This window comes from Haemorhous mexicanus, chromosome 21 (genome assembly GCF_027477595.1).
Source record: "Haemorhous mexicanus isolate bHaeMex1 chromosome 21, bHaeMex1.pri, whole genome shotgun sequence".
NCBI classification, from domain to species: domain Eukaryota; kingdom Metazoa; phylum Chordata; class Aves; order Passeriformes; family Fringillidae; genus Haemorhous; species Haemorhous mexicanus.
The window spans coordinates 6,541,890-6,613,978 of record NC_082361.1 but is presented as its reverse complement, the minus strand read 5'-3'; the positions used below and the strand labels follow the sequence as shown (position 1 = coordinate 6,613,978).

General features: G+C 46.0%; 1 long non-coding RNA gene across 1 annotated transcript; it reads right to left on the bottom strand.

Annotated features, from left to right (window-relative positions):
• Positions 1-30,465: 30,465 nt before the first annotated feature.
• On the bottom strand, positions 30,466-63,549 carry LOC132337089 (uncharacterized). The gene is made up of 3 exons (XR_009489065.1): positions 63,473-63,549; positions 37,216-37,368; positions 30,466-30,954 (listed from the first exon to the last, which is right to left on the bottom strand). It is a non-coding gene; the product is annotated as an uncharacterized LOC132337089 (long non-coding RNA).
• Between the last annotated feature and the right edge of the window lie 8,540 nt (positions 63,550-72,089).

Sequence of the window (72,089 nt, the reverse complement as noted above, 5' to 3'; positions counted from 1 at the left end):
GTGGGAGCTGAAGGGGTGCAGAGGGGAGATTTAAGCAAACAGCCCAAGTCATCTTGCCCATTAATGAGCCTCTCATACAGCCTGCTCTTCCCCTCATTGCTTTTGTGTCCTTTCCAGAGTGATGCCATTTTACATCCCGCTGCCTTTTATAAGCTCCTGATGTCCAATACAGATAGCTTCTTATCATCTTTCTCTTTTCAGCACTCCTGGCTTCCCAGAACCATTTTCTAAGGCCAGCTCTTTTACAATGGTTTCAATTCTTAGCTCTTCACTTTTCCAATTGTTCTTTACAGTTATGGGGGGTGGGTGACTTAAAAGCTCCCTGCCTTAATTCAGCTCCTCTTGAACTCACTGGTACAGAAAAACTGAACTGAACATTTCCATTGATTTTGACAGGGGAAGAGGCAAGTGCATTGGGCTTTAGAAATCCCCCCCCTTGATGTTTCCCCATCACCCTGGTCCCTGTCATTAGCAGGCTTTGTGCCACTGCTCCAGGTCTGTGAGGAAGTGTGCTCTTGTTTCCATTCCCTTCCCCTCCCGTCCATCTCCAGGCTTTAACGTGCTTGAATTTCCCTTCCTGAGGTTTGTAAGACTGTGGTCCTGTCTTGTGGCTCAATTACCACTGCTTCGGAATGGAGTTTGCTGGGAGTTATTCTCAACCTGAGCTTCATTTGCCTGGGAATACATCATAGGCCCCTCTTATGGGGACATCACCTGCAGCTCACAGCCAAGCAGGTTTCTTCTTTTGGACAGTCAACACAATGACCCTCAGAACCAGAAGTAAATTTTTAATCAGAAATTTTCCAGAAAAAAATATTCTTATTAATGTTAATTATAATTAACATGAGCTTCATGTAAGCACTGTTCTCTGAGAGGAAACTAAATTGAAGCAGGTTATTGAGTTGCTGTTTTTCCTTCTCTTTCCTGATGTCCAATTCTGTAGTGAGAGTGTGGCTTTTGCTGGGCTGTGGATGGCAGCAGGAGCTTGGTCCCACGCCTAGGAGCAGTGGTACCCAGCTCACCCTCATCTCTCCAAAGGCAGACCCATCCACCAAAGGCCAGCCGGGGGATGCTCCTGCTGCCTCTCCATGGGGAATTCACCCTGAGAGCCACACGGTCTGTAGCCTCTGTCCCGCGGCCGCGGGGCTGTGCGGGTGCCCGGCTGGGTGCCCCCGGCCCGGCCGAGGATGGCCACACGCAGAGCCACTCCCGGATTCCCTGCGGAACCCTGGCAGTGGTTACCGTCTGCGGCGTGGGTGGCGCAGGCGGGATCTTCGGCTACGAGGTACCAAAGCAAAGGAAGGAGGAGGGACGCCTGTATAAGTACCAAGAATCTTTTAATCTTCCCCGGTGAGACTAGGGACTGGAGACCAGGAGGAGGTCCCGGGGTTTGGGGGGGGTGCTGATAAAGGGAGTGGGTGTGATAGTAGGAGACACAAAGCTTACTAATAACGAGGACCCAGGGAGGAGCGCGGGTTACAGCTAAGCCACTGAGGATCACACAGGGGAGGGGAAAAACCCCAGAGACAAATCACACATCGAATAAGGGATGATTGACATAGAGAATTCTCGAGATAAGGGGAGGGGGGGGGGGGTGTTACCATGACAGGCAGGGGAGGGGGGCAGCTCCAATAGGGAGAAACCATTGTGAGGGAAGTACATGGGGGGAACCGAAGACCAAACCATTATTGAATTACAAAAGGAATAACCGATTCTAAAAACACACAATGCTACAACAGTGCTCTGTGGCATTCCCATGCTCTGAAAAAATCCCTTCTCCCAGGATTTCTCTCCTGAGAGGCCTCAGAGAAAAGGAAAACAATTCTTATCTCATTTGCTTCTCCTGTGCTGTGCTCATGTGGAATGTGTTTGGAGATTGGTCACCCACAGGTGATTGTTCCATTGCATTCTGCTGGGAGTTGTTTTGGCTCTTTGGCCAGTCAGGGCTCTGGAAAGAGTCAGGAGTTTTCATTATTATCTTTTTAGCATTCTGTCAGCATCCTTTCTGTATTCTTTAGTATAGTTAGTTTAGTATTCTTTAATGTAATATAGTATGATAAAGCAATAAATTAGCCTTCTGAGCACATGGAGTCAGATTGGTCATTCCTGCCTGCCACAGGGGTTGTCTGTGAATACAGTCGTGCTCCACGAACAGAGAGGAGCCCAAGCAGGAGGCAAACCCTCCGTGTGGCCCCACCACTCTGGTGTTTTACTCACCTGCAATGCCCCCGTGCAGCAAAACCCTGTGCTGGACCTTGGGCAGAACCCACGGTGGTGGAGAGAGGTTGCACCACAAAGCCATCCCTGGTGCCTTTCTCACTTGCTATTCTCACAGAATACACCCCAGACAGCACATCCCGTGGCTGAACTCAGGTGCAAACTTTAAAAATGGCTTGTAAGGTCTTATTGATCACTCTTCTCCAGGCAGTTGTTCCAGACTTTCTTCCCAATGCCCAAAATTATGTCTGAAATCAGTTTAGGGAATGAGCAAGTCTTTTAATTAAAACAGTCTGTTATGATGAATCTGTTATTACAAAGTCTTACCTATGTAAAACATTAATAATACAAATTTCATTTGTTTATGTCAGCACCAAGCATTAATTTTTAATGGCAAAACGTATGAGTTATGAAAGGCATTAATGCAAAACAAATCACCAACTGAGAAGGGAAAGGAAATCCATTTTTTAGGGTAAGCAATGGGAATGAAATATTATTGTGGTTCTAACCCGGGGAAAAAAAATATTTCTTAGGGCTCCAAGAGCAATTAAAAAAACTCTGGGTTTTATCATCATGCTTAATATTAATTCTATATCCAGTGAAGTTTGTGTCCGTGTCATCCAGCCCACACCTTGATGCCCTCTCTGAGGAAGCCTTTACACAAAATTACTCTGATTGTCATGCAAGAGATGTGGAAGCAAATTGGATACCTGTGGCATAATAAACATCTCTGTGCTGCAAATGGGTGAGATCACAGAGAGCCCAGAAGAGCTTGTTTGGTGGGCCCAATTCATCATGGATGTAAATGGGAGACACTCTGTGAGTTAGGACACGTTCCTGCCTGCACCAGGGATAAATTAATTCCAGGTGTTAATTGCCAACTCAACCCCACATTTTAAGATTAAAGTTCTGCAGAATAACTCATTCCAAAATGGACTGGGTGGGTACTGGTGGTGCTGGGCAGAGCTGCTGAGAAATTGTGGCTTTTGCCTCTGGAGCAGCTGGCATCCTCATGGAACCCTCACCTTCACAAAGGTTCCACACAGGGAAGTGCTGCCAAGCCTGGGCAGAGGGAACATGGAAAATCTTCAAATGCTTGGGGACCAAGCCTTCCTGGCACTGGGCCAGCTCTTCAGCAGGACTGAGACTGGGTCTAAAGATGTTTTGTGTCCTGCCCAAGCTGCCAAGGGCATCCTTCACCCCATTAGGGAACTCCCTGATTTGCAGTGAAACCACCCAGATGTGGAGAGTGGGGCCACGTGTCCTTCTCTCACCAGAGCCCCATGGGATCTGTGGCTGGAAGGGCTTCAGAGAACACCCATGGATCCTGGAAACAGCATCTGTGCACAGCAGAGCCACTTCTGGGCCCTAATTGTTGTGGTGACAGCAGCAGGGTGCTGGAACCTTGTTCTGCAGCAACGAGGGGACAGACAGCTGAGTCCAGAGGTGGGACAGTGTGAGAGTGGCAAAGCAGGAGCCAGGCATCACTTGGTTCCTGCTCAAAGAGCTTTCAAGAGCCACACAAGACACTGCCCTGGACAAGATAATTCATTTATTTCCAGTAAAATCTAGTTGTGGCTGTTACAGGGCTGCTACAGGGCTAAAGAATGGGGACATCATCTGTTCCCAAGCTCTGTGGAACTGTGCTTTGCCTTTTTTCCCTTGTTCAAACTCCAGCAAAATAAGCAACACATCTTGTAGCTCCTGTCTCTCTCCCATACTCCTCCTTTCTCCCTTTCTATCTTTTTTCTTGTCTCGGTCTAAAAATGTTGCTGATATTAGCAATAAAGCAAGAATTTAATATCATCCTACAGGGTGCTACAACAAACTGCCCCTCGGTTCCATCGATTCCACGGGCCTGAAATATGGCAAGGCATCGGAGGGGGGAAGAATACAAGCTGAATTTTGCAGATATAAATTGTGTAATATTGGATTTCTCTGGACACACGTCAGGGCTGTGTTGTGCCTGTCCCTGTGATGCCACAGGAGCTCTGTCAGCTCAGCAGTAGGTTCCTGTTGGGGAAGGGCTCAGGGCAGGTATTTCATCCCAACAATAACCCCAATGTTACAAGTGTGACACATCCACTGCTCCACTCTCTGATAGAGACACACACCCAGCCTGAGGGAACAAAAAAAGCCTGCCTGGGAGCAATGTGAGGCTGCTGTCTTCATCCCAGCATCCACAGGGGAGGTGACAATTACAGGCTGTAGGGGAGAACTCTCAGTGCCAAAAATCAAACAGGATATGAGAGGCAATGCAAATGTTTGGGATGGGTGGTGCTGTACTCTGTTATTTCACCTCACATACCCATCTTTCCCCTCCATCTGCAAGTATCCATTCAACAGGGCTGTAAAATAATCAAAACTTAGGCTTTTCTGCTCTGTGATGTTTAGGAAGTTCATTTTCAAAGTTCATAGCTTGAGAAATGAGATTTGTTTTACCACCCAACAGTCAAAAATCCATCAATTTGCTTTGCCCTTCCTCTTGAAGGGAAGAGACCAGATCATGCCAAAAAACTTCCTTGCAGCTTCTCAGTCTTGCACTTTTCTTGGCATTTCACTCATATTAAAATGAATTAATCTGCATCTCCCATTTCTCACAGAAACCTACACAAATGTTGTCTCCTCCATGCCATCCTCTTACCCCTGAAACCAAAGCCAGGGGAGAAACAAAAACACTTCATGGCTTTGTTCTACCACCTTAGGAGGTGGCTTGGACCTTCACCATTCTTTCATTAGAAATTCTGGCTCATTTAAAATTCTGCCTAAAAGGACAGGGATAGTGCCTGCATGTGCTGCAGAATGGTGGGATGTGCAACAAAAGATGTTTGCCTTCTCTCCAGCAAGGATAATCTGGTTATTAACCATTAGTTCTGAAGGTGAAGTCTCAGGGCCTGGTCCTTGAGCCAGGCACAAAGATGATGGGCTCACATTTGTTGCAGGAACAGCATCATAAAAGTGTTGCTCAAGGTGATTTATCTCATGTTAAAATGAGATCAAAAGCCCTGTAGTGAACCAGCAAATTGAAAAGACAAAACCATGCATTTTTGGTGCCATTTTTCCCAGAATCTCAAAAGGAGGGAGCTTTTCTCTCTTTCTTAGACATGAGAGTGGAGAGTGGGGGAAAATGGGCATTTTCTGGCCTGGGTTGCTCAAGCCCCAGACTTCCTTGGAAGGCAGCACAGCCCAGTCTGCACGTGAGGATGCTTGTGTATAATCAATAAAAAGAACTTGAAATCTACTTGAAAGAGGGAAAGGGTCAGTGTTGATAACCGTCATCATTCTTTTTATTTATTATTAATACCTGCTTGCTGGAACTCCAGCATCAAGAAATACAGAATATCAGACAAAACAGAGAACTCCTCTCCCCGCTCCCATCCTCCTCTACCTGCCCAGCTGTTCTGTTTTTCCTCTAACTCCAACCTTTGCAATCCATTGTTACTGGATCTCCTGGGGTTGTGCCTACAGAAGTTTCCAAATCAAGTTGTAGTCAAGATTCTTTTTCTGGAACTGCCAAAGGGAACAATTGTGGTAAGGGCTGACAGGATTTTAAAAATTTCCCCATCTCCCAGTGTCAAAAAGGCCCCCATTCTCCTGCCACAGGGCAAAGGACAGGATATGTCCCTCGCCACAGTGTCTGGTGACAGTTTTTGTCCCAAGCCTGGATGTTTGGGATGGTCCAGGACCCTGTTTTGAGAAGGAATGTAAGGCACATAAACATCTGATGTGTTTTTCTAAGAAAAATGTTTGAACCTGTGGTAGGATATGTCTATCTACAATAAAAACCTTTCTTAAATCTGAAATTGGTTTTCTGAGGTGGTTTATAAACCAGGAATGTCACAAGAGAGCCAAATAAATACCTTTAAAGAGCTATATACTTCTTCAAATGAAAAAGATCAATCAGCCTATAAACACTGTGGGGTTCTGGTGGCTGGTTTTGATGGGGGTAGGAAAAGAGAGTCTCTTGATTTGGGAACTTTTTACCCTACAAACTCTAAGAAGCACAAACCAGTCAGGAGCACTGACAGCTGTGTGTGAAAATTCTTTATTGCTGGTACCAAGAGATTTGCTGCAAATGTTGCAGCACCTGACATGGGTAGGAATTTGAAAAAGGCAAGTTTCCTCCTCTTTTATCCTGGATCAGTGCTCACCTGGTCATCCTCCTGCTCTGGCAGGGAAATTGCTCCCAGTCTTACATCCTCTACTTTCAGTGGTGTCAACCACCAAATCCAGGTTTTCTCCCATCATGCAGAAAAGTGCTCCCATGGAAAAGCTTTGCCAATAAACATCTCCAGCTTTGCTTCATTCAGTTATGGCCCAAAATGATTTATTATAGTTATTTCAACTGTCTCAAAACTTCGGCTCACAAATTATTCTTTTTATTCTTTAATATTATTATTTGTATTATTTTAACTTCTGGTTGCAGCCCAGAACAAGGATGTGCTTTGCATTTTTCCCTGTGTGGGCTGTCTGTTATTTCACTGAGGGGCCATGTTTGTATAAGCTGCAATTTTCCTGAGTAGCACAGCTGTAGTTACCTGTGCACTTACACCTGAATTCACAGGAAGAGTCAATATTTGTTCACATGGATGCTTCATAATATTAATGTGAGTTTAGAGGGTTTGATTTGGGGTATCCACATTGTGAACTGCGGGGGCTCAGATCTCCTCCCTCCCCTTATCTCACAAACCATTATTTTTAACACCCCCCTTGGGATTTCCTCTGTCTGACTCCCGTTCCTACATCACACTGAGGTGTCCTGGGTTGGGTTTTTGTGTGGATTTGTGACCAAATCAGCTCTTCAGACTTGTGTTCTGGGACAGTGGTTGCTGCAGACTTCATTTTTCTCTAATTACACCCAAACCTATTTTGCTGTGCCTTGAAATCAGTTCCTGTCTCTGTGGCAGCCATGGGGAGCCCCCCTTGTCCTTGCTGGGCTGTGACCAGACCCCAGAAAGTACACAGAATTTCCAGCACTTGGATAAAAAGCTGTTCAGCCAATGAAACACTGCACTATCAGATGCTATTTGGCACTTGAAAACATGAAAAGCACCCTTGCTTTGAAATGTGATCTTGCCCACAATGTGATTTCAAAACTGCTGTCTATTATTCAGTGCTTACTTTTAGCTTGAATTTTTACTGGACATTTTAAAAGAAAAAAACATAAAAACTATTCTGTTTTAATCTCATGGAAAGTTTAAAGCAATTTTTTATTAGTGCATAAGTGTAAAATACCACTTTGGAATAAAGAATTATCTCTCAAGCACTTACTAGATAGGCTTTACTTCACTGTTAGTTAATCTGACAGTATTTTATTAATAATCAGCTCTTTTTGTATTGCTATTATGCATTTTTTTCTAATAATGCAGTTTATATCTCTAGCATCACCATTATAAGGAAGACTGTGAAATATCTCTCAGATTTGCTGTGTAGGAACAAAATAGATAAATATTGCTAACAAATCACAGGCACTATTTCTTGTGGAATTTCCTTGTTGTTAATAAACAATGAATTATTTAATACCAATTTTGAGAAATTTTTTTTTTGGTGGGAATCTGATTACAGTGTGGTCCATAAGGGAAGACAGAGTGGGTACTCTTGTTTTATTATTTTTCCATCCTTGTTTATGATTCATTGTTGGAAACCACCCACAGCTCTCTGCCTGTTCTCGCCTTCATTTCAGAGCTATTCTGTAGTGGAAGTGGAAAAGACAGAAGCTTGAATGGGATCTTCCTCCTCTCTTTTAGGGTTTTCATCCCAAGATACACTGCACTGTCTTCAGTCTTTGTTCATTTCAACCCAGGCCAGAAGCTAATGGTAAATAACTTAATTATCACATAGAATTTAATAACTTTATGCAGGTCTGTGACAAGATGACCTGTAATTGTTACAGAACTCTGTGACAAGCCTGTAATTGTTACAGAACTCAACTCACTTCTCTTGTGATTCACACCAGCACAAGTGAAAGAAAAACAGGCCACAGAAGGAAATCCAGTCACAGCACGGATTGCTAGTGCTGAGCACTCAGGAGTTTGGGGGATTTCATTACCTGCAGTGTTTGCAGTCACTCCCCTGGAGTATCATCTGCAGCCAGTATTAACACCTTGTTTACAATTTAGGTCATTGAGATTGATGTGGAGTATCCATGTCTCTGCTGGGTAGTGTTTTCAGCCCTGCTCACTGCCTGCTCTCCTACCCCTCCTCTGCTGCCCATCCCCATTCCCATTCCTATTCTCATTCCCAATGCCATTCCCAGTCCCAGTCCCATTCCAATTCCTATTCCCATTCCCAGTCCCATTCCAATTCCTATTCCCATTCCCATTCCCAGTCCCATTCCAATTCCTATTCCCATTCCCATTCCCAGTCCCATTCCAATTCCTATTCCCATTCCCAGTCCCATTCCAATTCCTATTCCCATTCCCAGTCCCAGTCCCATCCCCATTCCCAGTCCCAGTCCCAGTCCCAGTCCCAGTCCCAGTCCCATTCCAATTCCTATTCCCATTCCCATTCCCATTCCCAATCCCAGTCCAATTCCCAGTCCCATTTCCATTCCCAGTCCCATTCCCAGTCCCATCCCCAGTCCCAGTCCCATTCCCAGTCCCAGTCCCAGTCCCATTCCAATTCCTATTCCCATTCCCATTCCCATTCCCAATCCCAGTCCAATTCCCAGTCCCATTTCCATTCCCAGTCCCATTCCCAGTCCCATCCCCAGTCCCAGTCCCATTCCCAGTCCCAGTCCCAGTCCCATTCCAATTCCTATTCCCATTCCCATTCCCATTCCCATTCCCATTTCCATTCTCATTCCATTCCCATCCCCAGTCCCATTCCCAATCCCAGTCCCATTCCCAGTCCCATCCCCGTTCCCAGTCCCATTCCCATTCCAATTCCTATTCCCATTCCCAGTCCTATTCCAATTCCCATTCCCTGTCCCATTCCCAGTCCTATTCCAATTCCCATTCCCTGTCCCATTCCCAGTCCCATTCCTCTGAACTCATCAGGCTTTGGAGAGTTTCCTGTGCCTGCATCTCCCATTTCTCACAGACACCTACATAAATGCTGTGTCCTCCTATGCTGATCTCCAGGAAGAACTTGCTCCTCTCCTCAGTTTCTTTGGACCCTCTCCTGCTGCTTTGCACACCTGGAAATCTGATGGGACGTGGTTTGCCCACAGCCACATCAGAGGTCATGGCAGGGCCGAGACTCCAGCAGTTTCTCTGCCCATTCCTTGGAACAGAAGCTGGGTAGACACAAAAGTGATTGCCAGTCTCTCTTGTTTCCTCCTTTTCAGGGCAGTACCACCCACAGGACCTAATCAGTCAGAAGAGAAAAAGTTATAAATCATCCAGCCAAAAAAAAAAAAAAAAAAAAAATAATAATAATAATAAAAAATCCCAGTTTCTCTGATAGCTTCCTGGTGATTTGGCATGTTTTGGCCAAGTCAATAAACCATATCTCCAGACTGTTGCTCACATCTATGTTCTGTTGTACCCATAAAGGGTGAACTCTCTTAAAAATACTTATTTTAAATACTGATTCTGTAGAGGCCAAACTGCCTGCCATTTTCTTCAGTGCAAACCCTCCCATTGACTTCAGTGGGTGATGATTATTAATACTGAATTGTTACCACAGGAGACCCATGAAATTCTAAGCTTTCCAGATCAGACTTATGTGTAAAACCAGAATCTCCATCTTGGGAGAATGAGGTGAGTTCTGCAGGGCATTTTAATGCCAGGATAGATAAGTGAAATTATAAATGGCTTGAGCCAATACTTCATTAAACTGGACCAGAGATTTATGGACCCTCAAGAGCATGAGGGTTTTTCCACCTTTGAAAACATCAAAGAAAATCAGAGAAATGACTTTTCAGTCTAATCCTCCAGACCAAAAGCCCTGCTGAGCAGTCTGAGCAAACAGCAAACATCAACACAAATGGGAGCTGGCTGCTGAAAGGAAGGCTTGATCCAGAGAGCTGGGTGAGCACCAGGAGGAATGATCAGTAAAAAAGGAATTCTGCTGTATTTAATTTAAGTATCCATTTTATCTGTTCCTTATCAACAGTTCTATTGACAAGGTCTTCATGCCTCCTAATTGTTTGTCCCAGTTTTTTTGTGCTTTTCTGCAAAGGGCTGGTTTGAAAAGAGTTCAGTGGCTCCACTGTGTTATTTGTAACTCAGCCATCATTGATTTTATTCCTTTTCTAGTTTATTAAAGGGCTTGCTTTATCTCTTTTAGAACTCTCTCCACACACTCCCCACCATTAACTCTGTTCTTTAAAGTTCTTTCTTATTCAAAACTGTCATTAATCTGTTCCACATACTTTGATCTGCCTGGTATCTTCCACTTCTTCACTTCCAGCCCTCAGCAGTTGGAGAGCAAACAGCACAGCTCTGAGCCCTTCCTGCTGCTTAAAGTCCTGCTGAGAGGCTGTTCCAGCAGAAACTGGACCAAGGAGCTCATCTCACCCAGAAGCCTTGGTGGTGTTTATCTGGTCTGTCTCAGGCAGGACCAGAACGTCACTTTTTGGGAGTCAGCCTGCAGGGAGCAAATGTCCAACAGCATCTTTGCCTCCAGCCACACCACTCATGGAAATCTGTACCAGCTGAGGTGGAAAATGTCCCTCCCCTCTGCTGCTGAGCGGGCTCACGTCCATGGATAAGGAGAAGGGGCTGTGATCTCTCAGCTGAGAACCCCTCAAACGTGCAGGGCAAGACCTCAGCTCTTCACTCAGAGTCATTATCAATAAACAGCCCAAGGAACAAGGCCTGGAAGCTGAGGCAGAAGGATTTCAACAGACATTCCTGCGTAGCATCCTTAGCATTCATGGTTTGAACCTCTGGAGCGTTGTGTGCAGTGCTGAGAAAGGACACTGAAAAACTGCAGGTCCTTAAAGGGATCTGAGGAAAGTCCCACATGGAGAAAAGGCTCTGTTCTGTACAGGACAAATGCAAAAGGAATTTGGGAAGTTGTCTGCAATGAGGGCCAGGCTGGAGAGGGTGGGCTGGGAGCTCTGCTCTGCAGGTCTCATGACAGGAGAACAAAGAGGCAGCTGATGGGATTTTAAGAAGCAGAAAATTCCAAACTGATGAAAGGGACTGTTTCTTCCCTGCCTGTTTCACTGCCAGTGGAAAGCTCTGAGAATAAAAATTTAATAGGGTTGCTGGGGGGTTGGCCACTCACTTGGATAAGGAGAATGCCTGGAATTTGAGCAGAGTAGGCTACAAATCCTTGGAAGAGACTTCACACAGTTCTCCTAGAAAACAGCATGAATTAGAGAGTCAAAGGGAGTTGGGGGGAGATGGATTATCCTGCTCTGGGTCCCTTCCAGCCAAGGATATTCTGGGATGTTTTTGTTGTGATGTGCTTACATCTTCTTTAGAAGCATCTGGCATTAGCCACAGCCACAACTGGTAGCCACAGTCACAGCCTGATCCAGGCTGACAATTCTATTGCCATTTTCTGGTGTCCCTCAGCTGCTTCTCTTGCCTCCTCCACCTGGTTAAAGCTGATTAAAAATCCTGAAATTAATTTCACACAACAATTCCAAACTGTTTTCATCCTGAAAGATTAAAAATATGCTCATTTTTTCTTTGCTTTTCTTGTTTTTTCCCCTCAGAAACTTATGGTGCAATGTTTTAATGAAAACATTTACTGCAAACACAGGTGCTAATAAACCAAATATGTCAGTGTGCATTTGGAAAATGTTTACGATTCAAGGGGTTGGGGAAGAGACTGAATATTTTAGGAAGAGGCATGTTTGTAATGAAAAATACACTTCTGTAATATTTTTTAATAAAAAGGCTGTGTTGTTATTTTCTTTTAAAATGCTCTAAAAAATCTCAAGCATCTCAAGTCCCACAGACAAGTTGGAATAGCCCTGACAGGGATTAGGAGAGAGCAGCAGGTCTCATCCCAGAGCAGGCACAGCCAGGTGAGCAGGGCTGGACAGCCTGAAAGATTTATCACAGGGTGAGGAGCAGAGGAGAGAGCTGAGGAAGCCAAGTCCAGCTCCTGCTGTCAGCAGCAGCAACAGAAAATCCTTTTTTGAGACGGGCAGTGACGAGGTCTCTGGTGTTGAGATGACCCCGAGGTGTTAGAAAGTCTCTTTTTCCCAGCCCTGAGGCCAAAGAAGAAGACAGGATTCCTTGGCTCTTGTTCTCAAAGTTGTTTATTTTTCCTTATTTATCACATTCTTTCTCTGACCTGCTGAGATCTGTCCAGGTCAGGTTGTGGCACAGTCCCTGCCCTTGGGGTGGTGTTGGCTTTTTATATAAGAACTACCTGTACTTTATTTACAATAATTTTCCAATACCTATCACCTGTGTTAGACAGTCTGTCTCTACTCTACACCAATCCATAAGTGCCACCATCACAGCAGAAGATGGAGGACAAGGAGAAGAAGAAGAAGACAAGACACACCCAAATTCCTCCATCTTGCCTCCTGAATCCCCATTCTAAATCCCCAAAATTCTACTTTTCCACCCTGTGACAAATTCACTATCATTCTATTCAAACCCTTGTGGCTTGTAACTCCTCACACAAAGTTGGTAATTGTTTCCATGGGCTAAAATCGAAGGCACAGGTGTCTTTGACTCTGTGCCAAGGTCTCTGAGCCCCCTGCCAGGGTCTCGAGCCATCCAGGGCAGCCAGAGAAATGTCCTGGGCTCTGACAGGGCAGGACCAGCTGCCCACCTTGGGGGCTCCTGGCAGCTCTCCAGGATTATCCCTCATCCCTTCCCCACCCCTGCCTGAGCAGGGGGGACCACAGCGGTGTGCTCCTGATTAAATTGGTGGGATGGGGCTGCTGGCAGTGAATGCAGCTCTCTCTTTCTCTCTCTTTCTCTCTCTCTCTGTCCCCTGGCACTTTGAAAGGAGCTGCTCCTCCCTCTGTTCCCGCCGAGTTCCGCAGAGAGGGCTGGGGGGATGGAGCCTCTTATGAGGCAGGGGTGGGGAGCTGGGGCAGGCTGCCCTGCCAACGTGCCCAGCCATCCCAGAATGAACCAGTGACTTCAGCTTCCCTCCACCTGCCCTTCTCTTTGCCCCTTTGCCACTTGTTAACTGATCCTCTGCTTTCTCCCACGTTGGCTGGAGCATCTGCTGTTAGCGCTCACCAAAGAGAGGAATGGTGGATTTGTCTTTCCAAACCAGCTGTGGGTCTGCTGGTAGATAAAAGCAGCACTGGGAGATAAAAGGAACAATGGGAAGGATTCCACTGATTGATGAAAGGAAAAAGATATTTGCTTTTACAAATAAACTTTAGGTTTGCTGAGAAATGAAATTAGACACTGAAAGATGAAAGAAACAATGGGGAAGAAAAACCCTAAAATTCCATAAGAATTAAAAATTAAAAGGGAGGGTTGTACATTAGAGGGAAATCTCTGGTATCAGGTGTATCAGGAAGTCTGAACCTCTCAAGTACCTCAGCCAATGGGGAAAGAGAGAAGGGAAATGCAGCTGGGAAATTGATATAAAAGGGAGGCTGTGTCCTCCAAAAATCTGAGAGATCCCAGGGGAATGCCCCATGGCCTCTCCCTTGATTGGACAAGAGGAACAGAGGCTGAGAGTGACCACCAGGAGGATTTGCTGCCTATCAAGGGCTGGGAGCTCAATATGATAACAGACTCCTTTGTCTTGGCCACAGGGTCAGATCTAGCCTAAGGCATTTAGAAGAAAAGATTCTAGGAGACACAGGTTTCTGCCTAGGGTTAGCCTCTGGGAAACCACAAAGCCCAGAGCTGCAGGCACACTGCAGCTGCCAAAGGCATGCCAAGGGGAGCGCAGAACTGCCCCAAGATGCCTGCCTCCACAGCTTTTTCCTTGGAGGCAGCCCTAGGCCAGGGCTGCTTTTCCTACCTAGGGTTAGGGTTAGGGTCAGCTTAAAATTAGTTGCATTTTTTGTCTGCATCAACAACCTTTGCTCTGGTTCTCCTCCCTGACCACCTCCACGAAAAGCACAAATTCCACAGAGGGATAAAGAACTTCAACCCTACTCAGAGGCAGCACTTCGACCTCTAAGCCACAGAGCAAGAGAGGAAAGGCTCTGCCCTGGGTATGGAGGTGCAGGATCGCACTCATCCCCACCTTCCAGCAGCTGGGATCCAGCTGTTTCTGCTGCACACCCAAAAGAGGGGACAATCCCCTCTCCAGGATGGTGGGGCTAAAGGTGGGAGCAGGAGAGAGGCTGCCACAGTGCTGCTGGAATCTGTGCTCAGATAATGCCACGTGCCAGGGGCAGGCAGGGAACAAAGGCGATTTGTGAGTGGGGAAATGGGATTGCCAAAAGAGATGGAACAGAAATGAGGTTTTAATCCCCCAGCCCAATCTTGCCCAGCACTGCCTGTCTGCTAGAGCAGGATTTTATCACTGTTGTCCACAGGGAACTCTCCTGACCTTCAGTTTGCTGGAGCCTGGAAGAGCATCGCACTTGTCTGAGATGTGTGAAGACAAGTTTTGCAAACACACAGATGCTCCTGTGAGCTGTCTCCAGCAGAGCACAGCCCACAGCACAGCCTGCTCTGCAGAGCTCTCAGGGCCTGCAAATCCCTCAGAACAGCTTCAGCAGCTTGTTCTGTGCTCTCACTGCCACTGAGCTGACGGAGCCAAGCACCCTGGGACCTGTGCCTTTCCCAGACCAGACGAAAACACTCTCCCCTATTTGCATTGCAGGTCTCTCCAGGTTAAAGAAGGAAAGAAAACTGTGTGTAATACCCACAGCTATGCTGCACTGGAGGCTGGCTCGAGTGTTTGCTTCAAAATTTAGATTTCCTTCTATTGTACAGCCTCCTGCAAGTGTTTTCCATATCCCATTCCCCCACCACTCATCCCCTCTGCCTGCCTGTCTGCCAGACAGACCATGCCAGCACGAGCATTTCTCAGCTGCCAAAGCCTGTTGGCCTGGGACTTCATTTCTCTGTATCACAATCTACCAGCAGAAACCTTGTCATTCCAATTCCTCACATATTTTCTTCTGTTTTTTTTTTTATCTCTCTGGAAATCTCAGCTCACTGGCTCATGGCTGTAGGCTATTACCAGACTAGAACAGGACTTTTTCTCAGTCCTAAACAAAATGAATAAGGCAAAAGAAAACAGTCACAACAAAAGAAAAAGTTAATGCTTGGAGGGATAAGCATCAGTTTCCATCTGCACTGGGGCAGGAGGACAGGGAGAGGGAGAAGGGACAGGGGAGGATCACAGAACTGCTGCTTTGTTCTCTGGGCAGTGTGACTGGCAGCTTTGGCAGCAGACAGGTCAACCAATTGCTGTGTCTGCAGCTTTTCTGTCTCATATCATGGCAAATTTCACTTGGAGAGGTTGTGTGCCAGCTCTGGGATCGGAATTAGGGCCACCAAATTCACAGTGGATCCAGACAGGGACTGTGAGCACTGAGTGCCCCATGCTGGGCTGGCATGATGGAGAGATGTCCCTGGGGCTCAGGGCTGTGTTGGACTGACACAGGCTCTGCTCTTCCAGCCCCTGAGCTATCTAACAGATATCTGTCAAGCCAAGCACGCTGAGGCAATCCTCCATCCTTTCCTTCCCTCCTTTCTTCCACTCACTTTTTTTCTTTTATCGCTCCTTCTCTGTCTTTTTAGCATTCCAGCTGAAGAAATGAAGTTTGTTGTTCCACCAGCTGAGTAAACTTTGAGGGCTCTGAGAAAAATAGTCTTTCTCTCCAGGTGGGTTCTCCCCCACATCTCAGCTCTGCTCACAGCCCTGATTTAAAATCTGCAGCTGGTTAACGAGCTCAGAGGAGACTCAGGCTTGGTGCAGAGGATCTCTTTTCAAGCACAAACACACACACACACACTTCCAGATGTTTCATCTTTTTAATAAAGGTTGGACCTGTGTGGAGAGAAAGGCTTCAGGTTTGAAAACAACACAGCAGCTCCTGAGAAGAGTTCTTGGGTACCCACCCAGAGCTCTGGTGTTGGGCTGGGGGCTTTGGTTTGTTCATTTGCATAGTCCTGGAATATTATGCAGAATCCAGCCTTGAAAATTCCTTGTTTTCTTGCAAAAGTTGTCTCCAAAGGACTGAGAAAAAGCTGTGTATTAAATCAAAAACATTTTCCTCCCCACTGTGACCTCTTCCTGCACACTCACACAGACACAACTGCTTTTCATAGCAAGGCTATAATTTAACAGCTAATGCCTTGCATGAGCACCACCCCTTCCCAAATTCTTCTGCTTTTTTCAGTTTCTATTCAGATTCAAAGACAGATTATTTTAACTCTACAGCCCTGGGAAGTTAAAAAAAAAATAAATTCAACATTTGAAGAAGCTGCTGGTGCTTCTTTCTCCCTTTCTGTTCATATCCACACTATGTCAAGTGGAAGTCTATTCTTTCTGCCTCTGCAGACACAGAGACAGTTGGGAGCCCCATAAATACAAATCCTGAATTGGAACTTCCCATTTTAGACATGAGAAGGGTTTTGATTCTCAGGTGAGCACCCAGAGACCAGATTGAAACAAATAAATGAATAAGCACCCTCTGCATTTACACCCACAGAACTGGTCCAGACCATGGCCAAGGCACTTGAAGGCCCAATTAGCTGTCTGGGACTTAATTAATTGTAGGCAAAACAGGGCTGCAGTGCTAAGGCACATCCTTGATGCCTCAGACCAGCAGCTGTGCCAGGCATTTGCCTGCCACAGTCACCCATAATGGACAGCAATGAGTTTGTTTTCACTTAAATATTGTTGTGCATCCAACAGTGAACGGAGGGAAGCTGTTAAAAAATACAGCTTTAGATACAGCCAACTCCTCTGCCCCTCTCAGAGCCAAATCCAGACTTCCCAGCCAGGCTGAGCAGCTCATACCTCTGCTTTTTAATGCTTGATTACATCAAGGTGGGGAGATTTGCACATAATTTTTCCAGCACTCTTCATGCTTTGCACTGGGCATGCCAAAGCCAAGCTGTGGGGTACAGCAGTGAGCCTGATCAAAATGAGATACAGTGCAGAGAGTTAGGAAGTGAGAAAAACCAGAAGCATGATAATCAACACCAGGTGTGGGCCAATTAAACAGTCGTTCCGGTGTGCTCACGGGAGGGCACTCACTCACAATTTACCCAAACAAATCCACGCTTAAAAACTCTCAGGAGTTCCACAGAAAAATCACATTTCTCTTCAGGGCTCTTTAAAAAATATCTGAGAGCACTCTTGTCTGTACACACCAGCTTTGCACACCAGCAGCAGCTCCTTCTCTGCCCACGAGAACTGATCAGCCTGGATTAATGTCCTGGCAAACACTTTTTCCTTTCCAAGAAGTCAAAGAGTCTTTCCCTTCCTTCAGCTGCCCCCTGCAATTCTCCTCTGACTTTCTCCCAGGGCTGTTGGCTTTGCCTCACACTTTCAAAAGGCACCTTAGGGGCAGCAAGGTGCTCAAGCCTGAGTTATTTATAGGATCCAGGCACTCAGCTCTCGGGCTCCTTTGAAGCACTCCCAGGATCAGGGCTATATTTATTCCAAGCACACTTTCCCTTTGCTGCCTCACTGTTTGATGTGGAGGAAGGTGCATTCAAAGCAGGCAGAGCTTCACCACGTCCCACCAGGCCCTGCTGCCCACTCCAGCTCCATCCTGTCCTGGGGAGCCAGCCACACCTCAGCCCCTGTCCCTGGCTCCAAACATCCACCCAGCAGCTGAGCCAAGCTCCAGGCACAGTAATGAGCACCCTGCTGGGGTGGGTGAGAACCCCAGGACAGCCTCTGTCCCTCCAACCTGCTCATGTCCATGTGCCACCAGGGCGTGGGCCCTACTCTCAGCCCTGCTTGTGCCCCAAATCCCTTTTCTTTGGTGTGCTGGAGTGAGTTAACTTCATCTGGCTGATGGAACCTTGGCATAAAAGTTGACTTCACCCCTATTACCCACCTAAGTGCTCATGCAAGATACTTCCAGTCCTCCAGTCCCTTCTCAGGGTCTCCCTCCTCCCTCCTTTATAGGAGGCTTCCACAATCCACAGGAAACTATTACATGGAGCAGACCAGAAACATAGAACAAGGATTTCCTAGGGGTTATCTTGCCTCTCTCCTCACCTTGCTGCCCAGCACTGCAGCACCAGCAGGAGCACAGACACCCACAGGTCACTCCTCTACAGTAGCCAGGAAAGGGCAGGTCAAAAAAAGGCTTAGCAGGTGGGACTGAGACTTTGGGAGAGGATTTGTCCATCCACCATACTGCATTTCAGTAAATCAAATCCTCCTGTGTGGCCTGCTGTCAGCTGCAGTTGAACCCTCTTCCCCTGACACTCCCAGGGCAATAAATCCCATCCCTGAGGCTGACAGCCCCTCTTGCATGTGTAACTAACAGGCGTGGTGAGAGGAGGGGAAAGGGTCACCCTCTGGGGCTAGGCAGGGATTTCAAGGCTGCCTACAGCTGTAAACAGTTATTGATTATTCACCTGGAAAGTCAAAGGCAGAGGGGAAGGATGCTGGCTGCACAAACCTTGGCAGGATAGGAGGGGCTGGACTGGCTTCATTGTCAGCCTGAAGGCATCTGGGCATCTGCTGATCTTTGACCTTGGCCTCAAAATAACTGAGCAGAGGCCCTGGACCCATGACAGCAGAGCAGAGCCTTTCCTGAGTGCAGGAAGAGATGCACACACACACACCTCCTCTTGGATTCCTCCTGTTTGTGCTCCTCAACAAAATTACAGAAGACAATCATCTGGCTGTTGTCCTGCTTAATGCTGCTCGTCAGCTCAGTTTGAGCTTGGTGATTGTCATCAGGCAGGCTGTGGCTGCCTCTGCCACTTAGCATTAGGATTTATCACATCAAATGTCATCATCTTTTTAGTTTTTATTTTCAAGGGATTTTGGCTCTAACTATATCATCAGGGGGGAGGTAAAAAAAAAAAAAGTGTGTTTAGGATGAATGAGACTGCCTGGAAGCTCTCCTAAGGGTTTTAAGTTTCAGAAACAATACCAGATTAAAGAAGCAGCTCCCTGAGCAGCAGAACCAAGGAAACTGGATAATTTAAGGATTTATGTCTTAGGACTCAATGCCCCTTTAAAATTCCTGATGTCTATTAAGAGCTGAGCTAACACTACAGCCTGAGGTTATTATTAGGGCTCCTCTTCTCCTCCATCCATCTGTTTTCCTGACATCCACAAGAATTTAAATTTTTGAGACCTTGACCCATTTGCCAAGTTTGCTTGACACAAGCCCAGAGGTTTGGAAATTGTTATGTGGAGTCTGGTAGGTGCCTGGACTATCACAGACATCTCAATTCCTTAAAAAGCTAAGCTAGAACTCTTGGGTGAGGCTCTAGCACCTCTTATTGCACCTGGATTTTTATAACCATGCACAGAGAGCATGCTCTGCTCCTGGAAAACTCTGTCAAACTCGGGATGTGCCAGGGCTGAGCAGCTGCCCTTGCTGCCAGCACAGCTCCCAGGGAGCTCCATGGAGAAATCCAGACTGGTCCAGCCTGGAAGGATGATCCTGAGGTGGGATCTGCAGGGCACTCTCAGCAGGGCTGGGCAGGGTGGGAGATGCTGGGTGAGATCCTGAGGTGGGATCTGCAGGGCACTCTCAGCAGGGCTGGGCAGGATAGCAGATGCTGGGTGAGATCCTGAGGTGGGATCTGCAGAGCACTCTCAGCAGGGCTGGGCAGGGTGGCAGATGCTGGGTGAGATCCTGAGGTGGGATCTGCAGAGCACTCTCAGCAGGGCTGGCTGTCACCAGGGCTGGGCAGGATGACAGATGCTGGGTGAGGCCGTGGCTGAAAGAGGAGAGAAGCAATATAAATGTATATCCATCAAACAGCCTGGCTTGTGCAGCCAATAACACCAGAGATTAAATCAGTTCTCCTAATGCTCCTTTCTGCCATTTCCTCAGGGTTTTTGCATCCACTGTGGCTCAGAGTATGTAAATAGACTGATTACCTGCTGCTTGATTCTCTTTCCAAAACAGCACCTTCACATCTCTTGTGCCAGCGAAGAAAATAACTCATGGTATAAAACCAGTTATAGATCTTTTTATTATTATTTGATGGCAGCATTTCCATCATGGTGGTGATTGATCAGGCCTTTAAATCCTGTTCAAAACCTGCATCCTACCTCAGTTCCTGCCACTGTCCATGTAAGTACCAGGAGTTCATATCCAGCAATTCTTTTCTCCTTCTTCCTGCCCATTCCTTGACAGGGGCTGTCAGCAGAGGTTTCCATCTGCTTTCCAGAGCTGAGTAACTGGTTCATTATAAAGTCAACATGACAGGTTGTGGAAAATGGAATGAACACCTTTCCATAACCACTGTATTTATGCAAAGAGAGATCAGTCTGCAGGGGGATTGCTTCTTTTTGCAGATGTCCCTGAGCTGGGAAAACAGCATGGACCAGAGACAGCAAAAGGATTTTTGTTGTCAGTGGTTTAGAAGATTGCAGCTCCAGGGGGGGAAAAAAAAAAGAAGAAAGTTGGACATTAAAAAATAAAGTGTGTGTTAGAAGAATTTGAAAAGATTAGAGAGAAAGTGTCTGATCTAAATAGGCAAGAGCAGTCGTGTGCTCAGACAGCTGTCTCAGTTTGCCTAGCTCTGAGTTTAAGATAATTGAGGTTTCATCAGTCTAAGAGGCTTGAGAAAAAATTAAAAAATAAGCAAGGGAGAGACAAGTTCTGAGACCCAGAAGTCTCCATTTGCGGGTTGTGGCGAGGTCAGGTGGATTTGGAGGTCCCCACCAGGCACTTTAACTACAGCTCCATCTCTGTCAGGAAGCCCTTTCCCTTTGTAACGTGGCTGCAGTGGCCTGGGACAGCATTGGCCTTGCAAAGGGTGGCTGAGAAAAGGCACAGCTGTGGGCAGGCTGTGGGAAACAGGCAAATGAGAGAGATCTCATCCCCCTCCTACCTCAGCAGCTCCTCCCTGCACTGCCCCTTCCACCCCTCTGCAGTGGTCAGGGAGCAGCAAAGCCCAGGGGAGGCTGGAGGCCTTTAGGGTTAATAAAATCATTCTGGAATCATGCACAGGTCTGATTTTGGGATGTGCTTCCCTGTCAGCAGGGAATTCTGCTCATGTGTGAATTCCAGGTTAGCACAGAGAGCTTTTTTCTTGCCTGGATGGAGCTTTGAGCAGCCTGGGCTGGGGGAAGTGCCCATCCCATGGCAGGAGGTTGGAATGAGTGGGGCTCTAAAACCCCTTCCAACCCAAACCATTCTTGTTGTAATCCCATATCCTCTGAACAGAGAGAGACACAGCTCTCCCAGGATTCTCCTGGGAAGCTGTGAGAAAGCTCAGAGAAAAAATGAAAACAATTATTATCTCACTCTCTGCACCTGGCAGGCAATCTTTGTTTGTCAAAGAAGTTTACAAGAAGGAGTTGTTGACCAATAGGTGAGAGAAGATTCCTAAAGGCCAATCCCTTCTTAGGTCCACCATTGTTTCTATAAGAACTGTAGATTTCCAATAACAAAGTGTTTTTCATGCCTTCTGATGATGGAGTCTCTGATCACCTTTGTCTGTCCCCGATACCCCTGTGGTGATAACTGGTGACCCCTTCAGAGATACATCCTGAAATTCTGTGATCAGGGATCACAGGGAGCAGAAGCAAAGGGGCACTGAGTGTGGCTCATGTTTTTCAGAAGTACAGAAGTGTCACCATTATATTTTCTGGAAAAATCCCTTTGCCAGGATTTCTCTCCTGGGAAGCTGAGAAGCCTCAGAGAAAAAGGAAAACAATAATTATCTGATTTGCTTCTGTGTTTTGCTGTTTAGGAATGTGGTTTGGACATTGTTTACCCAACTGGTCATTGTTTGATTGGTTTCTTGTGAATTTTTTTAACTTAATGACCAATCACCATCAGCTGTGTCAGGACTCTGGAAGGAGTCACGGGTTTTCATGATCATCCTTTGTAGCCTTCTGTCTGTATCCTTTCTCTATTCCTTAGTATAGTTTTAGTATAGCATTCTTTAATATAATCTAGATCATAAAATGATAAATAGGCTTTCTAAGAACATGGAGTCAGATTCATCATTTCCTTCCTGGCACGGGAGACCCCAAAAATACCCCACAGAAGTGCCTGGTGTGCAGCAGGATTGGTGCACTCCACATTCTGGGCATGAAGAGCCTCCAGCCTGCAGAGCACCCCTGCAACAGGACTCTGCTTATTCACAGGGCATGAAGTTCAACACGCAGTGAAATCTCGATTTCACAGGGATTTCACAGCTGAAAACATTCTCCCAGCACAAATAAACCCAGAGGAGTTAAATCCGTGCATGGAGCACCGCAGCCAGCCTGAGAGTGACTCCCCACGGAGGGAAGGTCTGTGCCTGCACCACCAGTGGAGCTGTGGGGAGAAGGGGGGCTCAGCAGGGCTGCCCACATGCCACTGGTGTTGCCACATTTTCTCTCAAGTTGTTTATATCTGAAATTGGCACATTTTAGTGGGTCTAAGTAGCATCACAAAGCCAATAAAAACCAGCCCTGACATTTTTCTCCTCCCCTGCTGTTTCAGCCACTGCAGCACTGACCTTCTCTTCTCTCTATCCCGTCCATATTTCAAAGGAAAAGAAACTCAAAAATCTTTTTTTCTTCTCCCCAGACTTTGCCAGTGCTTGAAATATTAGAAGACCTTTTCTGGGGCTAAAATGACCATTAAAAGTGCTACTTCTTCAGCAATTCCAACATTTCACTTCATTTTAAAAAGAAAGGAGATCTTAACCAAAAAAAAAAAAAAAAAGAAAGAAAAGAAGATGGGGAGATGTGTGTGGTAGGAACATTATCTATCTCAAGAAAACCAGTGTGGATGGCCTGTGAAATTGGGCTTTTATCACTCCAGAACATGACTATCTTTATCACTTTGACTTGATCACTCACAAGAGATTTTAGCTAGCCCATAATAAATTTTAAGTCTCCCTGTCCTAAATCCCTTAAGGAGTGGAGGAATCAGCTCTACCTGACCATGTCCATGGGCTTTAAAAGTCCATCCAGTACCACTGCAGCCTCTGGCCACACAAGATAACACAAGTCAGACAGGGTCAGTGCTGGCAACAAGTCTGCTCTGAGCTACAGGGGATGGTGTCTGTGCTCAGCAAGTGTCCACTGGCTCTGTGACCCTCTAAAAACCCCCAAAAAGGGCCTGATGTGTCATGGGAGCAATGGAAAGGACTGAAAACCAAGGTCACTGGTGACAGATTTTCAGAAGGACATAAATTCAGAGCAGCCAGGCATTGCTCTGAATGGATGTGCTACTAAAAATCTGTTGCTCAGGAGGCCCTAGAACCACAGAATCACAGGGTGGTTTGGGTTGCAGGGACCTAAAAGCTCATCTCATCCCACCCCCTGCCATGGACAGGGACACCTTCCACTGTTCCAAGGCCTTGAACACATCCAGGGATGGAGCACCCACAGCTTCTCTGGGTGTTATTTTTCCCTTTTGGCACCTTAAACCAGTTACAACCCACCCGAGACCCTGTGGCCAGCAGGATCTGGAAGCACAAGGTGAGCCCAGGCATTGCTGTGGGCCTGAGTCAACCAGCAGCATCAGCCTCCTGCCTCCTGAAATTCAGAGTGCCTCAGCTGGAGGGAGTTTTCTCCTTCACTCCCTCCCCTAAATACACTTCAAAGTGCAAGAAATCTGGTTTGCTGCACCTCGAGTTCACAAACTGCTGCATTTTGGCAGCTGATGAAGCAAGGCTTGTCACATCCACCCTGCAGGTCTGCTGGTACACCTGTGAAACATTCTGAATCCTACTGAACTGGAGAGGTTGTGCAGACACACAGCATCAGTGCTTAATCCTTTTAAAGCTCTTCTGCTGCACCAGGTTCGCACCAATCCCTGGCAGACACCTGGGAAGGGTTAAATCAATAAAGCAAAGAGGATGCCTATAGGCAGCCAGTTCATTTCCCAGTATCAAAGATATTTATACTTTCTCTGTGTCTGAGTTATTGTGATAAATATGTTGAGGTTGTTTTATTAGTAAGATAGTTGCTATCTCATGGAACTACTTGCTGTAATACAGAATTCATGAGCTCCTGGCAACAGACTGCATTAAACCACTTAACAGAGGTCACTTCTCCAAAGTTTAGACATTTACATTCTAACCACCAGCCTGGCTGCAAGCAGGTATTTATCCCCAGCTCCTCAGCCCCCAAGTGGAGCTGCTGGGCTGCTGGAGACAGTGGCTGTGTGTCTGGAACACCCATGATGTCCTGCAGGACAAAGCCAAGAGCTGGTTTACCAGACCTGAAAATGACATTTTGTTCCTATTCCCCAGCAAAATCATAAGCTGTACCCACAAGGTTAGAACAGCTACTTAACATGGGCTCCAAAAATGGGAGCAGAGCAAATGAAGGAGCTGTGAAGCCATAGGTGCTGAGAGCTGGAAAGCAGGGATTGCTTTTTTCTTAAATCAGCCTCTTCAGGGACAGCAGCCATGACTAACAGAGCCAGCTCCTCTTGGGAGTCAGTACTGAAGCCACTTCCTTTAAAAAAAGGGGTCGTTGGAAAGCACCTAAAGCCTGCTCAGGGGGGAAACTGAGCCCCTAAAGCCAGGGATAAAGAGGGGCTCCCCTGTGCCCCCTGCTCCAGCAGGACACAGCCCCAAATCTCCACCCTGTGGTCAGAGAAACCAAAGCTGCAGTGGCTTTGGTGACTTCCACAAGAGTTTGCATTTCTTTCTGCCAGCCCTTTTCAGTAGCTGGTCCCCTGCTGTCACATCCCAGCTGGGACAGGCTGTTTAGAAGAGTTTAGGAGTTTCACCCACAGAATGCTGCCAGATGTGTCCCCTCTGGGCATGGCTGCTCACAATCTGCATCTTGAGCAGCATTCCCACACAGCCTCTGGCTGTAAGGGCTGAGCCTTCTCCAAAGCTGCAAAAAATAGGATTATTTTATTTATTTTTTTAAACAAAAAGATCCATTTATTGGGAAAAGAAGAATTATGGGGAAGATGATAGTAATAAAACACTATTCTAAAGTCGGGGCATTATTTTTAAAGAAAATTATTAGTTCATAAAAATGCAACTGGGTAAATAATAGGTTAGTCCATCACATAAACACATTCTAAAAATAGCTTTATTGGATCTAAAACATCTATAGCAGCTCAGCTTATTTATCATTTTAACATATATCTATAGTCACAATGAATTTATTAAAATGTTATATCCCATAATCTGCCTGATCAAACTCAGATAAATCGTTGTACTTTGAACATCTTGTTAACAAGCAATTAATCACAGCCCTGAGTGCAGCAAAGGAGCTCATTCTGATATTTACTGTTCTTGGTGGCATAGGCAATGCATTCTCCAGAGCTCTTGAGCCCTTCCTGATATCAGTACCAGGCAGGTGTGGTATGTGGAGATGTCTCCCTTCATGCAAAAAACCAATCTCATCCAAATGCCTTTGATACAGATCAGCACAAAACCCCAGCCAACTCTCCCTGTACACTGTGACCTCCATGATCTGTATCCAAGTGCTTATTGGCAATATCCCTCTTCCCAGCACCACTTTGTTTTGAATATGTCTGAGTTAATGGATGGTCCGTGCATTCCCAATCCACTCCTCTCCCAGTAATGTATGTACCAAAAATACCAGTCTGGATAAGATACAGAAAGTCAATTTATTTCTAGGATCAAATGATGCTGGAGCAAATCCCTGTTGTTTTAATCCCCCCACATTGCTTTGAGGTTAAATACTGGTTTGATGCAACCTTGTTACTTAAGGTTTTCTTTCCCCTCTTTTTTCATGTGTTTTTAAATGAAAACCTCTCAGCAATCTCCTTTTTCTGTTCTAGTACTGTAAATAATTGATCACACTGATAAAACATTTTGGCTGAACCAAAGCAAACATTTACCCTCAATATCTCCAAAATCAATCCCAGCAGCACTGAGGGGCTCAGCGTGGAGCCAGTTTCACTGAGGCCATTAAGCCATCATTGTGGTCTGGGTATTTGTTTCAATAAATTGTTTGTGTTTGTTATCATTTCTTAGTAAAACTAATTAAGGAACTAATTGATTGTTTTGTTGTTCTACTAATTAACTCCATATGGTGCACATCTCCATGGAGATACTGTATGAGTTATTGGGACTTCAGTGATTTAATGTGTCACTATTGGATGTGGGGACACTTGTTTAAATCTAAGCATCCTTTCTATTTAAATCTCCTTTGAAGATGAGCTTCCTGCCTTTTCTGCCTTTCTCTCTTTGGTTAGAGACATTTTATGAACCCAGCTATAGAAAAACAAGCAGTTTGAAAGGCAAGCCAGCCAAAGATGGAGATGTGGTTAATTGCCATGAGAGGGCTTTATTCTTGAATAAATGAGGAAGATGTTGGCAACTTTGCCTCTTTGCTTCAGGCTAGTGAGAGCAAAATCTTTAGGTCCACTCAGCAGTCATCAGAGCAAGGGAGGTTCCTTAAATCAGTGATTCCACAGCAATCCAGCTCCTCCTCCAGCCTCTCTGTATTAAAAGCTAAGAAAGATTAGCACAAAAAATAATTCCCCCAAGGAATCTCCTGAGTGCCTTCAACCATCCCTAAAATCAGGACTGGTGCAAACGATTCCCAGAAAAGCAATTAGTGGGGCTAATTTAAGTTATTCCACAGTCAGCATTTTATCCTGGGATTCAGGATACACAGGATCAAATCCCACCTTGGCTACAGTCTCTTCATGCTGTACTTTATGTTAGTACATACCAACCATATGGTATCTGAAGATCCCCAGCATCTGTGTACCACAAGTAATTTGTGTTCCCGTGACAGGGAATTTGCTCCTCCATGTTCCTGGCTATTTTTACCCATTGTAAGTCACAGCATGATGCCTGCTTTTGGGTCACAATGGTAAAAATTGAATCCAGGACCTCTGGTTTCAAAAAGCATAAGGTTTGTCTCTCAATCATCTCAGAAGTTTGAAGGCAGAGCCATCATTCTAGCAGAATAAATTAGTGTAATTATCCCCTCCACTGAGGCCAAGGCAGCAGTTGCTAAGACAGCACCATGGTCAGCTCACACAGACTCAGGTTTTACACACCCGAGAAAGCACACACGGAAAATTAGGTTCAAAACCTAATTTGTACTCCAAAGACATTTTTTTTGGAGAATAAATAAACACAGCATGGGGTAAATACTCAGAGCTCTCTTTAGAGGCTAGCTTTGATGACAGTGACTGGATAAATCCCTTCAAATTTCATCTGTGGTTGAGCTTAAGGATGATGAGAGAATGGACTGGACATAGAAGAATTGCTGTTGTATTTCAAGTTTTCAAGCTGTCTGGCTCAGATATGGAGGGCTGGATGCAAAAGCTCCATGTAAAAATGACTTCCCTGGGGTCTGGGCTTGATGATGCCAGAAAGCTTTTGATTTCCAGTGATCCTGAAAGCCACACTGGCAGCCACAGCCACTCCCAGGAAAGCCACCTGTGCCTGCAGAGGGGCAGATGAAAAGGTATCTCCTGCTCAGCTGAGTTCGTGGTGGAACACCTGGATAAAAAACAGGTTTGCTTCCTCACTCATGTTCTGAGTGAGGAAAGGAATTAGGAGGAAAAGGAGTTAGATCCAGAATGCTAAAACCCACAGTTAGACTTCCCTGTAACATCAGTTTTCCCAGTGCTTTTTTTGTTTCCTAGAGTCCAATCATTTAAGGAGTTCTCAGAAAATTTCAGCTCATGCAACCAAGTGAGAACTTGAATACAGGCTTTTTTGGGTTTTTTCCCTAAAGAAGTCCAGAAGTTCTGTGGGCAATATATGCATATATGTGTGCACTCCCGTATCTGTAAAAACAAAATCTCAGGATTCTTAAGCCAGGTTTATGTTTGGAATTGTTATCAGTATAGTCTGACTTTGGATAGAGATCTGAGGGGACTTTTGGGACCTGAGAATATTAATTCCTGAAGTTGCCATATTATCTGGGACTTTGGGCAGGGCAGTGAGCAGCAAACACTGACTCTGACATGTGGAGAACTTGTCTCAGGCCGAGTCTTCTCCAGTGCACTCGTCTGTACTCAGTGGCTGCTCTTCCCACTGTTCTGTCTTCCAAGAGCCAGCAACCAGGGCAGGGCAACAACAAACCAAATCAGGACAACCAGTCTGGCCCACTCTATCCTCAGTTCCACCTTCATCCAGTCTGCTTAGGGAAGGAAAGGTCCAGAACCACCAGGACCCTGCCTGGAGGCTGACACAGAGACAGAGAGGGGGAAAAAAAAACCAGCAGGGAATAGAGGTGAATACTTTTTCTTCCTTGTGCTCTTTAGTATTCAGCCCTGACCTATTTTAGCCTTAAGCATTGCATGGTGACTGATGATTGCTCTCCTCTGGCCTTTGTTTTCAGCTTTCAGCTTGTTGATGTATTAGTGAAATGATGTTGTCTGAAGCACCTCTGCTGATCACAGAGGCAGCAATCAGCTCAGCCTGCAATGAGCCATTGAGACAGTCAGGCGGGCAGCAGCATTAGCCTGTCAATTCTGCCTCTTCCAACAGTTAGAACAATTTTGGTGAATTACAAGCAATAGAAAATCACTTTAGCTGCTCATTAGGTGGGAGACAGGATTGATGATAAATGCTCAGAGGCTATGAAATGGCTTATGCAGACACAGTGTCCCTCCCCAGCGAGGTCCAGTTAACCCTTTTGCTGGTCAGGAAATAGTGGTGGTTACAAGCCAGGGACCTGCTGGGATCTGCTCATGCATTGGCAAAAAAACCCCAACTCCAGCAGAAGCCACAGCTTCTAAAATGAAGGGAATCTGTGGGATATGAACTTCCCTAGCTTATTGACCTGTTGGAGGGAGTCCGGACGAGGGTACCAAGTTAATCAGAGGTATGGAGCAGCTGCGCTGTGAGGAAAGGCTGGGAGAGCTGGGGATCTTCAGCCTGGAGAGGAAAAGCTTTGAGGAGACCTCATTGTGGCCTTCCAGTGCCTGAAGGAGCTACAAGACAGAGAGACACTCTTTACAAGGGCCTGGAATGATGGGACGAGGGGGCTTCAAATTGAAAGAGAAGAGACTGGGTATTGAGAAGAAATCCTTCCCTGTGAGGGTGTGAGCCCCTGGCACAGGTGCCCAGAGAAGCTGTGGCTGCCCCTGGATCTCTGGAAGTGTGCAAGGCCAGGTTGGATGGGGTTTGGGGCAACCTGGGGTAGGGGAAGGTGTCCCTGCCCATGGCAGGGGTGGGATGAGATGGGCTTTAATGTCCCTCCCACCCCAGACCATTCTATGAAGAATAACTCCAACTCACTTTTTGCAGGAATGCAGCATGAACACTTTGTTTTCCATGCTCTGCTCTATCCATCTGAAACACAGTGACTTCAGCAGCCTGATTTCATTCTATCCACACACACCTGAACTGTGCTTTAGATGCACAAAAGCATGTAGTGGATAATGGAGTGGAGAAGGTCTGTGGGAGCGAAATGATTGCCTTGCTTGGGGTTGCTTTCTCATGTGGAAGGAGACCCCTGTAAATACTCACAGGAATAGAAAGGCCTCTGGTGCTGGTGTTTTGTGAGGACAGAAAGTCCTGTAGCAGGATTGCAGGCTGCTGACACTGCAAGTCAGGGCATGTTGCAATGTCCTAGACACAAGTTTTGGAGGTTCGATATTCATAGTTATGGGAAAGTAACTCAATCAGAGCTCTTGAACCAGCAGTTTCAGGCTGGGTTCCTCACACAGGTCACGTCTCTCAGACCCAAGAGGTGAATTATTAGATAAATAGGAGAGGAAAGGAGGGAAGAAAAAGGCAGCAGTAGGGGAGATTCTGTTAAAATAAATGTACAGCTGCAATGATCTCAGTACTGGAACGCTCACCCACTCACACAGGGGAAGCACCACAGCACTGAACCTTGAACAGGAACCTGGAAAGGAGCAAGGATGTGCAGTGACTGTCTGAAGAGTCAGCAGACTGTCAGAGACGAGCAAAAATGGATCCCAATCTCATCAGGGGGACAAAAGGCTTTCTAAAGACGGGCTAGAAATGTGGGGCTGCCTTGCAGCACTGCTGTGGTGTTGGTACCTCACTCACCCAACACACATCACCTCACCTGAAATGGGCAATGACACAGGGGCCACCCTCAATGGGGCTGCTCGTAGAGTTTCTGGGGGAGTTTCTGGGATGGGGAAGCTCTTTGTGGGTAAGGACTGAATAATCCAGATCTGGCCCTGAAATTCTGAGCCTTCACAGACTAAGCTGCACCTCTGAGCACTTTGTCCCTTTCTGCTGCTATTTCAGGCAGCGTGCTGGGGGACTGGTTCCTCCTGCCATGGCATTGAGAATGACAAAGCCTCTCTACAGCATTCAGGAGAATTGGATGGATGAAGGACAGGCAGGACAAAGGAGCTGATATTTTGAGAAGCTTCTTTTATTCAGATCAGGTCTTTTAACTTGCCCTCATGCCTTTGTTCCGCTGATTTAATGATTCCTTCCTCCACGCCTCCCCTCTATTTCCATTTGTGTGGATCAACTACAGCAGCAGGAAACTCTTTAATTGGCAAAAACATTTGCTCAGATGCAGAGGTCTGCAGGTACAGGAGCACATTCAATGAGGTTCTTTCAGCATGGAGGAGAAGAAATTGCCATATCTTCTCTACTGGCATTAGCAGGACCATTTTCTCCTCTTTGGATCTGGATTCTGAGATATGCACAACTGGTCAAACAGGCACTGCTGCTCCATTTTCTTTTTATTATCAGGTAAAGAAGGATGGCACATGAAAGGAAGCTGGTCTGGGAATTAGGAGACACAAGTTCAGTTCCCTGTTTCACGGCAAGCTTCCTGTTGGTGTCCCAATAAACTCTTTAATGCATCACTTGAGCATTTCTCTGCAAAGGGCTGTAAGAGACAAGATTTAGGAAAGTAAGATTACCTTTCAGCTGAGATTAAGCCACTAATTCAATACCTCACTGTGAATATGTCACTTGGACACCTAAGTCACTCAAGCCATATGGTGTTTAACAGAATGTCAGCTCTATCCCTTCACAAGCCTGGTCCTTGGAGTGACTATTCCCTCATCACCCCCTGAGACACGACAGCAGCAGCACTTCTGTACCAGGCTGGAGAAATGTGAGACTGCTGTGCTGCAGCCTGAGGCTCTGGGGTGCTCTGGTGAGCCATGATCAGCTCAGAGCTGCAGCTCCTGAGCTCTGCTCCATGGGCAGCAGCCAGTGCTGCAGGTGACTGATCTCTGTGCTTACAGAGCAGCACCTCTCCCCAGGCTGTGCTGCCTTTGCCACCCAGGCTAATGGCTCACCAGGAAACTGAGAGATAATGAGGTGAGAAAGGGACAAGAAGATGCTTTGGAGATGGGTATCTCCATGGCCATCAAGAGTAAGGGAATGGGATATACCTGGAACACAGACCCACCAGGGAATTGTGCTATGAGACAGCCAACAGAGGGAGGGAACTGATACACAGGGTGACTTGGTAATTCCAGCAACTGAGGGACTGAGACAACTTCATACTTGGGTTGATTCATACACTGAGGTGTCATAAAAAGAAGCAAACCCAATATTTTGGTCCATCTATGCAGAGATGTGACAGCTACACCAAGAATACTGATATATCAGGACTAGGAGGCCTCCAGTTGAGCTGGTGTTCATGCCTGTAATTGTTACTTTCCAATTCTGCATTCAGATGGACAGAAGCCTGTAGGAGAATATCAAACTTCCACTAAGACCTTTTTAAATAATAATTACTCCGTAGCAGTGCTGTGAAATCTGTTATTAACCTGAGGCCAAAGGCCACTCTGTTAATCAGTCAGGGCTCATTCTATCAAAAGAAGCTGGGGCTGATTGCTGGTCTAATCATAGGGTGACAGCAACTGTCAGACATGACATCTCTACTAGAATAAAAACAGCCCTAAGGGCTCGACTTTGTTGTGGGGGTTACAAGACAATGGCTCTTCTGCTGAGGGATTTTGTGTTGGGCATGGCAAAGTGACACTTCCATGACTTATCCATGTGGTGGCTCCTGGGCTCTGAGTGGAACATCTCCCTGCCCTGAGGGCTATAGCAGGTAGGAGAGTGTGACAGGAGCACTGAGTGGTGTGTTCTCTCACAGGGACACCTGTTCAGGTGCTTTTCAGTGCCTCTGCCCCAATAGTTACTGAGAGTTGAGAGCAGTGAAAGCAGAAATCAGCTGCCCCTCATGCCCTGCCTTTGCCTCTCACAGCCCAGGAGATATCCCTGCCTTCAACAACCAACACAAACTCTTAGCCCCGGCCAAGGAAAGGAAGAGCCTGCTCCAGAGTGCAGAATGAGGTGAGGATGTGGAGGAAAGAAAACCAAGAGTAAAGTGCCTGAGAGCTGGGAGGGCACAGAGTTACTGAAAAGCAAGAAAAATGGGGGGATTAGGCTGGGGGGAGGCAATTAGTTGTAAAGGCACGTCAGTGTGCAATGGAAGGAGAGAATGGACTGGCTGCTCCATTATAAAGCAGGTTTTGCCCTTGAACCAACACATTTCCACCTGCCCTGAGCGAGCTCAGGTTCACCAAGCAGAGGTTCTGAAGGGAAGCTATAGCAGCTCCATGTTCTTCACTTTCAGCTGCTTTATTGAAATTCTCTCCATCTCCCCTCATCTTCTGCTTGTATTACCAGATCACCCAGCCTCATATTCATCTGTCTCTAAAAGATTAAACTGTCCCCTGGAAAAGGCCATCCCATCCTGGAGGAGGAGATCCCATTTCCACTCCATGCCCCAAGAAACAGAGTCTCTGCAAAGTTTCTCAGATTCTTAAGTCCTCATATAAGAAATGAGAAAGAAGATAAGAAATCTTCTGGCTGGAAATGAGAGCAAAGCCTCAGTGACAGGTGCCAGTAGTTCCTGTCCCGTGTGGCACAAAACCCCATCTGCATGGGGAAGGGAGAGGGGGACAGGGAGGGATCACCAAGCCCTGACCAGAGAGGTGGAGCTGAGCATCTTTGCAGGCTCTGTGGGGCAGGGATGGATTCCTGGGGGACAGATTGAAGGGAGGAGAGGATAAACACCACTGTGAGGCACAGAATATGGGGACTGCTGCCCGTGGCTTTGTGAGAAAAGCAGCAGCAGGCACCTCCCTGCCATGCCTGGGTGTCAGGAGCACACAGCCACACTGCTCCTTCTCTCTGCTCCCTTCTCTCTGCAGCTTTAGCCACATTCCTCATGTACTGCTGACCTTGTTCCCCAAGATTGTCTGCAGCCTCCAATCTCTGCCTCCTGTTCACAACAGCAATTTCCTTCCCCTTGCTGAGGTCCAGTCCCTGTCAGTCATCCCTGACCTCCCCCTTTTCCCTCCCCTCCCAGGTCACACTCAGCTATACCAAGCTGCATATAAATCTCAGGGTTTGGGTTATTTTCTCCCTTCTCAGATCTACACCTTTGCTCAAACTCTCGCTATCACCCTCATTTTATCCCCACTCTTGACAGCAGAGCTTCACACTCTGTCCATTGCTTGGCAGCTGTATTACCAAGGTGCCACTGACAACCATCTGCATCCTGCCTGCTGCACTACCCTGGCTCCTGGCTGCTCTCCACGGCTCCTGAGCATTTCCAGGGTCACAGCCTTGTTTCCTGAAACCATTTCAGCAGCTCAGGAATGCTCCCACATCCAGCAGTGCAGCAGGAAGCATCCCTTCCCTTCCCTTCCCTTCCCTTCCCTTCCCTTCCCTTCCCTTCCCTTCCCTTCCCTTCCCTTCCCTTCCCTTCCCTTCCCTTCCCTTCCCTTCCCTTCCCTTCCCTTCCCTTCCCTTCCCTTCCCTTCCCTTCCCTTCCCTTCCCTTCCCTTCCCTTCCCTTCCCTTCCCTTCCCTTCCCTTCCCTTCCCTTCCCTTCCCTTCCCTTCCCTTCCCTTCCCTTCCCTTCCCTTCCCTTCCCTTCCCTTCCCTTCCCTTCCCTTCCCTTCCCTTCCCTTCCCCTTCCCCTTCCCCTTCCCCTTCCCCTTCCCCTTCCCATCCCCTCAAACAGGGCAGCCCCACCACAGCAAGGGCTCCTCGTGGGGTTTTCTCCATCTGCTTTGCCAACAAAAAGTGAGGCCAAAAAACCATCCAGGGCCACACTTGAACCATTGCTCTGCCCTCAGCCTCTGTGCCACGTTAACACATGCAGAGCAACACCCACCCTCACACTCCCCCACTAAAAGCCACAAATCCAACTAATTAAAAGCCAAACAAACACCCTGCCCAGGCTTGGGGGCAATGCTGGCAGTGCATGACAGCAGGCTGGTGTGTGACTTATTACTTTGTCATATTGTAAATATTACAGAGGCCATATGGATTGTCAATACCTGAGCACAACTCTGCCATTAATATCAAATGTAATAAGATTTTATATGCATGACAATCACAGGGAGGAAATGCAAAGCTCAGAGGCTGCCTGGTGGAGCTGTGCACAGTTTGGTTTTGCCATGAAAAAGTCAGAGGAAGCCATAATGAATCATTTAGCTGACGAATTTTCTGTGTTTTTCTGTTTGCAAACTATCTGCCAGCAGACTGCCACTTTCTCAGACGTGTCCATTATTTGGAGCTGGGCAGTGGACAATCACTCATGTGTCTAACCATGGGCCATTGCTGAGGGATATGCTGTGGGCGTGCATGACAATGAACCTGAGCAGATTGGTGATGTGCTTCTCTCTCCAGGCTGGATGAGATGGTTTGGAAGCCCCTGTGGATGCTCAGGGCTGTCCATCAGGAATCTGTGCAGCTTGGCTTTGGCAATATTGGTGGCAGAGTGGCTCCAAGCAGGTCTGTGCAATATCTGCACCACTTCAGTGCAGCCTCGTGGCAGGTCAGGGTTACCTGGCTGTGGGGAAGGGATAACATCTGTGGCTTTCTCTGAGCTTGCTCTCCACCTTCCAGTCCTGCAGCACCAGGATGCAGAGCAGAGTTTGCCCTTGCAGGACAGAAACCCACAATGAAGCCCACACAACACTGGTGTGGAGTTTGTGAGGGTCCCCAGGACGAGGGGAGAGATGAGGAATCTGACTCCATGTTCTCAGAAGGCATATTATATATTATATTATATTATATTATATTATATTATATTATATTATATTATATTATATTATATTATATTATATTATATTATATTATATTATATTATATATTATATTATATTATATTATATTATATTATATTATATTATATTATATTATATTATATTATATTATATTATAATTATGCAATACTAAAACTATGCTAAAGAAAGAGAAGGATACAGACAGAAGGCTTAAACAAGAATGAATAATAAAAACCCGTGACTGACTCAGAGAGTCTGACACAGCTGACTGTGATTGGTCATTAAGCAAAAACAATTCACATGGAACCAATCAAACACACACCTGTTGGTAAACAATCTCCTGACCACATTCCAGAGCAGCCAAACACAGAAGCAAATCAGGTAATTATTATTTACATTTTTCTCTGAGGCTTCTCAGCTTCCCAGGAGAAGAAATCCTGGTGAAGGGATTTCTCAGAAAATATGACAGTGACACACTGGCTGCTTTCCTGGCTAAGGAATCTGGAACATTTTCTCCCATAACCTCCTAAATCCAGCAGAAAGCATTTCACTGAGTTTAGGCCATCTTAGCCAGTATTAAACTGGAGATAATAACCCCTTGCTTTGCCTCCTGAGGGTATTTTCACTTGCAGAGAGGAACAAAATGCAAGAACCTGATAGAAAGCAGCTCCTTTCCACATCCTCCCTGTCCCTCTCCCCTGTCTGTGCTGGCTGGGGGCAATGGAAAGGCAGTGCCCTTTGAGTATCTGCAGTTTATAGGAAGCTTGCAGTGACCATTTTGCATAATGGGCTGTGCTCCCTGGTGCAGAGTGTGACAGGAATGGCTTACACACACTTTATTACAGATTTAATATAGTGCCTTTCACCAGAGTCAAACACAGAGCCAGGCAGCAAAACAAGCCCCTCGTGAAGCTCATGGATAAGCACATAAAGCAAGAATAAACTGAGATTAGGCAGGGTGGGGGGGGGAAAGCATAAAAGAACTTGAGTTAGGTTTTAAATGAGTTGATGAGCCCGTGGCTTGGCAGTCTGAAGGGAGATTTCTGCCAGAGTGCAGAGCAGAAGAGAAAAGGCTCTTAAGTGTGGGATTTGAAAGCAGTGACAACACAGGCACCAAGAATTAACCTGACACACAGACAACCCAGTCCTGCACAGCAGCAGCAATGATCACAGCCCCTCTCACAGAACCCTGCTCTTCTCTATCAGGTGCCTCCCAGCTGTGGCTGCTGGAGGGAGTCAGCAAGAGGAGGGATTCTCCCCATTTTACACACAGGGAAACTGAGGCACAGAGAGATGGGGGGGGGCTTGTCCCAAATCATCAGTGGGAAATCCAGAAAGAAAACATCAACTTGTGACCCAGACCAGTTCTTTACTGTCCACGCTGACAGCTCCAAACTGGCCGTTGGACAGCCTGTAGTAAGGAGAGGAAAAGTGGCTTCTAGAAATTATTTTCATCTGAAGTTGAAAAATTGAGAAATCCTGGGCACCACAAAGGGTCTGAGGTCCTCAATAGTTGCAAAAGCTGCATCAAGGCAGACAATTTCTCAGTGGAACACAGAAGTAGTCACATAACTCAATTTCCTTAAGTTTCAGGTGGGATAATTTTTTTCCACCCAGTATGGGTGGCTCTGACTTGGTGCCACTGGTGTGCCCTGGGGGCAGAGCTGCAGGTGCAGAGAGGAGGCCACAGGATTTGTAAATACACCTGAGACTGTGGGAGAGAGGGAAAAAGAGGGACAGAAATTGCCTTTTTGGAAGCAGTTTCCCATGACAACATTAGAATGGTACAAGATAAGGATAGTCCCCCCCACTCCATGAAATACAATAAAAAATCAAATGTAAAAAGAGGATGGCAACAGGGAGAAAAGCTTTTCAGTCAGGTTAGAAAGGCCATTACAAGCAGAACAAGCTTCACTTGTAAAGCTGGAAACAGCTGTATACAACTGCCCAGAGTGCAATCAGCTGCAGCTTCACTGATTCAGGCTCTTCAATAAATAACTTCAAAAAAGTTAAGGCTAAATTTGAAAATATTTACAAAGCTTTCAGTGAACCATATATTAGTGCCTGGCTCCAGGAGATCTCTTTTTCTTCTTTCTGGTCCCACCTGGCTGACCTCTCCTGCAGCCTTCTTTTGAGACATCCAAGAAATCAGATTTCTCTCGCAGTTTTCCATCCCTGTGGCTGGTGAGGTCCAACACACTCATCTTGTTTTATTGCTCTTCTTCACTGTTTTGTCTAAATGTTGCCTGCAGCATCACTAGGGAAAAGATCAGACCAAAAAAAAAAAAAAAAAGGATGGTGCTACATTATTAAATCATAATAATTTGCAGAATGGAGATCTGGAGAGAAAAAAAAGAAATTTAAAAGGGGTTTGTTTATATTGAAACTCTCCAGCTCTTTGTTTATCCTTCTGAGATATGTTTGGATGGAAATGAAGACAGAAGAAACAACTTCTACAGGGCAGATTTCAAGCTGGTAGAAATATTGAGTGTTCCCTCCCAGCATCAGCAAGGATGTCCACACACCCAGCACTGAATGACTCAGTTTCCCTGAGAGAAACTGATCCTGCTGAATGCATTAAGACCATTCTGGACACAAATAAAGATTATTTGTAGGCAATAAAGGCTGAGGGCTCTGGGATTGTTCAGCTGCAGCAGAGTGAGGGCAGAGCTCAGGGGGCTGCAGCTCCTCCCGAGGGGCAGCTCCCATCTCTGCTCTGGGACAGGGACAGGAGCCAGGGCAGCTCAGGCTGGAGCTCAGGGCAAGGTTCTTCCCCCCGAGGGTGCTGGCACTGCCCAGGCTCCCCAGGAATGGGCACGGCCCCGAGGCTGCCAGAGCTCCAGGAGCCTTTGGACAGCGCTGCCAGGGATGCCCAGGGTGGGGCTGGTGGGGGGGCTGGGCAGGGACAGGGGCTGGGCTGGGGGATCCCTTCAGTCCCTTCCAGCTCAGGACACTCCATAATCCTGTGAGTCTAAGGATCAACAGGCCCCTTGCAATGTGAGGGCTGTGACAGAGCCTGTGCCGGAGGTTCCACGGAGGCTCAGTGAAATAAAAACCACTTCTGGAAATGGCTGATAAATAAAAGCAAGAGATCTTAAAGACTAAATAATTACATGAATGAAATGACAGTTGGGAGCTGGAAATGAAACCTAGGTTTTTGTAGCTCAGGAATGGGAGACAGCAGAGATGGATTTATCCTAAAACGTAAAGACACAGAATGACAGAACCTAAAAATAAAATTTCATTCTTAGCTGTGCTGAATAGTAAACAATTAACAGCATCCAGCTGGAAACACCACTTGGGCTATGAAAAACACACTGGCAAAAAGGATAAAAAACTTAGGGAAGGAGCACTAAATCTGCTCTCTGTCTGCATATAAACTAATGCTGAAACCACTAAGAAGAGTCAGGAGACCCCTGAGCAGAGGAAGGGATAGAGAACTGGGCTGCACACAAAATTCCTTTAAAAATAATTGGAACAGCTAACTGCCCAGGAGGAGCTGCCTGAGTGATTCCTACCACAAATGTGGGCACAGGAGACCTGAAATAAACAGGTTAGAGAGGAGCCCAGGCTGGAAGCATCCTTCCCACAGATGCAGGGCTGTGGGGTTGCAGAGACCCTCAGCCCTTCCCTCCCTCAGAGGACAAACCTGACACGTGGCACGTCAAGGTTAAACCTATTGCAAATCAATAGCTCCAGTCTAACTCAGAGATCATTTGATAATGAGAAAATTTACCTCTTCACGTGTCAATTTCCTCATATGTAAATGAAGGACTATGATTAGACACCAAGGTAATGACACTTGGGCAAAGCAGGGATATTTTAAAATGAATTTCCTTCTGCTGCACACACCTGAAAGCTAAAAGGTAAATGGATACAGCCTGATTTTAATAAGAGCTGAGTAGGGGTTTTAAGACAATACAGAGTTTCTTTTCAATGTGCACACAAATTTGGTAACTCTAAGGCAGGCACCACCAGACACAGCCCTCATTTTCCATCCAATACACCCAGGGTTGCACAGGTTATTGAAAGAAGGGGTTTGGAGCAACCACCACATTTATGGGTGGCTTTAACACTGAAATACCTTTGAAGTGATCCTGAGCATCCTCCCTATACACACCCTGATATTTAATAGAAGTTCTTACTATATTCATGTTAACATATTACCAATATTAATAATAATACAAAAACATAATGTTATAAATAATACATAAATATAATATATACTATATAATATAGTGTTATATTTAAAATATATAATATAGTGTTATAAATAATTCATAAATATAATGTAAATAATACATAAATAAATACATAAATATATTTAATACATAAATATAATATAAAAGCCTGGAGAGGAGCAGACTGAGGTCAGAAACAGAATTTAAGAGACCACAAGAGAAGTTGTGTCCTGGATCATTAGAGGTGTATAAGAACAGCAAACAGTTTTAGCAACACATTGTGCCATTATCAGCCACTGAAATCCTACTTTGCCCACTAAAAATTCTAATTAATTTACCAAGACACAGTACAGAGTGAGAATGCCTCTTCCTAGGGAAGATCACACTTCCTGCTCCTGCATTTCCCTCTGCCTGCCTGCCTGGGAATATTCACCACCTATCACAGCATCAAATGAGTTCCTGCCCATGTCATATTATTTACAAAACCTTTCACACAAACCTGGTGTGCTGGGACTGTGAGTGATAATAAACTCCAGTCTGACATATCAATGGCTCAGGGAAATTTCCTATTGCCATTTTCAACACAAAATGAAACATCCTAGCAGGAGTCAAAGCTGGGGGAATCAGTTCTGAGAGGAATGATTTCAGGTAATTCATCATTATGAAATGAAAATGCAAAAGCCATTGAAGTCTCCCAAAATGATACAAATAAAGCTGTGCTGCAAAGTCCATGATCAGTGAGGGGTTGTATTCAGCAGTACTTGGTCCAATAAATATTAAGATGTTAAATCACTCTTCATATATCCTCCTTTCAGGGTGTGTAGCAGGAGCTTCTCACAGCAGCTGGGACACAGGGCAGCTTCTCTGACATTTCCCTCTGGAGTTTCCCTTTGCTCTCAATACCAGGAACAGCAAACTGGAGAACTGAGCATTGTACCAAGCCAAGGGAGAGATTCCACTGCTGCTCTCAAAACTTGTCCATCAGACTTTTGCTCAGAGCTCTTCCTGCCTTGAGCTTTGCTGGATGTGAGTAGAGGATGGGAGATGCTTTCAGAAATGCAAATTGATCAAAGAGTGTAGCCCCAAGAGGAAAAATTTACAAATATTGTCTAATAAACCTGCATTAAGCATCCTAGAATAACTGTGAGTGAAACAGAAAGTCTTCTAGACTTAAATCAAACATTTCTGCTTAACTGGAATGGGAAATGTATTGGGTTTCTTTTGACTGGGGAAGTCAAGCTAGAAGCCAAAGGCTTTTTGGAATTGCTCTAATCAGCACTCAGTGCACTGATGAGCTGATGGAATCCCCAAGCCCAACAAGTCAGGTGGGCACTGAGTTGCTCATTCTCAGAGGTGTCAGTGACAGGACAAAAGCAAACAGGCTCAAGGTGCACCAGAGCAGGTTAGACTGGATTTTAGGGGAAATTTCTTCATCAAAAGGGTTGTCAAGCCCTGGAACAGGCTGCCCAGGGCAGTGGTGGAGTCACAGTTCTTGGAAGTGTTCAGAAAACATGGATATGCATTTGGGTACAGGGGTTAGGGGTGCTTGGCTGTGCTGGGTTCATGTTTAGCTCAATGATCTTAGAGGGCTTTTCCAACGTAAATGATCCCATGATCCCACACTTGAACCCTCCTAAGATCAGCAGGAAAAGTCTCATGGAGGAAATGCTCGTTTCAAAGGCTGCTTTGTGGGAAGAAAAACCTTTCCTGCCCTGCATTTCCAGCCTTTCAAAGCCAGCCTCACCTCGGGGCTCCATCCCCACTTCCTGAAATCAGACAGCTCTTCAATTCCTTGGTCAGCCCTTGGCTGGGGCTGCTTTGGGGCCAGAAGAGCAGATGAGGTTTGTAGGTGGCAAGGTGTGTAGGAAAGGCAGCAGGAGGATACCCAGCTGAAAAGCCAGAGGCTGATCCAGAGCAGGAAGAATGTGCCTACACAGGGCTGCTGGAATTACACTGTGCGAGGCAACTTCAGCTTCACTTGCCAGGAGATGAAATTTCCTCCTCTTTAACTCACAGTGCACCTGATCTGTCCCCACCAGTGCCATTAATCTCACATGTCTGCTCACTTTCCTGCTGTCTGAACACTGGGAAAAAAAGCAGGGGATCACCTAAATGGCTCTTTAAGGAAATTCCCTAGAGCAGACTCAGATGAGAACTGAGTTACAGTTAAGCAGATTTTGCACCATGAGTCTGGTGGTCCATTGATGTGATTATGGACAGTTTTGACCTCATATGAGTAGTAAATATCTGGTTCCCTAAGACTTGCTGAGTTTATCTAAAGAGAAATTATGCCTTTCTGCCAGAAATGCCTGTGTTTGTGTTGAGAGTGACAATCTCACTGTACCAGATAAGCAGGGCAGAGAGGAGAGACAGACAGAGCCCTGTTCTGGATAAAGGTCCCCATTCTCCTTGCACAAGGAGAAGGTGGGAACAGGCAGGTCCATCTGGAGCCAGGTAGAGCCATCAGGGGCTCCATCCACCCCCTGCAGCCCCTCTGAGGCTGCTGCACTCTCTGCCATTGCTACTCCAAGGAGCAGGGGCAGCTCAGCTCCACCTGAGAGGTTCTGGGGGCTGAAAGTGTAAACAGCACCTGCCACAGGAGAGCACTGCCCTGAGCAGGTCAGGGAGGGCACCCCTGGGGACTCCAGAATGGGATCTCAGCCCAGGAGCAGGCAGGACACAGGATGCACACAGCAAAGAAATATTTAGAGATGAAGATCAGCAGCTAAAGAAATACTGGACAAACCCTCTGATTCTTGAGTGATTGTGCTGGAGAAAATAAATCCTCTCTGGAACCTGTTTGACTTTCACTCCTCAGTTTCATGCTTGGAAGTTCAGCTCTTTCTTTCAGCACACACTGACAGAGGATTCTCAGTTCATTGGCTCCCAGGGATCCCTGAAGAGAGATGTGATGGCACAGGTGTCCTGTCCTCATTGGTACCCAGCAGCACATCAGAGCCTTAAAAAGATGTTCAGAGAGGGAAAGAGAAAGGACCTGCACAAACCTCACATTTCCAGTCAGGCACTCTGAAAGTTAATTCAGATGACACAGCTTCAGATGGAAACGTTTCTTTTTTATTCTGTGTCTAATGCAGATGAAGAATAATACATATGGAACTTGTTTTTCAGCAGCAACTTGTGAAGTAGTCAAAGTTTTGAATCTAGGGCAAGTAAATCAAGCAGAAATAAAGAGAAGGACATGCAAGCTGTAGTTGTCCTTCTCTATCACTGAGCAGATCTCTGGGAGGGCAGAGCAGGGGCTGCAGCACCACGGAGCCTCCCCCTCACTGCCACCAGCTCTGAGCCCCTGGCTTGTGGGGCAGAGCCACAGACAATGCAATTATCTAGGGGAAAAAAACCACTTCAAGGCAATTAAGAGAAATCTAATCATGTAGCTGACCCAGCAGTGCTGGGAAGAAACCAATTGTTTTACTCAAAGAGTTTCCCTTGGCTTTTCTGCCCTTCCCAGTGTGGGGAGTGAGGGTAGTTTTTGACAGAGATATTTAAAAAAAAGCAGGAGAGACTGGGCAGAACAAGGGAAGTTGGAAATGTCAGAATTTATCTGTCTAAAGGTCTTGGAAATATTATTCAAAGTCCCAAACTGGTAAATACTAAGATATTTGAATAAACCCCCATTAACTCCTCTATCATTAGATGAAATTCTCTCCCAGATGCTATTCATTTCTCTCTGTAGCAAAACTCTGATTATACTCAGTGGGGGACCTTTTGCTATGAAAAATAACTAAAATGGTTGGGGTTTTAGTTATTAGGGGTAAGCCCAAAAAGGTAAAACTGGTTTCAGAAGGAAATGTGCTTACATAAGCTGGGTAGACCAAACTACTTGAAATGACAGCAAATCTAAAAATTATCTGAACACCACTCTTCCTACAGCCTTGAAAAGCCTGCCAAATTTTTCTTTTAAATGGCTTATTAAAGCTTAGTACATTTTTAGGCATGTCTGCTGGTTCAGCTGCTCCAGGAGCACAGCAAAGTCTGGTCCACACATCCCCTGAGAACTCCTTCCCTGGCAGGATCTCCCCTGGCTCCCCAAGCTTTGGGAGCACTGGTGGCTCACAGGGTTAATCTGGATCCAAAGCACCAGAGGACAGGGCTGGATGGAGGGACACAGGGAGGGCTGGGGGCAGTCTGGCTGTTCCTGCCTCCTTTCCACTGCTGCAGGGCTGGGAGCTGCTGACCCTTCCTTCACTGAGCATCTCCCACGGGCAGGGACAGGCATTCTCACCCTGATGGGGAAAAAAAAGCAGGGAATCATTTCCTCAGTGAAAAGCTGCTGCAAAAGAGAGTTCATTCTTTAGTGAAAAGCCAGATATGGCTTCCTCCTTTTCTCACAAAGATACTCAGCATTTTTTCCTGTGTTTACTTCAGAATCTCTCTGGGAGGAGCTCAAAAGTCCCAGGGTAAAAAAAAAGTTGCTGCTGTATCACAGCAACCCTGGAAAGGGAGGCAGAGACACGATCCTGGTGAACTTCAGTGGGATGGCATGAGCTGAAGTGCACAAAAGTAAATAATCAGGGAATTTCTGAGTAAATACTGCAGCAGCAGCAGCCCCTCCTGCCTGCTCCCCCTCGCTGTCTTGTGAACTGAGAGCATCTGTCCACATCTCCCCGTGCCAGAAGGATTACCATAGAAAGGAATTTACATTCTGTCAATTAAAACACCATCAAGCCAAGGATTAAAGTCACAAACACATGAATTAGAGAGGGTGCCAAGGGACTCTACCTGTCTGTCTTTCATGACTTTTTGAAGCACATGGTATAGGAGCATTAAAGGCACCTTTAATCTATAACACAGACGTGCATGGCATTCACTTAGAGGGGTGGACAATGAGGTGGCAACCAGCACAGGGCCAGCACAAGCCAGGATTGGCATCTGTCTCCCTCTCATTCTTCATGCTCAAGTTGTACTTCCCCTCCCTCAAACCAAAGTGATCATAAAGTGTTGAATGTGACTGGGACAGGCACTAAAACACTGCCCCCAAAACTGCGGAAAGTGCTTCATGCAAGGGATCAAAATAAAAACTGGGCAAAACTGAAGTGACCTCCAGCTGACACTGAGGAGAAATTGGGCTGCCCAGTGTTTATTCCCCCAGCACTGGGTACAGGACCATGCACCAGCACCTCCTGCAGCAGTTCATGCTGAGTTTCAGCTTTGCTTAAAGCTTATGAGAATGAGGATGGAAGTTTCCAATGGTTTGCAAAACAGGGGAATAAAAAACCCCAATCTGATGCCATCAAATAAGCTGGTGGTGAAGGAATGGGTTCAGCCCCTGTGCCAGATTGCCCATCAGGAGGTGAATGTGCTGATGGTTTTGTGTTTTATGGCCTGGGGTTTACACTGAATCAAGGTGGAGCAGATGGCAGGAGGGTTTCCATGTTGTAGCCAGGCTACATTTCCAATTCAAATGGCAGCACTTGGCTCCACTAAAGGAGAGAAACAAGGAAAGACGTTCAGGTTATTCTGTATTCCAGTGCAGAAAGACCAAAACATTTTGATTTTAGCCCAAGTTACCTTTTGGGTATATTCAGAGCACAAAATGGCCTTTCTTCCCCCATGACTAGTGGCAGGCAGAGCAAAAATGCAATGGAATAGAATAAGAATGGCATATTTGTCTCATAACTGTCCTCATATCACTTGGGTAAGAGAGTGTGGTAGAAAAATCACTGTGGTGGAGCTTAAAAGGCAGAGTTTATCCCCTGATTCAGCCTCCAGCTTTCTGCACAGTGCTCAGAACCACAATTCCTCTCACCTCAAATGAAGCAACAATCCTTTCCTTTACATCCTCCACACATTGTCAATTTTTCGTGGGAGGAACTGTGAACACTTTGTGTACTCTGCTCAGGAGCAGCATCTCGAGCTGCTATCTTAATTCCCCATAATAAATGAGAGTGAGAATTGGCACACACCAGGGTTTGTGCTCTGGGCTTGGCACACCCAGCTCACCCCGGGCTCCCAGCCCTGTGCCTTCCACAGGAGCAAAGGCAGTCTAATTACAGTCAGGGCAGATTATTGCAATTTGATTACAGGCTTGGCTCCGGTGGCTCCCCTGTGCTCCTGGGAGAAGAGAAGGAGAACAGGATCTGTCCTGTGGAGGCTGAGATACAAATGAGGAGAGAGAAGATGGAATATCCACAGTGGAGAAAATGGACAGTGGCTGCAGCCTCAGGGTCATTAGTCTGTATATTTTAATAATGATGAAGTGGCAGCAGCTTGCCCAGCAAAGGTCAAAAATTGTGTGTTCCAGAGAGGAAGGGAAGCAAAGGAGTTGTGTACTTTACCAAAAATCTTATCTTTCATCTGCAGCACCTCAGTGAATTTACTCATCTGGAGCTTAATGTGAGCGCAGGCTTCAGCCCTGGGCACAGCAATGGGTGCAGAACTGGGGCAGGAGGAGCAGTTTGTACCGTAACATGCACTGAGCATCCAGCGTGGCTCTGTGTGAGCAGACCCTGCCACATGAGGAGCCCTGTCTGCCCTGCTCCTCATCCCTGTCCCCTGTGTCCCCAGCCCTGCATTCCTAGGACTCCCACCTCCATCTAAGTTCTGCCTGTGGTATCTTTACAAGAGGATCTGAAGCACAGCTGTAGCCTCTGTCCCGCGGCCGCGGGGCTGTGCGGGTGCCCGGCTGGGTGCCCCCGGCCCGGCCGAAGATGGCCACACGCAGAGCCACTCCCGGATTCCCTGCGGAACCCTGGCAGTGGTTACCGTCTGCGGCGTGGGTGGCGCAGGCGGGATCTTCGGCTACGAGGCACCAAAGCAAAGGAAGGAGGAGGAACGCCTGTATAAGTACCAAGGACCTTTGAATGTTCTTACCCGGTGGATTGAGGGACAGGCGACAAAAACGGAAGGGCGCCGGGGGCGCTGATAAAGGGAGTGGGTGTGATAGGAGGAGACACAAAGCTTACCAATAGCAAGGACCCAGGGAGGAGCGTGGGTTACAGCTAAGCCACTGAGGATCACACAGGGGAGGGGAAAAACCCCAGGGGCAAATCATACATCAAATTAAGGAATGACTGACACAGAGAATTCTCGAGGTAAGGGGGGTGGTTACCGTGACAGGCAGGGGAGGGGGGGCAGCTCCAATAGGGAGAAACCATTGTGAGGGAAGTACATGGGGGGAACCGAGGACCGAACCATTATTGAGTTATAAAAGGAAAAACTGATTCTAAAAACGCACAGTGCCACACAGTGCCACACACAGGCACTCCTTCAAGAGCCCTGAAGTCTTTCATGATTAGAGGCCGAGTCCAAGCCCAAGTCACACTGGTTTTTGAGATCCTTCCCGCAGTAAATCATACAACACAGCACTCATTCCAACACCTCCAAAACTCACCATTCACATTCCCTCTGAACCCTCTGCTGCTAGCTCTGCCTCTGCCTCACTTCTACCCATTGCAGTGATGAAACTCAACAAACATTGGGAAGGAAAAGAGCCTCTTCCTCCTGCTTTCCTCTCTGCTCTGCCCTTACACTCCCAGCACAGCTGCAAACTGCCTGCAAGCTCCAGGGGTTTTTTTTCCCCTTGGTTGTGGTTCCTTCACCACCCAAGAGTTACCCCTGCTCTGAGGACTGAGCTGCTGCCAAAACTCCAAAGTTCCTGCTGCTCCCTGGAGCACCAAGAAGAGCAAAGTGACTGAGCAGAGAGTTCCCCCTGCTGAGCCCCTTCCTTGGCATCAGCCTTCCTGCTGGCCTTGGCCTTGGGAAAAGGGAGAGCTGAGGGACAGGGCATCCAGCACTGCTCACACAGGCATCCCACAGCAAAAACTGGGGGGGTTCACCCCTTACCCCAGCCCAGAGCCTTGAAAAGCCTGCCTAATTTTTCTTTTAAATGGCTTATTAAAGCTTAGTACATTTTTAGGCATGTCTGCTGGTTCAGCTGCTCCAGGAGCACAGCCAAGTTTGCTCCACACATTCCCTGAGAACTCTTTCCCTGGCAGGATCTCCCCTGGCTCCCCAAGCTTTGGGAGCACTGGTGGCTCACAGGGTTAATCTGGATCCAAAGCACCAGAGGACAGGGCTGGATGGAGGGACAGAGGGAGGGCTGGGGGCAGTCTGCTTCCCTCTTTTGAAGGAAAAAGCAGCACTGGTTTCACCTTTGTACCTCAGCACCTCCCAGCCTCACTGACACTGCACCAGGTCACTTGGTGGCAATGAGTGGCATCACACACCTCAGTTAAGCACAGCACAGCTCTTGCCCTCTCCTGCAAGGCAGATTTTCACAGGAATAGGATGTGAGTGTCACTGGAGTTGCTGCTCCCTGTGTGTGGGAGACAGCTCCTGCCTTGGAGCTGCTGCTGCCTGGAGAAGATGTGAAGGTGAAGTTGAAGGGACTAACTCCAAATAACATTGTGAATTACAGCCTTGCTATGGGAGGACACAATTCCATCACCCCTGGCCTCCTGTTTTCCATAAAATTTGTCTTCAAGCAAAAATATTACAGCCCAAATTAAATCATATGGAAAACACACAGCAGCCCCCTCACTGCATCTTTGAGCAGTGCCACACTGAGCCACCTCTAAATTCTGTGGCAATATATCCATTTTCCTCAGTAAAATCCATGGAGTTTGGACTGACCCTGACTCCTAAAGGCAGGAAAGCTGCAGCCATTCACCCCAGTGCTGGTTTTGGCTTCCTACATCCACATTAGCTCTTTAATGCAGCATTCTACAATATTAGGTGCTTTCCTGGAGCAATGAGTGATGAAGACACTTAGAGAGAACTTTACAGCACTTCAGTTGACAATTTTCTGGGCTGATTGTGCACCTCCCTCCTGTCAGAGGTCTCTGCACCACAGATGGTGTTTTACATAGAGCAGTAAAATGACATAGTTGGAACTGCAGCATATGTGCCTTTGCTGTGCCTCTGCATCCCAGGCAAGTCCACTGGGTTTCCAGCTCGCTCCCATTTTGCAAAGCTCAGCTTAACAGATGGGATGCTGGCCTCTTGCTCTTCCTCCAGCTGATGGAAAGGATTGCAATTGTAGAGTGGAGAAACAGAAAATGAGAAGGACCTTGCTCATGGATGTTATAATGTTTCCCTCCACTACCAAGCCATGGCTTTGCAACGTTATGAAATTGCTGTTCTCTCTTTCCCGGTGTCCCTCAAAATAAATTGGTAGCAACCACTTTCATGGGTTTCCACTTAAGAGAACCCTGCAGGTTGTTTGGTGTTTTAGGTTTGTGGAGTATTTCCCACCTGATTCATTGAGGATTATTACAGAGGGGAATTCAGCACTGCCTGGAGTTCCTGGGCTGTCCATCCTGGGAATGTGATGTTCTTTTGCTGCAGACCTTTCCAGAAGGGACTGGGGAGGATGATTTCCCAGAGATGCTCACCAGTGTGCTCAGGCTACCCTCAGCCTGGAGGAGGGGCAGAAGGGCAATTCCCACTTGGACAGTGCCTCCTCCACCAAACCCCTCTGCTGTGGGATGTGCTCTGATAAATCTGGTTTAAATTCCTTGTGCTGCAGCTTCCCAAGGAAAGTGCTGCCCTGGCTGAGGGTCAGAGCTGGACAAGAGAGCAGTGACCCTGTCAGACCCTAAATGCTGATCCAAGAGGCACTGGGGACACCATCAGAGGATGTTCCCCCAAGGACAGCCACAGCAGAAGAACAGATGGGATGGAGATCAAGATATGAAACTTGTTAGCCTGGCTTAACCTTTAATAAAATTGATCTCAGCCTACTCACAGCTGGAAAACACACCAGGAATGGTCTGAAGGGAGTTTGGGGAGATGTGAGGCACATTCCACAGCCTCCTTTCCATTTCTTCCAACCTGATACCCACCCAAAGAAATGGCATTTGCTCCTTGAGAGAGAGAGGAGCACGAGCTCCCTCCTGGAGCAATCCCAGCCCTGGGGTCAGTGTGCCCACAGAGTCCTTGTGACATCCAGCCAAAACACACCCAGCAAAGCTGTGCCAGCCTGGACAGCCTTTGTTTCTGTGCAGTCCCCAGGGGTGAGGCACTTCTGGGCTCCTGTCCCTGCAGGGAGAGAGGCAGAGCAGCATTTGCTGTGTCCAGCTTTCAAACCTCTCCCCTGCACAGATCTGGCTGTTCCTGGGCCTGTCCTACAGCCTTGTCACCCTTCCCTTACACAGACACAGCATTTCACTCTACCTGCAGTTGTAAGGGTGCGTAAACCATGCAAACACTCTGTATTTCTTTGTATTTTCAGCTGACTGCTCAGAATTTAGTTCATACTAAAATATTCCTGAGCAGGCAGCAGAACTTCCCTACCCCTTTACTTCTGATGCCCAAAGAAAATCAAGATAAAGTTGAGTTGATGCAATGACATCAGCTCATATTGCTGTTGTCTCACACTGTTTGGCAGTTTTTAATCTCAAAACTCCATGGCTTTCAGAGCCATGTGATAAGGCTCAGAAAATATAGGAAGATAATGCAAGTGTCTCTACCTTTTCACTGGAGAGAAAAAATTTAAAATTGAATCTTTGTGACCCATTCCAGGGTCTGAAAAGATACGGCAACAAATGTCTGGATCTTCCCTTTCCTTCATTAAGAAAAACATGGCCATTTTGGAACAAAGCTTTTGATTTCTAGGAGCAATTCACTCATGAATGCTCAAGGTTGGCAACTTCAGCCCTCCCCTATATTCCAGGAGCACATGACAAGGAGACTTGCTATATCAGCTAACTTGTAAACACTGAAAACTGTCTGTATTTATGTTGAATAATCACTTTTGCAGGGCAAGCAAAAAACAAAGATCATGGTGCTCAAAAAAAAGAAAAAGGTGGGGGGGGCAAGCTGAAATCAATACACCTTTAGTTTTCTTGTCTCAGCAAAAGGAGAGTCTGAGGCAGCTTTTAACCCTTTCCCACTCTAAAGAAGATGAGAAATAACTCCAAACTGATCTGTGTCTTGTCATGCCTGCTCACATTAATTCTCTGATCTGACTTGAGATGTTGTGACAACAGCCTAGGCCCACATCCAATAAAGATTTAAAAATACAAGATGTGTATGGTAAAATATTAAGACTGATGGCAAGTGCAGTGCCTGGGAAGAGAGGAGCAGGATCCCTGCCTGGCAGGAGATGTGGCCCTGCACCCAGGGGCTCATGTCTGTGTGATCCATCACTTGATGGGCACAGGACACCCCCCAGCATCTCCAGAGGAGCAGCTGAGCTGCCTCACAGCCCTGCTCACCTCCCTGTCCTCAAACTATTGCCTGTATTGAGGGTGAGCAAACACAGCACTTATCCCACCCCATCATAAGCCAGAGGATGGTTTAGGTTGGAAAAGACCTCCAAGATCATGGAGTGCAGCTGTTCCCCCAGCACTGCCAGGTCCAACCCAAACCTACGTCCCCACAAGGCCCTGGGAAGGCTGGCCTAGAACAGAGACTGGATGGAGTTACAGAATAAAGCAGGGATTTATTAAAGGCTTCAACAGATCCACCTTGGGCACCACAAGAGCCCAGCCAGGGCTGCACCCAAGATGAACCAAAATGGTCCCAAAATGCACCCAAGATGAACCAAAATGGTCCCAAAATGCACGGCCGGGCACGGGGTCTCTCCCTGGGATCAGTTCTGCTCCATTTGCACCTTGCAGTTCATTGTCCCATCCCAGCTTTAGCCCAGGCAGTCCCACCCTGCTTGTTTTTCTCTCTCCAGCCCACGGGGTTTGTGCTCTTGGGCTGAGATTTGGATAATTTGTCCTTGGTGCCCAGCTGGAGCAGGAATTGTTTTGTCTCCCTGCTCTGTGCACAGAGCTCACCATCCCCTGATATGAAGCTCAGACCCACCCACTAAAACAGCACAGAATCTGAAAAATATAAAAGCTAAAACCTGAGGCATCACCCAAGCACCACATGCACATGCTTTGTGAACTCTTCAGGGAGGGTGATTACACCACTTCCCTGGGCAGCCTGCTACAAATGAACCACAAAACCTCTACATCCACATCCCAGGCTTGTTCCATTCTCCCTGGATGCCTCCTAGTCCCCAGAAAAGGCCAGAGCTTTGTGGTGCTGCAGGCTGAGGAAATCAGAGCCAGGCTGCCAGCTCAGCTCCCTCAGCCTCTGACAGATGCAGGTAGCAGCACTGGTCCCTGTGATGTCACCCAGGATTTGCATGCTGATTAACAGCTGGGTTCTTGCCATTCTAATAGGCTCTAAATACCTCTCCTAGGAGCTCCTAGCAGGAATTGGATTTTGGAAGGGGTGGGAGGGGATATTTTGTATTCACAGGGTCTTTTTCATACCCATTGGGCATTCAGTAATTCTCAGTAATTGTCCTACACTTTATACTTAAAGCTCATTGTTTTCAAAAAGCATTCCATTGGCAGGGGCTGATGCAGTCTCTGTCCCCCATTCCTGGCTCCCCCTTTTCCCTCTTGAATTATTGATCTTTCAGCAGAACAGGATTTGTCTTCATTATACGTGAGCTGCAATCAGCACAGATATTAGTGTAAGCTCGTGGTGGCAGATTGATTAGTTCCTTGCATATGGAAGCAGGGGGTCCCTCCCACTTTATCAGGGATCCCCAGAGCCAGCTGTTCTTTACAGGACAAAAAAATGGAAATTAGATTTCAGTTAAATACATCAAAAATTAGATTAGATGTTATTATTTGAAAATGTCAAGCTTGGGGAAAGAGTGTTCCTCAAAGGACTAAAAAAAAAAAAAAAAAAAAAAAAGGGTGTTTTATGGAAATACTGGTGGCATCACTCTTTCCTTCAGTGATTTCCAAGTGGGGAAAATTTGAGTTTCCCTTCCCACCACTCAGGACCAAGAGATCTAAGAGCAATCCTCCTCAGCACAGTGCAAAACTAAACAGTGAAAAGAATAAAAACTCACTCACCCTTAGGGACCAGAGCTGCAAAAAGCAAGCCTGCATTCCCAACAGCCCTGGAGCATCATTCCTGCTGCTCTTTGCTTGTTGCAAGCAGGAAGTTCACGAGCTAAAGACAGCCAGGGAGAGATGTTTTTCCATCTGAACCCACTGGAGCTGGGGTGCAAGGGCACAACAGGCATCAGCCAGGCTTTGCTGAATAACTTCTCCTGCAGTCAGAGGCATGTGGGACCAAAGGGGATGAGAAATGTGCACCAGGGCCACAAAACTCACAGTCTGGGCCACCAGGAGAACTGGCCGTTGTGGTGGCAATGGCCAGGCAGCAGCACCACACAGGTGCCAGGTAAAACACAGCAGGCTTACCCAAGTCATGGACATCCCACACCTGGGGACCCCACAGCTTCCCATTAGTCCTTCTTCACCCCAATCTTCTTGGTGATGGGGGCCCAGAGTTGTCCTTCTGGAGGTGCCACCTTTACACAGTCCACGTTCTGGGTGGCTGCAGATGTTCTCACAGCTTGGGCTGCCATGGATCAAGCAGTGTTTGCCTTTCCTCTCCCACAGTGTGCACAGCAGGAATTCTTGTTTGCCATGCTAAGCAAACCTCCACCTCCTGTAGGACTTAGCTCCTTAGCACTTTCCTGTTTCCAGTTGCTCACCAGTGTGAAGTTCCTGCTGTGGTGGCTCATCTTACAGCTCCTCCTGTGGCCTTGACATGGTTTGAGACAAGCACCTGCATTCTTTAAGTCCTTACCAGGTCCCAGCCTCCTGCCTTGGGCTCCCAAGCCCAGAGCTCATCCTGGAGCTGGCACTGCAGCCACCTGTACTGAAAGGATTCCTCAACAGCTGGAAGTTCCCAAAGACAAACCTGACCTGGGATTCACAAGGAAACAGGTTGGGCCCCACCTACAGCAACCAAGTGCAGGGAGAGCTCAGCACTGTCCCATTACCTGCGGAGCAGCTGCTGCAGAGGGTGACTGAGCTGCACAGTCATCACAGGACTTTTTTTTTCTTTTCTGAGTCTTGCATGAAGAATGACAAGAAACAGTCTTTTCCCTAAGGAGAAGTCTGAGAGTTTTGACATTGCGGCCTATTGGTAAAAAAAAAAAAACTTACAGATTTTTGTTCTATACTTAGAGTCCACAGAGCCAACCCAAGCAAGCCCACTCAACATCTTGTATCCTGATTGACAGTTTGCTTTCTGCTTGGAAAGCTGTAATCAAGGCTGTTCCTGTTAATTGCAAGCACTGCTGCAAACGTCATGTTCTCTACCCACCCCTCTGACCCCTTCACACTTTCCTCTGTCACCCTCCCTCAGCTACTTCCTATCTATCACCCCTAAAACAACTTGTTTCCCTCTCAAACCCTTTGTGGACTGTCAGACTAAACTGAGATAAGACAAGATAAGGTTTAATCACACTGGTTATTTTAGATAGATCCAATTCCAGCTAATCAGAGTCAGTTATTACAGAAAGCTGAAGGTTTATTTAAGTAGAAATTAAGCTATACAGCTAATGTTTCTATTATGAGGACTCTTGCAAACAACTTGGTAATAGACTGTTAGCACTTTTATATTCCTAGCCTCTTTGGCCTGGAAGAACAAGATGATTAACATATGTAAAAGCTCCAAATGATCAGCATCCTTGATGCTGATTCAAAGAACCTCCGAAGAGCTATTCCTCAGCTATGTCCTTTTATAACCCAAACCATTTAATTTACATATTCATTTACATATGTCCCACAACACTTTAAAAGTTTCTCGTTGGATTGGTTCAATAGCAATTCATTTATATTTATCTCACTTCCACATTTGTAACATCATTAGAGTCACAATGAGCTTAAAATACTGTAACAAAATCCTTGGTGTCAGAACAACCCCACCTCAGAAATGTCTTATTAAAATTCCTCATCACTGAGTCTCAAAACATCTTCTAATCATATTCCAGTGCAACAAATTAGCAAATCGCAAGGTTGTAGCTCACGTTATCCAATTAAATGAAAATGAAGGACTTTAGCTCTGTCAAAGACAAATTATTCCTACTGCTGCTCCCAGCCAACTTGGCCTCCAGATTCTGGTCATTTATACCACCCCAGTTTTGGAGAGACACGGTACAGCAGTGAAAACACTTTGCTCCAAGGGCAGTGCCAAAGCCAGCTTCCCAAATTCCCCATTTTCCCATCTCCCTTTTCCTTCTGGAGCACCCGTGGCACCCCAGGATCACTGAGGTCACTGCTGATGGAGCAACCCCCCCAACGAGGTGCTGGCCTGCCAGCAGAGCCCCAGCATGTTCAAGGTTCATAATAACCCTTCACTTCTTCAAGCCTCCAGCCCTAAAATAGCTCTCCTGTTTTGTCAGTCTTTCCTATTTATATTACTAGCTCTCCAGAGACTCTTTATTTAGAAGGCAGCACAATGGAGCCCCAATTCCCTCAGGAGCACAGGTGACAGTCCTTTCTTAATCACCATGATGACCCTTTCATTCCACATCCTGATTCCACTGTCACACACAGACTTTATTTTCAGAGACACTTCACACACGTCAAAGGTGGTTAAATGGTTTTTATCTTTATCATCATCATCATCATCATCATCATCATCCTGGCAGAGGGAAAGCTTGCTACCATACAAGGACAAAGTCTGCCAGGAACAGAAAAGCTTCTCAGGAACCTTCTCACTTTTCCAAAGCTAACAGTGTCACTGACAAAGGCATTCACAGGTTCCCTCTGCAATGGGCTGGAATTAACGAAGGGGTGAGTCATTTTTCATTTGCAGAATTTTAATGACTGTCATCATCAACAGCATTTGCATTCATTATTCCTTCGTGACATACCAAAGAGCTGGAGAAATTTTTGCTCTTGGAAAACCACATCACTGCAATACAAGTTGTGTCAAGGCCTTAATATTTATTTGAATTGTTCTTGGCAGGCTTTTTTTTTCTTCTCAGAGCACCATGAAGCACATAATTACTGAAGTAAATTTATAACCCCACATGAATGTCTCTGTAAAATAGTGTAAATATACCACAGAACCAATCATCTCTATAACATAAATACTTTTCCATTGAAAGATTTCATGGTTAGAGTTTTCTTCCCTTTTCAGCTGAGTGGCTGCGGGGCTTGGAAATCTGCAGCAGACTGAAAATCCATAGCCAGGGTTTTCAAAAGGAATAAAGGATACAGATTATGGGTTTTTTCATGGAAGATTTGGGGTGTCCCCATGAAGAACCTACATTTTAAAGTTGCAGATACCTCAAACACCACTTCCAGCATGTCCCCAGGTACAAAGATGAGGTGGGAACCACTTCTGCAAAGCCATAGCCTGGCAATGAGCTGAGCACCACAGGAAATATTCCCAAGAGGTTTGCCCCACATTTTCCACAGCCCCAGTTTGGAGAGGCTGCCCAGCAGAGCAGTCCTGGCAGCCAGTTCTCCTCCTGGTTTCCCTGGGGAGAATGATGACAGATGAGTCAGCTCACACCAAGCAAGAGAACAGCTTTTCTGATTTAGATTTTCCATCAATAAGAGCTCAGAGAGCAATACCTAGTGCCAGTTGGGTCAACAACAGATTCTGGAGTGTTCTGGTTTTTCATTATTTGATAAAAGAGATAAACCTCATCCAATACCTACCCAGCAGAGGCATAAAACCCTCTCCAAGGAAATTAAACACTCATGCTCTGACATCTGTGAGGGGAGACACAGGTAGGACAGGGGACTGTCATTCTCACTCCTCAGACCTCAGCAGCCCTCGGCAAGGAGCACAAAACTGGGACCAGGAGCTGCACTTGTCCCTGTACCTTGTAGGGAATCTTGATGGATTTATTTATATTTTTATTATTATTATTTATATCTATATCTTAGGGTGGGAAGGCCACACTTTTACTAAATAAGTAAATAAAAGTCTATATTTACTGATAGGAAGCTTTTTTCCCTTTGGTTTCAATCCTGGCTGTAGCAGAGCTTTGCTTTCATGTTGGAATATGCCTGGCAGTGTAGATTTTCAGCATAATAAACCTGAGCTACAGAACTGACCTGTCACAGATCGTTGCAAACCTGGCCCAGATTTTAAACCCATCACAAAACAGTGAAAGACTCCATATTTTATCTTTTATTCTTTTAAGCACAAATATAATTTATTGCATTCTTTGGTAGCATCAGGAGCAGCAGAGGTTCCATGTAAAACAATTGGGGGTCTGTCCTCCCTAGGCCAGCACTGCCTGTGTTTTATATGGTATTATCTCTGCCTTAAATTCTATGTTCTGTTGATTTTCCCCAACTAATTAGAGAGACATTTTATGGTACCAAAGAGACATTTTTTCCCTTTCAGTCCCAGACCTGCCAACTCCCTGATTTCTCATCCTTATTTGATCAACAGGGAAAGTAATGACAAATTGGTCATTTACAATTCTCCAGGTGAATCCTCCATCCCTGGGTGTCTCTAACTAAGCCAGTCTGTGTCAGGAATTCCTGATGCTATCTTTTCAAAGCACTTACAGAGCAAAGCTTGCAGGAAACAATGCACAAAAAGCCATATTTTATACTCTGCCTCCTCGTGCAGGACTCACACACACGTGGAGCAGCATTTAACAGTAGTTATCTCTACTCTATTGAAAAAGGAACTTTCCAATTTTCACTTATGTTAATACAAAACCTAATGTCCTGTGGAAGCTGATGTGAGTTGTGCATGCATGAATTATTATCGATTTCCTTGCAAAGACTTATCTCTGGACTACAAACAGTCTCAACATAAAAGTTAAGGTGAAATACTCTCTCCAATGTATTACACAAAAGGAAACTATTTCCATTCTTCTGTGGGTAAACGGCAGGATATTGCTATGATACCCAGTTAATCCTTTTGGATGAGCATTAGATTTTTCTTGGCACAGCATCTTGTACTACTCTAAAAAAAAATTAAAAAAAAAAAAAAAGGGGAAAAAATGCTGTTGCCAAGGCATTGAGCAAGAAAATGTTGAATGCTATTCTTGCAAAAAGAGCTTGAATAAACTATCAATGCACAGGATAAAGTGGGAAATGCATGAGTCAGGCTGAGCCACTCTGTATCTGCTGGGGAGAGGCACACCCAGCCAGGCTCTGCCTGGGGCAGCACAGAGCAGAGATGGAGATGCTGTCCTGGGAGCTGCTCCCACAGTGGCAGCTCTGTCTTTTGGTGGTGACTCAGAGTTTAAGCTTTGTCAGAAAATAATTATTCTGCCCACCCAGGGAAAACTTTGATCTTTACATGAATACCTCGAAACTGTACACTTTGCACATCATGTACACCACAGCAGAAAATAATAAATGATGCTACAGAACTTCCCAGGCATCTGTGTCTGTCTTCATCATGTTTCCATTCTCCTGTGTATGGGGTGCTCTGAGGGTGGATGCCAGCACATCCCCAGTGCAGTGGGATTTCTTTGTTGGTGTTTTCCATTGCTCATCACAGGAGTCCCCAGGTGAAGCCTAAAGGGAACTGTGAGCATGTGAGGAGCCCTGACCAAAGCAGACACAGCCCCAGGAAAGGGGAGAACAGCAGCACATGGACCCAGGCTCATCCAGCAGTGCATTTCCATTTCTGAACACAAAGCTTCTCCATTTTTGTCTCTCTGCAGCTCCAGACTGGGAAGTTACCTTCTCCTCCTTCAGCACTGCCCTACCAGGGCAAGCTGCAGCCAGGGAGAAGGGATTTTCCCTCAGTGTGTGAGAGTTGAGGCTGCTCAGCCTGGAAAAGAGAAAGGGAGACTTTACAGCACCTTCCAGTGCCTGCAGGTGGCTGTGAGACAGATGGGAACCCACTTTTTGGCAGGGCCTGTTGTGACAGTCCAAGGGGTAATGATTTAAAACTAAGAGAGTCTTTTTAGATTAGACATAAGGAAGAATTTCTTCCCCTGAGGGTGGGGAGGCTCAGGGTGCCCAGAGCAGCTGTGGCTGCCTCTGGATCCCTGGAAGTGCCCAAGACCAGGTTGGACAGGGCTCAGAGCAGCCTTGCACAGTGAAAGGTGTCTGGGCTGGAATGGGAAGAGCTTTAAGGTCCCTTCCAACCCTAACCACTTTCTGATGTTATGATTCTATGAATACTGAGAGAGGACTTAAATTTCCACTGGTTTTACCTTGAATGGAAAAATCTGATTTGAAAGCAGCTGGCCAGGAAGGTGTGGGGACTCCAGCCATGCCAGAGATGGCAGGGAGGAACATGTAGTTTCTGATTTTATGTTCAAACCAAGCCTGCTGATTTAGTGAAATTACCATCCATTTGCACTGCTGTAAATGAAATCCAAAGCAGAGCTGGAGTTAATACATGGGCTGTTCTGATACTGCAAAGCTGTCATTGTTTTTACCTCCTCTATCACAAAGGCACGTAACTGCACAGGATCCCCAAATACCCTGTCTTCTGTTCAGTACAAGGAAAATGAATTCACCCTGATCACTCCAGCAAACACTACACCTACTAAGGCACATATTTAATCAAATAATTAGGAGAGGTGCAGGGGAAATGTGTGCTGAAAAGATAATGTTGCACTTTAAAGGATTCATTATTGGTTATTACATTTTACACAGAATGTCATTTTCTTTACGAGTTAAAGAAAAGGTGAAGGTAGAAAAACAACATCCTACTGACTAAATGCTCCAGCTCCATCTAAATTACAGACTGTTGAGGACATGTCTGAGAGTGGAGGTGCCACCTTTCAAAGGAGCACTGCCACTATGTCACTATCTGATTTTTCCCTTTTCAGAGCTATTCTCTACATTGGAGCACTTGGGCACAGACATGCCTGGGCATTGTGACAGAGCTTTTATGCCCTGTGAGTCCCAGAGCCAGCCTGCAGAGCATGTGGAGCCCACGGGAGGGTGGAATCAGAGCCTGGGACACAGGGGAGAGCATCACCATCCATGGGAGCACGCTGGGGAACTCAAGTGCCTGGCAAGGACCAGGGAAAGGGACCAAGGCAAAGTGAAGGCACACAAAGCACAGCAGAAAGGAGGGAGAGGCAGGAGAAGACATTGTTAAATGCTGACAGCCAGCAGTAGCTTTGATTTAACATGATGTAACTTAAAGAACAACCCAACCTGCAAAAGAGCTGAAAATCTTTCCCTGGGTTCCACAAACTGCAGTTCTCACTGTCAGCTAAGGAGTATTTTAAAGTGAGGAGACCAAAAAATAGTTAAAAAAACACCTATAGAAAAGTGTCTGCTGCTGGTTCTGCTGGTAGTATTGAGATTTCCTGTCAGCCTTTACAGAAATTCTTTGGGAGTCTGACAGGATTAAGAGGATTAATACATTAAAGCATTATTACAGCTTTCACAGGGGATTTTCAAAGACTTTACACAGTGATCTATTTGTCCTGTTACATAGAACGAGCCTTAATAGGCTGATTGAGAAGAATCACTGCAATCAATAACCTTAATTTTGGTAAACATCTTCTGCCATCAGGAGCAGGAGCTGAGGTCACCAGCCCTCCCACAGCCTGCACTTCCATGGAGCTGCATGAACATATTTTTGGTGCATGCCAAAGGTTGGCCTGGGTGGTACAACCTGCTCCTGGCAGGGAGAGATTTGTTAACACTGAATCATGGAGTTTCCCAGTTCCTGTGGAGTCCTGGCTGAGTCATGGCAAGGATTGCAATGCTCAGAGCCCATCCTGCCACGGGATTACCAAATGGCTCCCCTTAGAGAAGGGAGTTTTTGCTGTAATTAAGTTTGTGGGTAGGTGTGTGGCTGTCCCTTGCTGGGCTGCTGCTGCTCTCCTTCTGGAGATGATCTCTGTGCTGGGACATCATGAAATTAAATTACCCAAAGCCACTCACTTCTTCTTTATCCACAGTAATAACACACTTGTTTTAGAGCCCACCTGGAACCATTGGCTTGCTCAGGTGGGCCATTTTCCACCCAAACCATGCCCTCCTTGAGATTCCTAGGGACCAGATCCCTCATGGATTATCCAGCAGGACACTTAGGGAGGACACAGTTTGGGCATTGTCCTTGTGGTACATTCCTGCTGTGGCAAATAAAAGATAAACAGTGATATCAAGATGGCACTGCCCAACACCAGCCTGGCTGGGCTGACCCTGACCCCCATCCCTCCATCCTTCAGCCACTCAACCCCTAATTTATTTCAGCATCATGAGCAGCACTTTCCCTTGTTGATCTCACAGGGACAGGGTCTGCAACCCCCTAGCATGACACTTTCACCCTCCTTTGCATTTCCCTGGGAACAGTTTCACACCATCCCTCAGCAAAATCTTCAGTGTTTTGTCGAGAAACTTCCCCTTCAAAAATTTTCACAGGATAAAGGGCACAACCTCTCCCCTCCACCTCGTTCTCTGTCTGCTACATGTGAGTTTTCACAATATTTAGGCATAGAGAGGCAGATCCTCATGTGCTGCAAATCAGCATAAATAGTCCAGGTGAGGGTCAGGGCAGCATTTTCCACTGAAGTGTCTCCTGAAATAGAGAGATCCTCTTATCCCACAGGCTCTGCTATACAGAAGAATTGGATTCCAAAGCTTTTCTTTTGCCTTGTGCTTTTGGGAAAATACAGAAGTCACAATCTTTGCTTGTGGGTGTCCCGGATTTCCCAGCAGTACTTTACTTAACTAGCCCCAAGTAGACTCACATTTACCTAATTCACAGACCTCAAGGGATCCATGTCCCTCTAAATTAGGAAAAGAAGCATTAGCCTTGGCTTTCAGATCAAGACCTAAAATACAGAAAAATTAAAATTGAGATTTTTTTTTTTTTTCTGAGCTAGCCCAGATATCCCATTCTCAGTGAGATATGACAGGCATTTTATGTATAATTTCCCCAGACTCTTCTGAAAACCCAGGCACTCTGAAATCTCTCAAAGACTGTGCAGGGGTCACTCACCTCACACCCATTATCTTCTCCAAGTGGCTGCTTAGCCATTGAGTCTAGTCTCAATTAAGAGCTATTAATGAGCTACTTGTAGCAGTGAGATGTATATTATTGTATAAATGTGATTGGCAATTTTGGGATGCTGTGAAATGCAAGGCTGGCTCTGTGAGGAAGGCTTCACACTGAGATTTCAGCACTGCCATGCCAGGCAGAAAAGAGTTTCTTATCCTACAACAGGTTAACATGCTCAGGAGTTACCAAAGCTTTGAGGAAGCAGGAGCCTGATGGATGGAGGGTTAAAACTAATTTGAATTTATGTTGAGTATCAAAGATATCCATGCAGGGAGATGCTGCAGCTGGAACAGAGTATCAGGTAAAATTAAAAAAAAAAAAAAAAAACAGGAAAAAATCCTAAGAACTTGTATATCCAAATCAGCATCTTCTCCCCTGACAGTTTTCTAAGAACATGAGCTTTGCCTGAGAGCAGGAGGCACAGGCACATGATTAAGCAGGTATTGCAAATGGCTTGCCAGGCAGAGAATGGAGAATCAGGGAAGCCTCTTGGATCTGACCTAAGCATAGGTAAATAGAAACACAGTTTTCTTTTACTTCTCTCCTTTCTCCATGATACTGTGCTACCTCTACCTTTGATTTTACAAAATACCTTTCCTTTCATGTTTGCTTTTATTTTTACTTCTTGATTGGATATTTGGCCCCTCTCCCAGAGTTCAGCCTCAGTTCTCCAGAACATCTGGACTGCAGAGGTGGCAGGCTGTGCCTGTGCTGAGAGAGAGGCACTGGCTGGGAGTGCTCCTTGCCTGGGGGAGTTCAGGACCACAATTCCCTCTGGATCACCCCCGGCCACAGCCCCTCTGCCTTTAGATTTGTGACTCAGGAGAAATTGTTGTATTTTACTGGATTCCATAGGAATGGCAGCATGCACAAGTCAGGCAACCTTTTCCAGGGCCAACATCAAGAGAAGCTTTCCAAAATTCTCCTTCTCCCTTATGGAGTCTCCTTCTCTGAGCTATTCAGAACCTGCCTGGATGTGATCCTGCTCTAGGTGAGCCTGCTGTGGCAGGGGCTGGGCTAATGAACTCCAGAGATCCCTTCCAACCCCAACCACCCCGTGTGATCCCACCCTTCAGCCACTGAGTCACTGTGGTTTGCAGCCCCTGACATGGATAAATGTTAGAAAAGCAGCTCTAGCAAGTGGCTGCTGCTCCTCCTCTCAGCTCTGAGATCTCCTATCAGCCCCTCCACAAAAACACTTGTGTAGTTTGACAGGATTAGAAGGATTAATGTATTAACACATTATTAGAGCTTTTATGGGAGATTTTCAAAGACTTTAAGAGTGAGATCCATTTGTCCTGTTACATAAAACATACAGTAATTGTCTTAATTGCTTCATTGTGAGTAGGTATTGCTGCTCAAATACTTCTGCACGTTTAATTGTGCCAGTTGTTCCAGGATCTTCCAGCAGTACAAAACAACCAGGTGAGCCCAGCTCTCCAAAGATTTCTCTCCATTCAGCCAGTATTCTCTGCTGTGTCTCCAAATCAGACAGAGGTAACCAATCTGATGTGTGATCCTGAAAAACCCAGGCCAAGCATGCAAAGCAAATGCCATGCACAGGTGGCTGTGAGCACAGGCTCGCCTTCTTTCACCACAGAGTGCAAATTTCAAGGGAGCAAATTAGTAAAGTAAAAAAAACTCACTGCTGGAAGAGCAAAATGTCCTGTGTTATTTCACAGAGGAACCAATCATTAAACACACCCCAAAGGTCTGGCTGAAGCAGAATCAGCAAAGAAACACGAGGAGATGTGAGCTCTGCTGCTCAGCATGGCCAGGGGCCTCCTGGCCATGCTCACACTTGTCAGAGCTGAGAGTCCTTCACTGCAGGTACAACCATCCATGATTCTGCTCTTAACTCTGCATTGTTGGCAGGAATCTGTTCTTCCTGGAAGACACAAGATCTACATCCCTTATGCCCTGCAAGGAAACGTGGAAGAGTGACACCAGGGACACAGCTGGGCAGGTCCCTTGGAGTGAGTGACCTTTGGGAGAAAATTACAAATAGAATCATGGGAAGCTTTGGGCTGGAAGGGGCCTTAAAGCTCATCTTTCCACCCCCTGCCATGGCAGGGACACCTCCCACTGTCCCAGGCTGCTCCAAGCCCAGCCTGGCCTTGGGCACTTCCAGGGCTCCAGGGGCAGCCACAGCTGCTCTGGGCAAATGGTGCAAGTAGAAAACTTTCTTCACCAAAAATGCTGATTTACCATGGAAAGGTGCAAGCACTGTTTCAGCTTCTTCAAGAAAAACACATGAGTTTAGTGAGGGCCAGCAAGGGCAGCCCAAGTTCCTGCACTGCTGGGGTAAAGACTGGTGCAAAAGAACAGCTGGATTCTCATCTATTTTGTCCAGGTTTTTGCCTCTCAGAAACTGAAATCCTGTGCTTCCAAGAAAAAAATATGAGAGTAATTAGATTAGATAAATGAGGAATAACTTACATTTTAGAAGACTTTTCTCAATTCTCAAGGAGCTTAAACAATGAAACACAAGAACTCTTGTCCCTTCAGAAATCCTCCCTGTATTTCCTGTTCTGTTGGAATAATCTTGTTGTTATTCAGTTCCTGTCCTTGCCCTGGGCAGGTCCCTGGCTGCAGGCAGAGGACACTGGGGGTTTGCCTTGGCTGCTTATTTTGGGGCCTGCAAGGCAGATGAAACCACACATTTGCCTCTCCTTCACAGCCTTTCTCACCTTAGCAAACAAAAACCTGATTATAACAGAGAAGTGGTTACAAAGCATGATTTGAAAGGGCAGAGCACTTTGCTTTCTAGAGATTTCAAGGGAGTTAGGAAAACAAACAAGCTTTATGACATGCTCACAAATAATTGACTTTGAGTTTTCTTATTTCCAGTTATTTGCCAAGTTCTCTTGCACATGTGATTTCACCTGCCCAAAGAATCAGCTGGATTCCCAAAAAATCAGAAATTCAAATGAAAGTGCCCACAGGGATAGCAAGGGAAAAGGGAAAAAAGTGAGGGCTGCTGTGCTGGAAGAAGAATTTATCAGTAAAGAAATAAAGAGACTTACAGTGGAGAAGGAGCAGAATCTAATCTGCTGAGGTCTTTTGTCCAGCTGTGACATCCTCTTCCATGAAGGGAACAGGTTCTTACTTCAAAACCACACAAAATCCTGGCACAGGGAATGGATGCTGTCTGTGAGAGCCTTGCTGCACTCGGGGAACAAACAGCACCACGAGACTTCTGTCCCCCCAGCCTTGCTGCAGTGGAAATTGTGTTTCTCAGTGTGCCTTCTACATCTAAATTATCCCAGGAGTGTTTGTCATTCCATGGGCTGCACTCACACAACACCTTCCTGTCTGAACTCTCCAGGGATTCCTTGGTCTTTGGAAAATGTGGGTGATACCTGCTGCAAACACAGGCCTGGTTTTCTTGCCAGTTTCTTTAAATTTCTGTATACAGGCAGGTCAGGAGAACACAATCTTCACCTCCCCTACTGTTGCAGGGGCTCTGCCCCCCTCCACCATCTATTTAAATGTCTGCATTTGATTTAAGCCAACAAAACCCAGCTGTGGTGATGTGTTTGCCCCCTCACAATGTGTGACTTGTAAGTGCTCAACCATGTCAAGAATGGAGTTGCATTTGCCCAAATGTTGACTGTGGAGAGACTGAAGTGAAGGTTTAAATATCTGTCACTAGAAATACAAAAGAAATATATAGATTGATGGACTGTTTGCAATTCTGCTCATTGTGGGCTTTAAAAAAACGCAAATTTGTGGGTTTCAAGCCTCTTAATAAGCTGTCAGATTTAGATGAAAAACTATATGAAATGCAGTAATTAAAAAAGAAGGAGTAGAATAGCACAGAAATTAAAGAGAAATCTTTGTCCTAATTTGATTTGTGACTTCTTTGTAACAGAATAAAGCATGTGTAGATATTAACAATTAATTTCCACAACCAACTCCAATCAGCCAATTCAGAGAAATGTGCATTGCCTTCTGGAAAGGTGGGAGGATTCCTTTTAACCTATTAACACCCTTCCCTTCAGATTCATTCTTGTCTACTTTTTTCCTTTGCCAGAAGAAGTTGTTTATGGATGAAGAAAACAACTTACTGGGTGACAGAGCATTTAATTTTCAAAGCTTCAGGGTTCCATCAAGGTTTCAGTCTTGGTTACACACACCAAAGAAATGAAAGTATTGGCTGTAGTGCCCACTTGAGAGATGGAAAATTGAGGCACAGAATAAAGTGCTTTGCATGAGGTCTTGTGGGAATTCTCTGGGAAGGAAAAAATCCACCTGTGGGGTCTCTGCCTTCTATTTCTCATCCTTCATCTCTGTACCTGAGCACCACTGCCAGGACTCCTGACAAACTTGCCACCTCCTAAAACATTCCCCAAATTTACCACACAAGACATATTGTATTTGAGTTGCCCCCAGATGAAGGCAGGAATGATGAATCTGACTCCATCTTCTCAGAAGGCTAATTTATTACTTTATGATACTATAGTATATTAAAGAATACTAAACTAACTATACTAAAGAATACAGAAAGGATACTTAGTGAATGCTAAAAAGATAAAATGAAAACTCCTGACTCTTTCCAGAGTCCTGACACAGCTTGGCCCTGACTGGCCAAAGAGTGAAAACAACTCCCAGCAGAATGCAATGGAACAATCCCCTGTGGGTGAACAATCTCCAAACACATTCCACATGAGCACAGCACAGGAGAAGCAAATGAGATCAGAATTGTTTTCCTTTTCTCTGAGGCTTCTCACTTTTCCAGGAGAAAAACCCCAGGCAAAGGGATTTTTCCAGAAAATGTGAATGTCACAAAGACACACATCCTTTAACTGCCTGTCACATGCAAAGAGTTGGGGGCAGAAAAATGGAAGTGGCTTGTCTGAAGTCAGAGAAAAATGAGGCCAAATCAGGCAGGACTGGCTGATCCCCAAATCCCCTGTTTAAGCTCCCCAAGCCCACTGCACTGTGCCATGGCAGTTGTTCCTTGCTTACGTTGTTCCTGGTAATAATTAAATAGAAAGTTTCATAGTTCTCCACTGAGTAATAAAGCAAAAGGCACTTGGATTCCCAAATCCTCCATTTACTGGTACAGGTAAGGCTGGCTGTCTACACACATTACTCAGCTCTAATTAGAACTGTAAAGGATTTTCATGACTTTTTCGTTTTCCCTGTTCAGAAGTAAATCCATCCTTAATACCATGGAGAACATATTCTGAGAAAGTCAGAGAGAAGGGAGAATTAAAGAAAAGCCCAAGCGAAGATATGGGAGAGGATGCCAGGTACAATCACTGAAGCAAATAAAGTGAATTAGTTGGAGAGGCAGCAGCCATTCTGCTGGGAAAAGGAATAGGGATGGAATGGCAAAGCAGGGAGATCTGGATGGTGATACAAAGTTAGCAGACAGTGAACAGGGAGTTCAGCATTTTTATTCCATTTACATGGGATGGGATCTGGGTGGCCAAACCAATACAAGGGGTATTTCAGCACTGTTTGTCTCTGCATAGCCCAGAGCACACTTTGGCCTCTGTTTTGTCATGAAGTTTTCAACCTATCGTAAAAAAGTGGATTCCTTTTCCTTCTTCTGCCAGATATTGAGTGAGTGATGGGCTGGTTGAAGGCTTGAGTCACTGAAAATAAATTGTCCAATGCCACTCACTTCTTCTTTATCCACAGTAATAACACACTTGTTTTAGAGCCCACCTGGAACCATTGGCTTGCTCAGGTGGGCCATTTTCCACCCAAACCATGCCCTCCTTGAGTTTCCTAGGGACCAGATCCCTCATGGATTATCCAGCAGGACACTTAGGGAGGACACATTGTCCTTGTGGTACATTCCTGCTGTGGCAAATAGAGAAGCAAACAGTGATATCAGCATGGCTGGCTTTGGACCCTGTAATTACCACTGTCTTTGATAAGGCCTTACAAACAAAATGGTGCCATGTGTGTCCATGGACAGTTTAGTAGCTGTGGAACATAAGTGTTCCATCTGAAGTTCATTAGAGGACCAAGGTCTGCACTGGGGTGCCAGTATCAGTATCAGTACCATTCAGTATCTTTAGGAATGCCATAGGACACCTTTTATGGTGTCAGCAGAGTAGTTTGGGATGATTCTGGGAAACAAAAGTAACATCAGGGTGGATTCAGTCAGTCTGGCCTGGCTGTGTGCTTTGAAATGTTCTCCACCACCAGTAAAACCATGAGACCAGCTCTTGATTACAGAGAGAAAGTCAAATATCTGACTTGAAAGCACCACGAGCCACAAAACACTCCTGTTTGACACACAGTTTAAAACACTGAAAAGTTTCCTAGCTGGGGCTGCTGGCCTAACTTTAACCTGTCAGCCAGTTGTGGGGCTTTTGCAGAATTTTTACAGCTTCAGAAAATTTAGAACTTTGCAGTGAAGCACAATGAGGGTGGCACTGAGCAGTGCAGTAACAAAAGATGTGTCCAGGTCTGAGAAGCTGCAAAGAGCAGGGGAGGCACCCAAAAAGCACCACCCACCTCCATCCCAGGGGAGAGCACCCTGCAGTGGGAAAGCTGCTCCAGCCAGCAAGATCAGGGCTGTGGGCAAGGAGATGGCCAAGGCCCAATTTCCCTGTGCCAGCCACACAGGAGATTTATAGCTTGGTGCTGAAGCAGATCCAGGAGGGTAATAAATAAAACATTTAAAAGACATTACTCAGGTTGAGCCAACTGAAACACCCAGGTTTCAACACAGCAAATTAAAGTGCTGCAGTTGCCCTTCCCTTATTACAAAATCTAAGGTTAACATTTTCACCTGGAAATTTCTTAGTATGCAGAAGCTGCATCTTTCAATTAAAAAAAAAAAAAAAAAAAAAAGAAATCCAAACCCAAGCATTTCTAAAAGGAAATTTCAGTAAGTTGATAACAATTTGATTAACATGGATTGACCTGGAGAGCTACACAACACCTTCTGCTAGAAAGCTCTTCATTCAATGTGGAAGCCAATATCTTTTTGACAGTGCCACGTGCAGGGCTGGGCACTGCACACCAGTCCCTGGATTCTTAAGCAGTCTTCAGAACAACTGAATTTCATTATTATTGTTGGCTGGGAGAAGAAGAAGGAAGATTTTTTTTTTTCCCTCATGGCATAAAAGACTTAGGAAATTGTGAAAGAGGAGGCCAGAGAGCAGAGAAGTTCTGCTCTGACCACCACAGGCCTGAAATTTTCTGAGCAATGGTGGAAAAATAGTATGGAGATATTGAGAGCCCACTTTTCCACTTCCCCAGCAGCCTTGTTGGCACCTATTTCTCTGGGTCAAGATGAGGGGGAAAAAAAAAGGAAGTAAATAATTGGGTTGAGTTTACCTCTTCAGCTCCATTCCCAGACAATTGTTTGTTTATCCCAAGTCTCTCTCTGTTATCTACCCTCATCCTCAGCTGGGTTTAAAAACTAAAAGCAGACAATTACCCAGTATCAAAACGAACACTGTGGACAATTTATCAGCAATTCCAATGCTGCAGTTCATGGTTTGCAAAGCCATCAGTGCTCCTGGTGTGTGTGGCAGTCATTCCTGCAGCAGAATGAACTCAGGTGAGTAAATCCAGAGTGTGCTCCAGCGAGGGCTCTGCTCATGGAAAGCAGCACCACTCCCTGACAAATCCCTGTTTGCTCTGCTCATGGAAAGCAGCACCACTCCCTGACAAATCCCTGTTTGCTCTGCTCATTGCTGGCTGCACGTGATTTATTGTGCTCCTGATCCATCAGTGGAGGGGTGGAGTGAAGGAAAGGGAGAAGGAAGGGGCAGGTGAAGGGCAGAGCTGTGAATTACCACACGAAGGTGATTTTCACCCTTTACTGCTCAGTGCATTTGCCATTGACACAGGTTATTATTATTTGGGTCTTTGTTTGCCTCCAAATCCAATCCCAAATGATTGGGTGTTGTACTACAGCACAAAGTGTTCATACCTGATAAATCCTGCTTGGCTCCAGCACCTGGCTCAGCTGAAAGCCCTCCAGCATGCTGGGAGTAATTAGTCAAAGTCCCTTCCCTGACCAATCCTTTCTGCAGGACCAGAGGAAATAGTGGTGGCACCACAAGAGGCTGATTTCCACTGCCATCCACACAGGCACACTGTGGGCTCTGGGTTCTCCAGCATTTTTTCACAGCATTGTCAGTCTTTGTGGAGAGAGGGAAGATGTTTTTCTCTCCACTGTACCACAGGGTTTGATCAACACAGAAATACCCAGAGATGGCTGCAGAGTGACCTCTGTTCCCAGTACATCAAGTGTACACCCCCATGATAAACAGATTTTTGACTCTTCAGTCTGTATCACACAGTGACTGTTGTAGAACAACACCACATTGCCCAGGAGGTGCAGGTTCTCAGCAGAAGATCACCATTAATATGATCACCATATGTTTCTGGCTTCCCCAAAGACCTGTGGCTTAAATCCCTGCATGCTGCAAAGAATTGGAGTCATGCTTGTAAGTGTGGTGCTTATGGCACTGAAAAATCATCAGGATCCCAGGGGCAGATTCATGTCTAAGTGCTGTATCACCTGAAAAAGCAAGTGCTTGAAAAAAAAAATTTATGTGATAAAGCTCTGCCCCTTCTGTGGTGCCACCTCCTCCCACACTGCTGTGGAGGGCTGAACACCACTTTTGTAGGTTTTGGGTAGGATCAATCTTTTGGGCTTATTCCTGTGCTTTCTCCAAAGTTGTCTTGTTTCCTATTTTGCAAGAGTGAGGCACAGTTTCCAAAAAGAAACGAGGTGTGTTTGTGCACGAGCAAACACTGCATGTGCATGTTTGCTCTCAGCTCTTTCCTATCCCTGTGGATAAACGTGCAGCACAGAAACCCTGCACAGCTCAGGACATCCTCATCCCAGCCCTGCAAAAAGCAGAGGTTTGAAGGATTTATAATCAGCTCATTAGGGCTGCAGGTACATGGTTACAGACATATGGACAGTTCATATGGTTACAGACAATATGGACAGCCTGCAATCATCCCAACTCGTGGCACAGAGCTTCCCACAACATGCACACATAAATCTCAAGTATTAATCACAATACTCCTGTGTGCAAGGGGAGTGTGAGCAAAACCTCTGTGCACCTGCCTGCTCATGCTCTTCAGATATAAACACAACATAAACACACACAGATGCTAATGATAAATAAACATAAGAATATGGAGCATTTCCCCACATATTTGTAGCAGTCAGGAGCTTATGTGTGTAATAAAGTCCACCACACGTAGGATCCTAATTGCTTTTGTGAAGCCAGGTGTCTGCAGGCTCCACATTTCCATAAAATATCCAGATCACACGAGCTCTTCCTGTCCATAACTCTCCTGATCCCCTTTGTGGAATGCTGGGCTGCATGAAGAGCTCTTACAGAGCAGAGCTGATATTACCAACCAAATTGGAGACATGGCTTTGCAAGATGTTTAAAATCTAGCAAATTTGTAGCTGACATGCAACTCTCCAGAGCACTGGTAGGAAAAAAAAGATCAGATTCACTTCCAGACATAGAATTTTGGGATGGGTAGCCAGAGAGTTATTTCAAGAATAATCAGCTGCACATGATCAGTTTAAGGTATTTTAAATCTCTGAGTCACAAGGAAGGTGAGTATTTCCACATGCCACAGGTGAGGAGCTTGGATTGGGATTCAGGCTGCAAAAGGGGTTTTTCAGACTGAACAGACAGGCATTGGGAGAAAAGCTTCTTCAGTTACCACTTTTATTAAGCTTAAAGGAAGGGTTGGCAAAGGAAAAAAGGAAGCCTCTGTGATCACAAAATCAGCTTGTAAGATAGAAATGGAAAATCCATCACATTAGGTGATTTCTGGTACCAAAATGGAGAAAACCTGAACTTCCATTTGTTGATCCTCTCTGCCTGATGCTGAGGAAGCCCAGAGAGTGTGGGCACCCCAAGCTACACTCTGAATTCCTGCCTCTGGCAGAGTGCCCTGCACAGGCAGCAGGAGCCTTCCCCCAGCTCTTACTCACCCCCAATCCCATTTTATCAACACCATTACCTTGCAGCAGGGAACCCCTCATTTCCTCCTAAAACCCCTGGTATCATGTTTTTGGCACTCTCACAAATGCTTTTTGGAATGAAAGCACTACTCCACAAAATCCTTGTAGTAGGGGCTTATTCAAACAAACAGCATGGAGAAAACCTACCCCTCTCTTATTTCCTTTTGCAGCTGCACATTGCTTTGTCCTTGCCCACTGTGGGCACACCCATGGATTGAGTTTTAATTTTTCACTTTATTTTCTTTAGGTTTTCATTTGTTTGACTCATGTCAGATTGACCAAGGAGAGATTGAGTTCCCAGCATGGCATGTAATACTCAGCAGTGCTTTATCCTTTCACTTTAGGATCAAATGCAATTGCTGGGGGACTGAAAAAGTGGGGAAGGATTTAATGGATACTAACAGCACTTGCAGCTAGCAGTGGGTCCTGGTGGCAAAATAATCCAGATGCCAAAAATACAGAAACCCAAAGGGTGCTCTGAGATGCCAGTGGGGTTTGCTGTACCTGTCTTAACCTGTGCCAGAGGAAAAGACATCAGAGTTTCAAGGCTTTCATGGATTCCCACAGGGATGAGGAAGTAATTTCTTTCAAAGCATTGCACAATTAGTCCAGTGAAAAATGGCTTGGGGGGGAGGTCATTTTCCACTGACTCATCACAGACTGGGCACTGTGAAAGGCAGGAAGCAATGAAAATGCTCTGGGTGATCACAGGAGATAAGGCAAATCCTCTGCTCCCACTTAATGCAGGAGCAGAAGTTCTCCTGGCAGCTCCCCCAAGGAAAGGGGAGCTCAGCACAAATTCCACATGCACTCACATTCTATAATTGATGAGCTCAGTGAGTTCCTAGCAAAGTGGCTCCTTTCAGCCATTTCCTTTATTTACACACAATTGTTTGTTTAAAACCATAAAATGCAAGCCCAGGGGGAGCCTGAGAGTTTGACCTGCTGTGCCCTCTGTAAGAGATCCAGGGTCACAGAGGGCACTTCCCTGCCCTGCAGAGCTGGCACCTCCCAAAAGCTGCTGCTGAGCTCCCCCTTCCTGGGCAGCTCCCTCCCAAAATATCTCCTGCTCTG